Below are 72,089 nucleotides of genomic sequence, written 5' to 3' on the forward strand. Positions count from 1 at the left end.
CAGTGACTCTTTGATAATAAACATCAGGTAAAGCATAAAACAGGGAAATATATGCTCACCAAAAGCAGTTGCTGTTGGTATTTGTGATGGAAGGGATCCAATGTACAGTCCAGGTGGAAAAGGGATTCCATGGATTCCTTGCAAGTGATGAGATCTTCCAGATGTCTATTTGTAGATGTCATTGTGATGACTGCATCAAGGCCTGAAACATTGCAGGTCCTCCTGGGAGTGAGCCAGAATCACTCTAAGGAGTTTGGTCTGTCCATCTACAGGAAAGATTAAGCAAATTAAGATTGTCTAATTGGCCGGGTTTCAACCTATATTCTAGAGTACAGGTACTCTGGAGAATCAAAAATTTAAGTATCTGGGACAGACAGCAGAATCAGATGATGAACTGGGCCCAGATTTGAATAGGATGGATAGGGCTGAATTTCTTGGGAGGGGGTGGAATTACAAAACTTTACCAACCCCAAATTTCTTATGAAAACAAAAACTCATCTCATCAATACTAATATTGTATTGGCATTGCAATATTCAATATGAAATAAAATATGACTTCATCTGAAAAAGTAAGCATCACTTAGAAGGCAATGGAGAGGCACATGGTAGGCATGAGCAGGCTACAATGTATAATCACCAACGAACTTTGAAGAAAACCAGGAGTAAAAGAGATCATCAAAGAATTGCAATTTGCAAAGAAGAGAAGAGCTGGTCATGTGGCACAAGCGAAGGACGACAACTGGACAGTTGTATTCCACTAGAGGCCTCGTGATTTCAGGAAGAATTCAGGAAGACTTCTGTCTTTTTGGTCAGACCCCTATGGCAGACTTTTAGAAGGATGTGCATAAGAGTCACCCAGGATGGGTAGGCATGAATTGGATTGTGAGGCATCTCATTTGGAGGGAACTTTCAAACTGGTGAAATCACAGATCATTTTGAGTATTGTAGATGTGACCTAAACTGGTCCCTTGAGCATGCCCAGTTTGGCTAACATGGAACCAACAGCATCCCCTACTACATGGGTTGGTATAGCCTCCTCAATTTATGTCTTCAAAAGTAGTGAGACTGAACCATTTGTCATCTTTTTGACTACACTCTTCTCAACAACCCTCTGCTGCACCCAGCAGGGATGCCATAAACTGAAGGCCTTGCCTTCCTCTGCCTACTTCTCTTTGACCCCCTAGTCTGAGAAATGGGTCTGGTGGTGTTTGTTTGTGTTTGTGGTATTTATCCTCAGTTTCAGGTGCCAGAGGTGATCCACAGGAAACTAAAAAGCTCAAGCCATGATGACCCTGGAGCCAGGATTGCAGGCGGGTTGGTATAGCGAGCCAACACAGCATGAAAGTCCTAAGAAGCTAGTGTTCCTGGGACTTGGGCCCAAGGAGAGGTTTTAGACTTGGAAGTGGGAAGTGCTCTGAGCTAAGCTCTGAACCTAATCCTCTTCACTTCCTCAGACATTGAAGTGTTGTAAGGTGGGAGGAGGATTGTGCCTCCTACATGTTGGATACTATATGTTTTAAATCATATCTTTTGAAGTAAACATTTCTTTGTAAAAACACCACTGTTACATACATAGTTTCTTCACAGACTCTTCCACAACTCCTCAAATCATGTATAAATGCTGATCATAAGCACAGAATCTGTCATTTATCATTTTACATAAATCCATTCATCTAGACAGAGCCTGAGGAAATTCAATGCATCTTCTATGATGTTGATGCTGTGTCTGTTGCAGATTCCCATTGCCCACCACTGTTTCCAATCTAGCTCCTCTTCCTATGAAAATGAACCCTCCCAAAAGCAGAGGACTGCTATCATTAACTCTCCAAGATATCAAAGAATGGTGGAATACACTGTCTCCTCCCACTCCTTGTGATTCATTAAGCACTTCTTCAAAGGAGCTGGAATCCACAGCCATCTCAACCTTCTCCCCAGAATCTCCCCTCAGCACTTTTCTGTATCACCTCATTTTTCTTCCCTGGTTGAACTCAGGCAAGTCTCTATGTTCCCTTTCAAGCATTTTGGCAGTTTTGGCCACTGGCCACCACATGATCAAGAGAAAGACAGGGATAATCCTCTGCTAGGAAGAGTGACCCCCAATGAATTGACCATCTTTCACAGAGTGCCATGTGGTGATCTGGCCCCTCCAAACGGTCCAGTATATGTTTTTAAACATCTTTGCTCAGGTAGGCAGTTCATGACATTCCCATCACTTTCATTTCCAGTTACTTCCTCTCAGGCTCATTTCTGATCCCTAGAATATCCAGGTCCATAGAGAAGCAAGGGAAAGAAATGTGAAAGAAAGATCTGCTTTCATAGTAAGGGGTACAATGAGATGAGCACATCGAAGCATTGAAACATATCACACTGTTGATTCACAGGAAGCTTGCAGTCTACTTCTGTCTAAAAAAAGGTCTTTTTCACAGTACAGAGGAGAGGGATTCTCCAAGAGGAAGAAGGATGTTTTTAAGTATTCACTTAAAGGCCCAGGATCTAAATTTGTTTCAGTGCTCCCAATCCCCTTCTTAGTCTTTTCTTTTTTTCCCATTCTCCCTTGCTTATGCCTTAGACTTTTCAGTGGCACACAAAGGGTATTGCTTTGCCCTGCTGAGTCTAAAAGGGTTAGAAGCTCATATTTACTTTCATGTCAGAAATGCAGTGAAATGAATCCAGAGAGTTACTGGAGCCAGATTACAGATTCCTGAGACCCAAAGGCTAAATTTTTCAACATGAGCATTTACACCTCCAAAATCAGCACATACTACAAATGGATTTTCAGAAAACTGGTTGGTTGTTAAACCAATTGTGCCCATGGCTTCAAGTCATCTTTTTATCTCTGCAAAGACCCTAAGGCCTAAGACATGATGCACAGGGAGAATTTCAGCTGATCCTAGCTGAAATGATCAGCCCTCTTCCTACATCTGGGATCTCCATGATACATTTGTTTTGCCAAGCAACTGGATTAAAGGATGTTGTCCGTGCCATTCTCTTCCTCCCTCCTATCTTGTGATTGGAATGTCCTCTGAGATGGCAATGCCAAGAGCAGAGACAGAAGCCTGGGCAGTATGAGCCATAATAGAGTCTTGTAGATTGATGAAGAGACCCAGTGGGGAGGAAAGTATGCTGGGACATCACGGAAACATTTCAGATCCAGGAATAGAGGCCGCACTGTGGACCAGCTTTAGCTAGAGCCAGCGAAGACTGTTCTTGTCTGAATGGGTGGCGCAAGTTAGTTTCTATATGGGGCAGTTAGGTGGTACTAGAAGTCTCCATCATGTCCCTAACCCCAGCTTGCTACACAAGAGACTTTGGGGAACTTCCCCTTGGGTGAGATCTAGAATTCTCTTTTTCAGTTGAGCTGAATTACCTCACCCCCAATGGAAGAGCTCCTTCACTCTGTAGTGTCTGTTATATACTATCTTATGTATATTTTCTTTGATTTTATGTTTGACTATGGAATAGAATAAATAAATTTGTTAATTACTGTGTGTGTTTATTGTGGAACTGGTATTTGGCAGGAAAGGAGTCAAGCCTTGGATATAGATCTTGGGATCCTGCTTCTCCCATTAATGAAACAGCAATCAGAAATTAGCTTGAGCTTAATATCCCCTGGACTAACAATATCGAAGGGAGTAGATATAATTCAAGTCCTCCTTCAGAGGAGTGCACAGTGACCAAGATTCTGGCTCTACCTCCTGCTTCCTCTCTTGGCAAAAGTTAAAGTCTCCTTTAGAACAGGGCATGGTGAGAAGAGGCTAGAGATTCTGCCTCCCTTAGAGTCACACAATGACACCCTCATGTCACATATGGCAGGATAGCCCTCATTTCACACATATGCACTATGAGTCATTTCTTTTTTTAATATAAATTTATTTTTTGTAATTTATGGAATAAAACAAGCATTTCCATAACATAGTACAATAAAAAAGATGATTGCAAATGAAATCACAAATTCATTATGTACAATTTGCTATTCCTTTTAAATACACAATGTTGTCATGTAAATTTCCCCTCCATTTTTCTTCCCTCCCCCGTCATAGATGGCTATCATTAAACACAAATAGGTGTGTGAGTGTGTGTGTGTGTGTGTGTGCGTGTGTGTGTAAAATATTCTATACATCTATTTATGAGTTCTTTGAATGCAGACAGTGTCTTTCTTTATATGTCCTTTTATAGTTAGTTTGGGTATTTATAATCCTCCAAATGACTTATTTATTCAAAGTCATTCTTAAAACAATATTGGTGTTACTATATACAGTGTTCTCTTGGATCTGCTCATTTCACTCTTCATTATTTCATGCAAGACTTTCCATGTTTTTCTAAGATCACTATGAGTCATTTCTATTTGAAGTAGGTAAATAATTGGGGTAGGAAGTAGATAGAGGAACTCTAAGGCAGATTCAGGGAAGCCATCAATTCACCTCCAGTCAATTCAAAGGAGTTCATGGAAAAAGTAGGGTATTAGTTGTAGTTTTAGTAACTAAAAAGAGCAATGGAAAAAGAACCTGCTCTACCTTCTAGATGGGTTTTTTCTCCTACTCTTCTCAGGTCCCTTCCACCCCTTCCCTGAACAGGCCAGGCCTCTAGGATGACAGTAAATAAGGTTGAATGTGTGGTGAGTATATGAATGTCATAGACAACACCTCCCACCCTGACAAAACTCCTCTCCAAAGACTCTAATTCCTGCTCCTTTTCTCACAGAATCTACTCCCCAATCACTAATTTCAAAATTGAGTCATCTAATGTCTCCACAAAGCTATACCCCATTGCCTCAATGCACCCAAGATGCACAGAGCATAGAGCAGAGAACACAATGCGGCGGAATATATATATAATGCTCCAGATGGAAGGGACCTGAGAGACAATTTAGCCCAACAGCCCCATGGGAACAAAGGCCCACCTCTTTAACACCAACATTCTACTGGTGTTGCTATATGGTAGGTAACCATGGAACACAATTGCCACTGAAGAGTTAAAAATCAAAGCAAATATCATGGGGAGGACAATTAAGAGGTACGTGGTGGGTATGAGCAGGCTATAACATAGAACAAGGAACTTGGGGGGGAAAAAAGAACAAGAGTAAAAGGAAATGTATGATTGGAAGATCAGAGGGGCTGGTCATGTGGCAGGAATAAGCAATGACAGATGCACAGCCAGAGTGCTCCATTGATACCCACGCAGTGTCCAGAGAAAGCGAGGAAGGCCTGTATGATGAGCATGACTGCCTCTTTAATGCCTCTTTTGATACCAATAATCAGTCTTAATGAACAAAAGTTATCTCTACTGTTACATATTTTAAGTATCTTGTATGATTTTGATTCGTTCATGAGAGACACCTTGTTATAGAAGAGACTTTAAGGCTACAATTTGCTTTGCAAAAGTAAATGTTTTTATTAAATTTTTAAAATAATGAACATAGTGGGATCATATAGTCCCTATGCTTTCCATTCAATTGTGTGATTATAAAGATGTAGTCTATTGTAGAATATAGTTTAAAATGCCTTCTTTTTCCCTTCTCATACCTTCATCAAAAACATCCTTAATTATTCTCAAAAAGACTTTGTAGAGAGAAAAAGTGGGCGAGTGGATTGGTAGCTGTAAGTTGTTATATTTTCATATTTGCCCTTTTATGGTAATAAAATCAGTGACTTTTCCAAGTGTTTGATATCATCCCTTTTTTCAGATATCTTAAGAATAAATCCTTCAACGTCCTCAAAATATTGTGACTTTCAGCACATAACACCTCTGTGTATAACTTGATCTAGCCCAACTGGTTTTTCCATCTTTGTTTTCTTTAGTAGAACTTCTATTTTCTCATGCAGCAGTCAGTCAGTGAATAAATTTTATTAAATATCTACTATGTGCCTCTATACTGTGCTAAGTCTTGAGGATACAAAAAGAGGCAAAAGATATTCCCTGCCCTTGAGGAGCTTACAGTCTAACGAGGAAGACAACAAGCAAACAAATATGAACAAACAAGCTATATACGGGATAAGTAGAAAATAATTAAGAGACAGAAGGCACTAAAATTAAGAGCCCTTGGGAAAAATTTCCTGTAGAAGATGGAATTGTAATTGTGACTCAAAGAAAAAAGAGGGAAGCCAGTAGGAGGAGATAATGAGGGAGAATATCCCAAGTATGAGGGACAACAGCTAGAGAAAATGTCCAGAGCTGAGAGATAAGTGTCTTGTCCATGGAAGAACAAGGAGGCCATTGTAACTGATTCAAAAGGTACAGCCATGAAGTGAGGTGTAAGAAGACTGAAAATGTAGGAGCTGGCTAGGTTACAAAGGGCTTTGAATGCCAAACAGAGGACTTTGTATTGATCCTGGAGGCGATAAAGAGCCAGCCATTAGAATTTATTGGGGGGGGGGGGGCGGTGACATGATTGGACCTATGCTTTAGGAAAATCACTTAACACATTGGGAACTAGGATATTAGAGTTCAAATGTGGCACCTGCACTGTCATTGATTAAATGAGTCTGTTAAAGAAATCTCTGCTGATCTGTTCCATTTTTAATCTGATTGTTATCCTTTTTCCCAAATTTAATCTTTAAAGGCCCTGTGAATAATCTGGTTTATGTGGGTCTTCCACCTAACTTTTTTTTTACTTGTTTACTTGTTTTTCTCTCCCTATTTTGAGTTGATACTGCTCATCGTTGTCCTCCATCCTCCTTCATAAGATTTTAGAAATTAGTTTATATTCTAAAATGGTGTAATGCGCCTACCCCATACCTATACCTTGAACTTAAATAGTTACCATTTTGGAGTTGGGGACTGTGTGTTAATTGGCTGCCTAGCTGAAAGAGGTGAAGGTGTGGAATATCACATATGGTAGAAGAGATGGCTTCCAGCTGGTAGCCTCCTCTTGGCTTCAGCTCTCCAGGTGACAAAATGTAATTTCAATAAGGAGTGGAGAAGCATGCCCTTCTCTATCCCACTATAGTAGAGATCTGGCACATGCAAAGAGCACCTCATATGGTATCTTCACATAAAGGACTCTAGGGAGCAGATGGCATTTTTATGAGGATGACATAAAGTTGCTTCCAGGAAAATTGCTCAGAGAGGAAGCACCATCGTTAGATCAAACACTGCCAGAAAGAGACCACCAGAAAAAAAAGAACAAGATTGGCTGTATGATCCCAATATGTCCAGTTCAGAGGTGAAATGTGAATTGGCTGATTAACAGAACTGCTCAACTGTTTTATGCTCTAATGAGGTATCTCTTAACGGTCTTCCAGAAGATTACAAGAATTACAAGCAAGCTAAATTCTCTTCTAATTATTTTTTAATGTATGCTATGAGTCTTTTATGCTTAGCATTACTTTTTACGTATGTGAATAAATCTATTCATAGCTGAAATAGAAGTGATTAGTCAATAAATACAAGAATGAGGAAGACTAAATCTACTAAAGAGTTAGGCTTCCCCAAAGATGAGCCTAGGGAAACTGCAATGGCTAGAGAAAGCCAAGATGGCACAGTAAAGGTCGCAACCTAGATGAGCTCTCCTAACATTCCCCTTTAAACAACTTTAAAGTAATGCATCATATTGAATTGTGGAGCAGCACGGCCAACAATAGGTCAGGGTAAAATTTTTTTTTCCAGCCAGAGATAACTTGAGTGGTTGAAAAAAGAGGTCTATGACACCAGAGTGGGGGGCCAGCTGAGAGCACATGTAGCAATAAAACCAGCGGCGGGCCTTGTAAGTGGCTGCAAGAGCAGCAGCTTCTAGAACTTGCAGCCCAGAGATGTTCCAGGGCAGAGAAGAGCACTGTCACTTGGGCCTCCAGGAGAGCAGGGGACCTGGCCACAGTTCAAGAGCTGAAAGGAATGCCAGTACATGCAGCTGTAGGGGAGCAGGGGCCCTTCCTGGGCAAAGACCAGAGCACAGAGTAGTACAGCAACAATTACACCTCTCCCCAGACCACACCACTTTGGAAGCACCAAAAACTTACATCCCCCAGAAGTAGTTCTGAAAACAGCAGCACAAAAAAGCTTGATCCTTGGGACAGTGCTTATCCCCACCCCAAGGTGAGCAAAGCCCAATTTTAACATAAAGTTGAAAGTCAAGAGATAGGCTGGGAAAATGAACAAACTACAAAAAAAAAAAAGAAAGAAAGAAAAAGAAGAACCTGACCATAAAAAATCTACTACAGTGGCAGGGAAGACTAAGACATAAACTCAGGAGAAGACAACAACAAGAAATGTGCAAGCAAAGCCTCAAAGAAAAAATGCAAATTAAATACAAAACCAACAAAATTTCCTGAAAGAGCTAAAGAAAGAGGTAAGAGTGGTAGAGGGAAAATTGGGAAAAGAAATAAGAGCGATACAAGAAAATTATGAAAAATAGAATTAACAGCTTGGTAAAAAGAAGTACAAAAAAAATGAAGAACTTCTTAAAAATCAAAATTGTCCAAGTGGAGAAAAAGGTACAAAAACTCACTAAAGAAAATAATTCCTGAAAAATTAGAATTGGATAAGTAGAAGCTAATGACTCCATGAGACATCAACAAACAACAAAGCAAAGTCAAAAGAATGAAAATATGAAGTATCTCATGAGGGAAAATAAGAAAATATAAGAAATAAGAAAATAAGAAATATGTCATGAGGGAAAAAAACTGACTTGGAAAATAGATTGAGATCATTTAAGTATCATTGGACTGCCTAGAAGGCATGATAAAAAAAAAGAGCCCAGACATCAAATTTCAAGAAATTATAAAGAAAACTGCCCTGATAAAACCACAGAGTAAAATAGAAATTGAAAGACTCTACCAATTAGCTCCTGAAAGAGACCTCAAAAGGAAAACTCTCAAGAATATTATAGCCAAATTCCAGAGTTCTTGGGTCAAAGAGAAAATATAATAAGCAGCCAAAAAGAAACCATTCAAATATCATGGAGCCACAATCAGGATCACACAAAATTTAGCAGCTTCCACATTAAAAGAACTGAGGGGTTGGAATATGATATTTCAGGAGCAAAGGAGTTAGGATTACAGCCAAGAATAACCTAGCCAGCAAAATTGAGTATAATCCTTCAGAGGAAAAAAATGTATATTTAGTGAAAAAGAAGGCTTTCAAGCATTCCTGATGAAAAGACCAGAGCTGAATAGAAAATTTGACATTCAAACACAAGACTCAAGAGAAGCATAAAAAGGTAAAGATGACAGGGAAATCGATCATAAGAGTCTCAATAAGGTTAAACTGTTTACATTTCTACATAGGAAGATGAAGCACATAACTCCTAAGAACTTTATCATTATTAGAGCAATTAGGAGTGTACAGAGACAAAGGACATGGGTATGAGTTGATTATATTGAGATGATGTCCCAAAAATAATGAACAGGTGAGAAAGAGGGGTACAGTGGGAGAAGGGGGAAGTGAGAAGAGTGGGAAAATTATCTCACATAAAAGAGGTACTCAAGGAAGAGCTTTTATAGTGGAGGAGGAAATGAGGGGCTGGCAGGCAATACTTGAATCTCACTTTCATTGCAATTGGTTCAAAGAGGGAAGAATATATACATATATATATATACATATATATATATACATACATACACACACACACACACACTCTCTCTCTCTCTCTCTCTCTCTCTCTCTCTCTCTCTCTCTCTCTCTCTCTCTCTGTTGGATATAAAAATCTATTTTGCCCAAAAGGGAAGTAGGGAAAGGGGATAAGAGAAGGGTGGGGGGAAGGTGATAAAAGAGAGGGCAGATTAAGGGAAGCAGTGGTCAGAGGCAAAACAGACTTTTGAGAAGGGACAGGGTAAATGGAGAGAAATGGATAAGCAGAAGAAAATAGGATTGAAGAAAATTCATAGTTAATAACCATAACTGTGAATGTGAATGGAATGACTCACCCATAAAACAGAAGCAGATAGCAGAATGTATTAGAAACCAGAATCCAATAATACGTTGTTTAAAAGAAACACATTTGAAACAGAAAGACATACACACAGTAAAATAGGGGGCTGGAGCATAAGCTATTGTGCTTCAGCTGAGGTTAAAAAAAAGGCAGGGGTAGCAATCACAATCTTGGACAAAGAACAGGCAAAAATAGGCCTAATTATAAAATGGTAATAGAGGAAACTACATTTTGCTAAAGGTACAACAGATAATGAACTGATATCAAAACTAAATACATATGCACCAAAAGACAAAGCATCCAAATTTTTAAAGGCACAAACAAAACCAATGAAGCCAAAATTATAAGGAAAGCGGGAAACTGGGGGGAGAGTGAGGAAGTAATTATAGCAACATTCTCTGATAAAGGCCTTATTTCTCAAATACATAGGGAATTGAGTCAAATTTATAAAAAAACAAGAGCCATTCCCCCCCAATTGATAAATGGTCAAAATGAACTGTTGTTCATCCTTTATTTTCAAAGAGGACCAATTATATCACAGGGTAATATCTTGACTTGCATGTGAACTGGATTTAAGTAAGACAGAGATGCACAAAGTCATCAGCCTTGCTCTCTCTTCTAAAATCTTTGCTTATTCCTTCTTCTAATTTCATATTAATTCTGACTGTTGTCCTAACAAGTCAGTCATCTGACTATATATAAGCAAATAATTAGAAATATAATCAATCTAATCATACCACATAGAAAGGAACCAAAGACAACAAACCAATATCAGTAATAAACTTATACATTCCAAATGCCTTAGCATCCAAATTCATAAAGGAAACATTATCTGAGCTTCAAGATGATATAGACAATAATGCAATAGTGATAGGAGACTCAATGTCCCTCTATCAGTTTTGGATAAGTCTAATAGAAAGAAAAACAAAACGAAAAATGTGGAACTAAACTAATTTCTGGAGAAACTGGAATTAAAAGACGTAAAACATCTTACAAGTGAGATAGCAAAAGAATGTACATATTTCTCTGTACCACATGGAACTTTTACAAAAGTTTGCCACATATTAGAACACAGAGATATAGCAAACAAATGTAAAAAGGAAGAAATAGCCAATATATCCTTTATAGACCAAATGCCATAAGAATAGAAATTGGCTCAGGGACCACAAACAAAAGATACAGACTCAAATGAAGACTTAAAAATCAAATCTTAAATAATGAGTTGGTCAAAGAACAAATCATAGAAACAATAACTACGTAAAAGAAAATTATAATGATGAAACAACCTGCTAAAGCAGTCCTCAGAAGAGAAGAGTATATCCTTAAAATCATTTATCAACAAAAGAAAAGAAAAGAAAATTAATGAACTAAATACACATTCTAAAAAATTAGAAAGTCGATAAGTAACTCAAAGATGACTAAAAAAATTTAATTTTCTAAATTTATATATTATTTCCCCAGTTACATGCAAAAATAACTTTAATATCCATTTCTTAAAACTTTGCACTCCAAATTGTCTCCTTCTCTCTCAACCCTCCCCCACCTCATTAAAAAAGCAAACAATTGGGGGGGCGGAGCCAAGATGGCAGCAGGAAAGGAGGGACTTGCTTAAGCTCCACCCTCCAGGTCTCCAAACACCTATAAAAATGGCTCTGAACAAATTCTAGAGCTGCAGAACCCAAAAAATAGCAAAGGGAAGCAGGGCTCCAGCCCAGGACAGCCTGGATGGTCGCTGGGAAGGGTCTATTGCATGGAGCTGGGAGTGGAGCGATGCAGAGCCCAGCATGGACAAGGACCAACCAGACCGGGAGTCAGGCAAAACAGGCATAGTGCCCTGAATCAGTGAGTTGTGGCAGTTACCAGACTTCTCAACCCATAAACGCCAAAGACAACAGAGAAGGTTAGTGGGAAAAGCTGCTGGGATAGAGTGAAAGCAGTTAGCTGTCGGCCACTGCCCCGGGGATGGCAGAAGTGGTGCAGCTCTGACGCTACTTCCAGAGCTACAGCTGCAGTTGCTTCCAGCCCTAGGCCCACCTGGTGGGAGGAATTAAGCAGCAGATTAGAGCGGGAGTGCAAAGCCTGCTTTGCCCTACCTGGATCTGAGCCACAATCCTGGTTGGCAGTTCTTGGGGGAGAAGAAGTGCTGGTGTGGCAGAGCTTGCTATGTAGAAGTAGCTCTGAAAGGAACCCACAAAATAGCAGAGGGAAGCAGGGATCCAGCCCAGGACAGCCTGGATGGTCACTGGATGAGGTCTATCGCGCACAGAGTGGAGGGGAGCAGAGCTCAGTGTGGGAGGCAGCAGGACCAGCCAGACCAGGAGCCAGGCAGAACAGGCCCTAGCACCCTGAATCAGTGAGCTGTGGCAGTTACCAGACTTCTCAACCCACAAACACCAAAGACAACAAAGAAGGTTAATTGGAAAAGCTTCGGGGGACAGAGTTCAAGGTTAGGCCACCGCCCCAGGGGCAGCGGGGGAGGTGCAGCTACAGAACTACACTTGCAGTTACTTCCGGCCCCAGGCCCACCTGGTGGGAGGAATTAAGTGGCAGATCAGAGCAGGAGTGCAGAGCCTGCTGAAGATTTGTGTCAGGTCTGGGTTGGTGGTTCTTGAGGAAGGAGGAGTGCTGGGGTGGCAGAGCTGGCTGTATAGAAATAGCTCTGAAATCAACGGCGCACCCCCTCAAGCTTGGAACAAAGTACTCTTTGCTCTACAAGCAGTCATACCCCAACGAAAATCTCAAAGGTCAAGTAAGTTAGCTGGGAACATGGCCAGGCAGCGAAAATGCACCCAGATTCAGTCTCAGACTTTGGAATCTTTCTTTGGTTACAAAGAAGACCAAAACATACAGCCTGAAGAAGTCAACAAAGTCCAAGAACCTACACCAAAAGCCTCCAAGAAAAACATGAACTGGTCTCAGGCCATGGAAGAGCTCAAAAAGGAGTTGGAAAAGCAAGTAAGAGAAGCAGGGGAAAAATTGGGAAGAGAAATGAGAATGATGCAAGAAAACCATGAAAAACAAGTCAATGACTTGCTAAAGGAGACCCAAAAAAATACTGAAAAATATACTGAAGAAAACAACACTTTAAAAAATAGACTAACTCAAATGGCAAAAGAGCTCCAAAAAGCCAATGAGGAGAAGAATGCCTTGAAAGGCAGAATTAGCCAAATGGAAAAGGGGGTCCAAAAGACCACTGAAGAAAATACTACCTTAAAAATGAGATTGGAGCAAGTGGAAGCTAGTGACTTGATGAGAAATCAAGATATTATAAAACAAAACCAAAGGAATGAAAAAATGGAAGACAATGTCAAATATCTCATCGGAAAAACCACTGACCTAGAAAATAGATCCAGGAGAGATAATTTAAAAATTATTGGACTACCTGAAAGCCATGATCAAAAAAAGAGCCTAGATACCATATTTCAAGAAATTATCAAGGAGAATTGCCCTGATATTCTAGAGCCAGAGGGTAAAATAGAAATTGAAAGAATCCACAGATCGCCTCCTCAAATAGATCCCAAAAAGAAAACTCCTAGGAACATTGTCTCCAAATTCCAGAGCTCCCAGGTCAAGGAGAAAATACTGCAGGCAGCCAGAAACAATTTGAATATTGTGGAAAAACAATCAGGATAACACAGGATCTGGCAGCTTCCACATTAAGGGACCAAAAGGCTTGGAATACGATATTCCAGAGGTCAATGGAGCTATTATTAAAACCAAGAATCACCTACCCAGCAAAACTGAGTATCATGCTCCAAGGCAAAATATGGACTTTCAATAAAATAGAGTACTTTCAAGCTTTCTCAGTGAAAAGACCAGAGCTGAATAGAAAATTTGACTTTCAAACACAACAATCAAGAGAAGCATGAAAAGGTAAACAAGAAAGAGAAATCATAAGGGAGTTACTAAAGTTGAACTGTTTTGTTTACATTCCTACATAGAAAGATGATGTGTATGATTCATGAGACCTCAATATCATAGTAGCTGAAAGGAATATATATGTGTGTGTGTGTGTGTGTGTGTGTGTGTGTGTATACATATATATATGTGTGTGTGTATGTATGTATATATGTAGGTACATATATATATTTTTTTTATATATATACACAAAGGGCACAGGGTGAGTTGGATATGAAGGGAAGATATCTAAAAAAATAAAACCAATTTAAGGGATAAGACAGGAATATATTGAGAGACAGAGAAAGGGAGAGATAGAATGGGGTAAATTATCTCACATAAAAGTGGCAAGAAAAAGTGGTTCTGTAGGAAGGGAAGAGGGGGCAGGTCAGGGGGAATGAGTAAATCTTGCTCTCATCGGATTTGACTTGAGGAGGGAATACCATACACACTCAATTGGGTATGTTACCCCACAGGAAAGAAGGAGGAAGAAGATAAAAAAGGGGGAACGATAGAAGGGAGGGCAGACGGGGGGAGGAGGTAATCAAAAACAAACATTTTCAAAAACGGACAAGGTCAAGGGAGAAAATTCAATAAAGGGGGATAGGTTAGGAAGGAGCAAAACATAGTAAATCTTTCACAACATGAGTATTGTGGAAGGGTTTTACATAATGATACGCATGTGGCCTATGTTGAATTGCTTGCCTTCTTAGGGAGGGTGGGTGGGGAGGATAGAGGGGAGAGAATTTGGAACTCAAAGTTTTAAAAACAGACGTTCGAAAACAACAACAACAAAAAAAAGTTTTTGCATGCAACTAGGAAATAAGATACACAGGCAATGGGGCATAGAAACTTATCTTGCCCTACGAGAGAAGAAGGGAAAGGGGGATGGGAGGGGAGTGGGGTGACAGATGGGAGGGCTGACTGGGGAACGGGGCAACCAGAATATACGCCATCTTGGAGTGGGGGGGAGGGTAGAAATGGGGAAAAAATTTGTAATTCAAACTTTTGTGAAAATCAATGCTGAAAACTAAATATATTAAATAAATTTTAAAAAATAAAAAAAAGAAGTAGCTCTGAAAACAACAGTGCAGCCCCTCAAGCTTGGGGTTGCACTAGAGCCTTTTCCAATAAACAAAGAGCAAAGCAGATGCCCATTCTCCCCAATATTATTTGATATAGTTCTGGAAACATTAGCAATAAAAAAAGAGAAAGGAAGTAAAAGAATGAAGGTAAGTAAAGAAGAGATAAAACTATCTCTATTTGCCAAAGATATGATGGTTAATTTGGAAAACAGTAGGGAGCCAGCAAAGATACTAATTGAGACAATAGTTTCAGCAAAGTTGCAGGCCACAACATAAATCCTCAAAAATCAACAGCATTTCTAAATAACAACAAAACACAATAAGCAATAATAGAAGGGAAATCCCATTCCAAATAACTACAAAAGGCATAAAATATCTGGAAATCAGCCTACCAAAATACACATAAGACTTGTATAGATTCAATTATGAAGTTCTCCTTAAAGAAACTGAAAAAAATTTACATAGCTAGAAGAATGTTCAGTGTGCATGACTAGGCAGTGCCAAGATAACAAAAATGAAAATACTACTAAAATTAATTTACACTTATAATGCTATACCAACCAAACTACCAATGAGATACTTTATAAAATAATAACCAAATGCATTTACAAAAAACAAAAGATCTGGAATATCAAGGGAAATGGTGAAAAGAAATAAGGATGAAGGGGGAATATCACTTCCAGCACTATTAGCACTATATTATAAAGCACCAGTCATCAAAACTATCTAGTATTGGTTATAGAGAGATAAATTAATAGAACATACTAGAGAAGGGAAATTCAAAACAATAGAACTCAATAACTCAATGCTTGATAAAGTGGAAAATATAAATTACCTAGGAAAAAAATTCCCTATTCGATAAAATCTGTTTGGAAAACTGGAAAGCAGTCTGGCATTCTAATCCATTGGCCCAACATCTTACATAACATTCCACAATACATTCTAAATGAATGAGACCTTAATATTAAAGATTTTAATATGAAAAAGGAAAAGAGAAATAGATCATATATCCACCCCTCACAACTATGGATAGGAGATATATTCTTAATCAAACAAGAGATAGATGAAATTCAGAAAGATAAAATAGATAAGTTTTATTACTTGAAACTGAAAAACTCTGCTCAGACAACAATAATGCACCTCAAATAAGAAGGAAAGTGATCAATAGGGAAAACTCTTTGTGTCAAATTTCTCTGATAATGGTTTGTATCCAAAATATATAAAGTATTATCTACATATGTATAATTATATATAGACATATATTGTGAATGACTACTAGCTTGTTCCCCAAAAGATAAATGGTCAGAGGATATGAACAAACAGGTTTCAAAAGAACTACCAAGTATTCACAACCATATGAAAAAGTGCATCAGATCACCAACAGCAAGAGAAATGCACACCAAAATAACCCTGAGGTTTCACCTCAAAGCAAATTTGCAAAAAATGATTTTTTTTAACAATGTCAACAGTCAATGTTGGAGAAATTAATTAATATATTGTTGGTGGAGCTGTGAAATGGTACAACCATTTTGGAAATAAATTTGGAATTATGCAAATAAAGTGACTAAAATGTCCATACCTTTTGAACCAGAGACTCCATTACTGAGCTTATATCATGAAGAAATCATCAACAAGAAAAAAGTCACCCGGTATGCCAAAATATTACAGCAATATTTTTTATGATAGCTAAGAATTGGAAACAAAGCCCCTCAACTAGAGAATGGTTAAACAAATCATGATTCATGAATGTAATGAAATATTTGTGGTGATTGTTCAGTTCTTTTAGTTGTGTTCAGCTCTTCATGACCTCATTTGGATTTTTTTGGGCAAAAAGTGGTTTGCCATTTTCTTCTTTGGCTTATTTTACCAATAAGGAAACTGGAGCAACCAGGGTTAAGTGACTTGCCCGGGGCCACACAGCTAGTAAGTGTCTGAGGTCATAGTTAAACTCAGGAAGATTCATCTTCCTGACTTCAGGCCCAGAACTCTATCCACTGTGCCACCTAGCTGCACATAATGGAATATTATTGTGCTGTAAGAAATGATATGTATGTGAGGATTACAGAGAAGCATGGGAAGATCTAGATGAACTGAGCCAGAGTGAAGTAAGCAGAGCCAAGAAAACAACATACACAGTAACTAGAACAATGTAAATGGAAAGAATAAAACACCAAAAAATAAAAAGTAAAAATGAACAAAATTTTAAAGACCAAATAGGATGAACAGAAAGATATGAGAAAATAGCCTCAACCCATCCTTTGTGAAGGTGGGAGGTACACAAGTGTTACAAATTGCATTATTTTTAAGACTTTTTCAGAGTACCAATCAGTTGTCTGAGTTTTTCCCCCCCTCTCTAAAAAATACTATTTATCATCTAAGACGACTTGAAGGGGAGGGGATGGGGAAGGATACATGGAATTCTATGGTAATGGAAGAAAAAAAATGAATAGAAACTTATTTTAAAAATATTTTTGAAAAAGAAAAACTAGAACACTAGCTTCTTCCCCTTCCATTAAACCGTGAGGCCCCAGTAGTGAATCAGAATTCATTTTTCTCCCTCCTACCAGGAATATGCTTATAAAAGTTTAACGAATGTCACTCCAGGAAAAAAAAATGTATACACAATACACTTTAAAATTTAATCTACATTAACATTTTCTTTATCATTTCCTTACTATAAAATTAATAAAACAATAAATCAAGCCCTGATTCATAGGGTTTGCTGCTTTTCGAAGTGTAAATGCTCACACTGAAAATTTAACAATCTGTTCTCTAGAGCTGGTGGGAGAGGTTTCCAGCACATCCCTGCTCCCACCCAGAAGCTCTCATTTTGGATTCTCTAATAGAAGCTGTCATTCAAGGATCAATTGAAAAAGCTAAAATGTTTAGTATGGAAATGGGAAGACTTAAGACAGTAATGATCACTAGCTTCAATTATTTGAAACGTTATAATAGTGAAGAGTAAGTACACTGACTCCAGAAGACAGAACTTATACATATGTGTGGAAGTCACAGAGAGACAAATTTGAGTTCTTTCATTTTTTTTTTGAAGAATCTTCCAATAATTAGAGCAGACCAAACATAAATAAGGTGACTCAAGATAGTGAACTCCCTGGCATTTGAAGTATTCAAGAAAAGTCAGAGAGTTCGATCAGTTCTCCCACATTCCTTACAGCAGATTCCTATGGCTGGAGTAGAAATTGAAATAACGACCTCTTAATTCTAAGATTCTAGTCCATCAGTCAAGCACTTATTAAGTGCGTCAGGCACTGTGCTAAGAATTCTAGGATTCTATCTGCCCTGGGTGACTTGTAATTTAATCCACTCAGCTCTCCAATGCTGTCCTAGTTGATACATCAGCCAGCAGGGAAGCACATGGTCCACTTTATCTGTTGAGACTTATAACCCAAACCATTCTTCACATCCCAAATGGATTTTTCTCCCATCTACCACTCTTCTTTTTTTTTTTACATTTTTTTTTTGCAGGGGGGAAGGCAAGGGCAATTGGGGTTAAGTGACTTGCCCAAGGTCACACAGCTAGTGTGTCTGTGAAGTGTCTGAGGCCAGATTTGAACTCAGGTCCTCCTGACTCCAGGGCCAGTGCTCTACTCACCACGCCACCTAGCTGCCCCTATCCACCACTCTTCTTGCCATACATCCTGCAATGCCACTGCATACTAGACCTGTACTCCCTCCCAATTCTTTTTTTAGAATTGTGAGAAACGTGGTTTTGGGGATCACTGGACTTCCCCAAATTGTGAGAACATGCGGCTTTGGGGATCACTGGACTTTCTAGGCAGGGCCAAAGTCCTGAGGAAGAACCCTGTGATAATCCCTAGGGAAGGCTGTACAGACCACAGGACTCCCAGGGGAAGGCCAAGTGGCAGCTCCCCCCCTTTAATCTGTGGGGATCACAGGGCTTCTAGGGGTCAGACCCTAAGGAGGACCCAAGTGATGTCCCTTTAGAACAGCAGTAAGCTCACAAGGCTCCCGAGACAGGGCCGGAAATCCCAAGTGATGTCCCCTTAAGAAGGCTATGCAGACCACAGGGTTCCCCAAGGGAATCCAGAGTGGTAGCCCCCTTAACACCACAGTGGGGATCACAGGACACCCCAAGACAAGATCCGGGAGTAAGCCCGGCAAGCTTCTGCTGCCTATTGCTTCCCTTCACTTGACCTTAGAAAGATTGCCCATTCTCACCCAAAGAACTCAAGACCAGAGTGGGCAGAGGAAGGCATTTTATTACGCTCCTCGAGAGAGCAGGTGTAGTGCTCACTGGAGCACTCACACTGACACAGCTGCAGGAGCAGGGGTAACCCTTCCCTCCACTCCTGCTAGAGTTACAGAGTTACAGTTAGTTTACAATCTTTATTTTTTACATAGTTTTCCTAGGTTATACAGTTTATACAGGTAGGATAATAAAGATACAGAAGCAAAAGTAAAGTTAATTAGATTTTCCTTGTCTTAGCTTAGGATTAAACTATATTCTTTTACTTCCCCTACTTTCCCTCTTTAACATATGCAAATTATGCAAATCAGTAGGCCTGGATTCTTGACCAAGACCAGACCCTAGATAAGCTTGAACTGGTTCAAGCGGGTTTGGCCTCTCTAATTCCCCAGACTGCCTTCTCAAAAAGCATGCACATGCGTACAAGCCTCTGACCTCTCACCTGACCAACCTTGAGGCCTGATTTCTGCTAAAGCTTGTGGAAACAAAACTCCTCCTCTCATTTCTTACAGGATCAATAATCAAATCAGCCATCTCCAACCATCGCATGGACCCACAACTATCTTGAGATACAACTTCTACCCTGGTGGGACGAGGGGGGCTGAAGAGAGGGAGGTCTAAGGTCCTAATTAACGACCACCTCTCCCCTACCACTTTTTCTGGAAAGCCCCAACAGTGCTTCACTTCATTCCCTACTTTCTAGACATCTTCTCCATAGCGTCCGCAACTGCCTAGTGGCTCCATACCATTTTTTCCTTCTCATCATCTTCAGTTCTGGAACCACAAATCACAATTAAATCAGTTCTATCATTTGTTCCTGCACGTGTATATGGCCCCACTCAAGACGCCTGTAACTAAAACGTTCCTCCCTGCCCACCACTCTGCTATGTATGTGCTCTCACCTTTTAGAGTGTAAACTCTTTGCTGTGAATTGGTCATTCTGGAAAACAATTTGGAACTATATCCCCAAAGTTACTTAACTGTACATACTTTTTGACCCAACAATACCATACTAGGCCTATACCAGCAAAGAGATAAAAGAAAGAGGAAAAGCACCTCTATATACCCAAATATTTATAGCAACCCTTTTTGTAGTAGGCAAAAATTGGAAGCTAAGGAACTGTCCTCCTATTGGGGAACAGAGGGGGGTGTTGTGGTGGTGTTTCAATGTGATGAGCGGTAGCTAGTAGGACAGATTATAAATGCATCTAAAATATATTTATTTTTAATGTAGAATCAATCAAAAAAATCATTAAGCACCTACTATGTGCCAGACACAGTGCTATATACCAGGGCATATAAAAAGAAGCAAAAGACAGCCCCTGCTTTCAAGGAATTTACAATCTAATGGAAATCAATTGCTTTCCTAAATGAATTTAGGATCTCCTGAAGAACATAAGCTCCTTGAGGGCAGGGACTATTTGTTTCAAATTTGTATAACTTGTGTTTAGTACCGGGTCTATCACAAGTTGTTGTTGTTTGCTATTGCCTTCTCTAGCTCATTTTACAGATGAGGAAACTGAGGCAAAGAGAGTTAAGTGACTTAAGTCATACCACTAGAAGGTGTCAGGTGCTGAATTTGAACTCAGGTCTTAGTGACTCCAGGCAGCTAGATGGTGCAGTGGATAGAGTGTGCATGGCCTGGAATCAGTAAGACTCATCTTCCTGAGCATCATCTTCCAGCATCTTTGCCAAGGAAACCCCAAATGGGGTCACGAAATACAGTAGACTAAGCAACAACTTCTTGACTCTGCTGCGCCACCTAGCGGCCTACTACCAGCTACTACTGCCGTGGCTACTACAATGACATCGTAAGCACTTAATAAATGCATTCATTCATTCGGTATTACCTTTGCTTTTGAATTGAATGGGGATGGGTGGCTTTAAAGAAGATAATACATGTAAAAGGCATGTCAACGTGATGGGATGATGGGCCCTGGAAACAAAGAAAAGACCTTGTCTTTGCCCTGAACTTTCCCACCCCGGCATTTTGCCTGAGGCACCTGGCCCATCCCAGCCTACCTAGATACTCAAAAATGCTTTAAACTGTCCTATCACTGTGGCTCTCCGACCCAGCTCAGACAACTTTATTTCTTTCATTGTCTGCACCTGGCCCACCCCAGGCATTTCCCATTCTTTAATTCCACCCAGATTTTCTCACGGTCTTACCCTCACTAAATTGCTCAGATTCACTTAGAATCTAGCCGGCTCTATTAGCCTCACGAATAAACCTTGCTACTTACACTGAAAGAAGGCTTGAGTGGTCGAATTCTTTCCAGGCAGAGCTCCTGTACCTTGCATTTCGGGGTTCCCAGCACCCCAAACTGCAACATAATGTGGCAAGGCAAGCCAATTAACTCTTCTGTGGCTCCACATTCCTGTGTCCTCTCGAACTAAAAAACCCTTCCTGGAACACCATTAACATATTTGCTATCTCCCCCATAACCTCCTAGAGGACAGAGACTGTTTTACTTTGCATTTTATTTCCACAAGTCTTAATACAAAGGAAGCCCTTAATAAATGATTTTTTTTCCTTTCAAAGCCGTTGGAAAACGCTGAAAGAATGATGAAAACATGAATACCCAAATTCCTGGTTTCTGCCCCAGTCTTTTCCTATACAACCCCAGTTAACAGAGCTCCTCTCACTAACTCCCTGCCTCATTTTTTCGAGCACTCTCAAATGAAAAGATTTCTGTTAACCTGGTTGAGTTCAGTTTGGAGCCTTCCACTGGGGAGAAGGGGAAGGCTGAGCTGAAGGGGAATAAGAGATCATCCGACTGAGTGGAAAGTACCAGCGAAGGTTGTTGGGAAGCCGATGTATTTATTGCTAATGAGATGAATGACCTGAATCCATCCCAGGAAGCTTAGAGCTGGTCGGGTAGATGCTGATTGGACCATTGAGCGGGAAGTTGGATACTGTAGCAATCTGCACCCGGGGGAATATGGGTTGAAACTCAGATTCTACCGTTGCTCCCACCAAATAATTTGCAAAACGAGAGGGTTGAACTAGGTGGTCTTGAAGTTCATTTCTGGCTTTAAATCATATGTTCCTATGGATCCTCTCCTTCCTATACCTTTGCAACATTCTCTTCCAGTTCCTCCAGTCTCCACCCCCTTTAGCCCCGCGTGCTTCTCTTCCACGTGGCTCTGTTTACATCAGTTGCCTGGGAAACCCAGGCTGGGAGGAGCTCCATCAGGTCACAATAATAAAGAGCCAATGGGCGCTCCACGTGTCAGTGACGCGAGGACGCACGGGGCGTGGCCAGGCCGTCCTGGAACGCCGTACGCCGATTGCCCGCTGGGTGGCGCTGCTCTCCCGGGGAGGTCTTCACTGGGGCCCCTGGCGGAGGTGGGGAGAGGCGGGCAGGAGCCAGGGCCAAGGAGCCCTCTGCGTCAGCTGTTGCTCACTGCGCCGCGCCAGTGTCAGGCGGGACTTACCCGCAGCTTCATGCCTGTTTTCGGCTTGACACATCCACCCTTAGAGAACCAGGTAGGTGCCACCTGTTCGGGATTGGGGCGGGGGGAGATAGGGCATCGACCTCTGCCAGGGGAATGCCCGAGGTGGGCGCCGGCTGTTGCCCCGCAGAGAGGGATGAACATGGCCCCGGAGCCAGAGCGGACACCGGGGACATGGGGGTGGGGAGCCCGCGGAGCTGGGGGCTCGAGCCGCGTGGGGGGGGGAGTGTCCGCTGTGCCAAGGCTGGCTCGGGTTCTGGGTACCAGCCTGGCGTGCTGCAGCTTTCCCGTGCCTGGGTCAAGGGTGCGCCGGGTGGCGTGTGCCTGGGTATATTTCAGAGGAGCGGGATGTGCAGTGTGTTGTAGCCCATTGTGACAAGAAGGTTGTGTGCCGCTCATTTACTGCCCCTTCTGGAGGGTTTTCTGGGGGGAGGGGGAGGGGAGAAGGAGGCGAGAGAAGAGAGGATTGAGAGGAGAGACAGACAGACAAGGCAGTGTGGTCTGACTGTCAGCCGGGGGCAGGCAGCAGTTAAATAGTAGAGGAGGACTGCTGCCAGTCTCAGACCAGAGGAGGTATCTTTATAGCCGCACCCCACCCCCCCATCACCCAAACCAGCAACTTAAACTTCACAGTGAAGAGATCTATCATAATAATAATAGTTACTCACATTTATATAGTGCTTTAAGGTCTACAGAGTGCTTTCCCATATTACTCTTCCCCTCCTCCCATAGGACTGAGCATCCCCATTTCCACCCTGCCCAGCAAGAGGATGAGATAGCTGGGTCTCATTGGTAGAGGAGAGTTGGGAGGGTGGGGGTGGGGAGACAAACTAAGAAACTACCCATTGCCTAAATTATACTGAGGCTTCCAGAGTTGTGGGAGACTGAGTAAAGCTTGGACAGGGATCAGGTGGTTGGAAGAGCTGAAACTCAACCCCTTTGATGCTGTAGACTCATGCCCACTTGGGGTCAGGGAATGAGGACTGGAATGAGGTCCATCATCAGGACCCAGTGTTGAGTCAGTGGCATGAACTGGGACAGGGTGGAGACAGGTGCCTTGAGACACCTACACAAAGGTGGGCTACAACAAGGACTGGGACACTCTTGGAGAGCAAGATGAAAAAAGAGGCCTAGAAAGGTGAGAAATGCCATTCTTTTCCTCTCTATCTAGGATAAAGGCAGAGCCCTATGAAATGGGTACATTTTATAGCAAGGGTAGGGCTTAGCTGGGTAGTCACTTGTGGGACCTTGTACTTTTCCCACTTTTTTAAGCCTAAAGGAAACAACAAAGGTCTGAACTCCTGGACAGACACTTGATGTCTCCTTGACTAAGGAATTCTGGGGATTTGTTCAGCCTACTTTGTACACAGCTGTGGTAGTGGAACCAATCCTGCCCTGGTTATAAGAACCAAGGGATTTGTAGGTAGACAGATAAAAGAAAGCTTTGGAGTTTCTTTTTAACTTTAATTTTAATTTTTTTTGGAGGGGGAAAGGCAGGGCAATTAGGGTTAAGTGACTTGCCCAAGGTCACACCGCTAGTAGGTGTGTGTCAAATGTCTGAGGCCAGAGCTTTTTAACTTTAGAAGCAAGCATGGCACTTGGGATTGACAGACAGGACTCTTTTTTCTTCCTAGACACCTGTAACCTCCGGATAATTTCAGCCCTATGCCTCCTTTCACCCCAAGCTACTATCAATGCACTCTGCCGCCTTTTCTCTTACCCCTTTCTTCTCATTGAACCCCTTCTTGTGCAACTTCTTACTGTACATTTCCCTGAGTTCTTTTAAAGTCACCCCCCTGCCTAGCACCTGCTCATTAGGGACAGTATCACCCCACCCCACACTGGGTGGGCACGGCACTGCCCCTTTAAGTTTCTCTGGATCCTGGAATGTGAGTGAATTGCTGTAGCCATCCCTGTGAGGTCAGATAAGATACTATATATATCAGAGCCAGTAACCTGAGCTCCGGATTACCCAGCCCAGAGTCAGGCTTCACTCCTCCGCCCTCCACTCCATCCCATGCCCCGCTGGGGAAGGAGAGGCCCCCAGAGTCCTGATCAATCCTTTTCCTCTGGACACAGGTCAGTGACTGCCCCTACTATGCATCTAAACATACATAGGTGCTGCTGCCTGGTGCCTGCCCGGCTGGTAGGCCTGGGAGAGTTGTGGGGCAGGGAAGGGGTGGTGGGTATAGATGGCAGATAATTATCTACCCAGCCAGGTCTAGTGCTATGAGCCAAGACCTTAGGAGATGGAGAGCAGAGGAGAGACAAGATCTGGTCAAGGACTGGAAAGAACCAGCTAGGCGGTAGCTTAAGGGACCTCTTCCTAAGGGTTTTCCATATTGCCTAAAATGTCCAGAACACTACTGTGTTCACAGTAGTAATGAAGCAAGTTTAGTAGCACTGAGGCAATGATCTGAGGGCACTAGCACTCTTTGCTTTCTCTGGCAAATATGAAGACATGCTTCCCAACTAAGATACTACCCTGGACCCACATACGTACCTTCTTTTTCAATTATTCAGTGTTGTAGCCTTCATCTGATTTCTGGGTCCTACCTCCTACCTTCCCCGTGAGGCTCTAAGAAACTTGTAGGAAAAATTAAGGGGGTTGCATTTTCCTGACCCATTTCCACCACCCCCTAAAGAAGTCAGAGCTTGTTAATCATGTAGGGTATAGTGTGCTAGCCCCTGATAGATATAGCTTGCCAAAAGAAGGTGAAAGCAGGCTCAGGTTAGGGGAGGAGGTCTGAGAATAAACAGAGCCCTTGACCAGTGAAAATATAAACTCACCACCCCCCCCCCCCCGCCCTACCTGTGCTCCTTTTTCTGCCAGAACACCCCCAGATCTGATCTGTCTTAGATTGGCACTCATACCTTAGTGCCTTCCTGCTTCCCCTAAAGAGATGAGCACAGTAGTTTGGGCTCCTTTCTTGCCCCCCACCTCACCTGCCTTCCACAGAAGGCACATCAGTCTGACCACATTCCAATCCCGTTAGCAAGTAGCTTTAGGAAGCTGTGAGGTCATTGCTGAGGAGGCCCCCAAGCACCTGGCATGGGGGAGGTTAGGGACATAACTCATCCTACACTGGGCACCTGTACACCTAAGCAGGGACTTGATCCCTATATGGAGATTTCCCATGAACCTGACCTTGAAATCTCCATCCCAGAGCATCCTAGAGCAACAGAGCATGGGACTGATTTGCCCTGAAAATCACCAGGAGGTAGAACAGATGAAGGGTCGTGGAGGAGACAACCAGGACATGGGATGTCCCTGCCCTCCCCTCCCCTTGGGGCTGGGAGGTTCTGGGATTCCCATTAAGCAAGTCACTCCCCTGGCTAGACAGGTTGGGGAACCCTTCGAGTAAAGGACAGGAAATGACAGTGCCTGATGCAAAGGAGCTGGCTGTCCTGGCAGTGACAGGGTTAATTGTAACCCCTGAGTCATCTAGCTTGTTGGCACCTTGTGCCAAGTTAAATCTGGAGTCAGGGTTTGGGATGGGACACCCATGACAGTATCTAGAGACCTCCTCGCTGTGTTCAGGAAGCTTGTGGCACGGGCACTATGAGGGAGATTGGCACCATGGCTGAAATGGAGTCTTCCTGGATGATATCTTGACTGATCAGTATTGTTCCAGGGCTCAGGTTGCTCCCAGCTTCACTTTCACCTGCCTGCCAGTGGAAAATCTGAAGGGTTGTCTCCTACAGGGGCCTCCTGCCCTCTCCTCAGCTATTTGGACTATGGACCAGGAGGATGTCCTTAACACATACTGACAGTCTCCTTCCCAAGACCTTGGCAACTCCCTTGTAGCCCCAACCCCAGGGGAGGCTAGACACCTTCTGTTATCTGAGACATAGGGGAGATGAGGGGCTATGAGGCACTGAGCCCAGGGAAGTGGACACTGCTGTCACCCCTTAGGGAAAGTACTTGGCCTAGATGCTCCACAGGGATTTTATCCCTTCTGAGGTAACCTGGGAGTGACCTAACTCCAACGAGGGTATAAGCTTAGCCAGAGAGTTCTGGCAGAGTCAGAAAGAGAACCCTGCAGTCTTGAGAGATGGAGCAGGGGAAAAGTACCCAGAGCTAGGCAACTTGGCTGCCCAGTGTGTCCAAAGTGACTGGCACCAGGGGAGGTGCCCGCCTGCCAGGAGCTGCGTGTCAGTACTTGCCAACCCAGAATAAACAGGAGGAGGAGATGGATAAGGGGGGCCCGTACTGGGTGGTGAGAGGGTGAGAGGGATCCCAACCAATAGGATCTTTTCTTACTGCCCCATGAAAGGGCCATTCAGTACAGGTGGTTCCTGTGGCAACGAGGAGACTCGCAGCCACGTGAGCACCTCTGCCCTGTATGAGGAGGCTGGAAGCAAGCCCCTCTTCCTGCCCCACTCTGCCGGCCTCCAGGGATACCCCTGAGCCAGGTAATGCCCAAGAGAGCCAACACAAATTAGTCTCTCCTCTGCACACCAGAATTAGATGGGCTGGGGCTGGAAAGTGCCCTGGGGCCTCAGCCCAAACAAGTTCCCCCCAAGACATGATGCTGTCAGGTTTCCAAGAAGGGATATGTATGTTTGTGCATTGGGGGCATGTTTAGCTTACTCCATCAGCTGCCCAGAATTACTAGGAGGACAGTCGGCTTACTGCTTTGTGTTGGGACTGCCCCAGTCCAGCTGACTAAACTAGTGTGAGAATGAGAATATATAAACCCACTGGGATTCCCCTAGCACAGGGGTTCTTCACTTTTTTATTTCATGGACCCCTTTGGTAGTCAGTCTGGTGAAGCCTATGGAGCTCTTCTCAGAACTGTACTTTTAAATGGATTAAATAAATTATACAGAATTGCTAAGGAAACCAATTATATTGAAATAAAGATTTTGGGGGGACTGTTTTTACTTTGGGGAGTTCCAGAATTAGAGGGGACAGAGAGATGTGAATTTTGAATTCCCACTTCATCAGCCCCATCAATCCCAGCTGTATCTCACTGCTCCCAAACCATCTCAGAAGCATCCTCTGTAGTGGGGTGAGGAGCCTGCAGCCTCAAGGCCACACATGGTCCTCTAGGTCCTCAAGCATAGCCCTTTGACTGAATCCAAACTTCACAGAACAAATCCCCATAATAAAAGGATTTGTTCTGTAAAACTTGGACTTAGTCAGAGGGCCGCACCCAAGGGCCTAGAAGGCTACATGTGGCCTCAAGGCTACAGGTTCCCCAACCCTGCTCTATGGCTTCCCAAGAGTCCAGTGTCATAAGATAGGCCATGAGATGCCAAAGCTTGTGACAGTGGCCTGTAGAATGCCATTGTGGTGGTGGTGGTGGTGAGCCTAGGCAGGACGTTGCCATGTCTGAATGGCTGCCTAGTTTAAGGGAGCTGGGCTCCTGATGCCTGGAGTTGAATTATTGATGGAGTTCTCAAACAGTGAAATAGAGCAGGACTGGACCAACTTTCCCCTTCCCCCACCATCTCTTTCTCTCCTTTAACCTGTTCTATCTGCCTCTTCTCCCTTGGGGACTGAAAAGGGAGAGAAAAGTTCCTAGTTTCTCCTCTAACCCTTCCTCAACTAACTTTTATCACACAGGTTAGAAGGGCACTGCTTAGGTTTGGGGGTACATGGCTTAGCCCTGGTCTAAGGACTTGGGATAGGGGAGTTTGTATATAATGAATTAAGGGGCTGGTGAGAGAAAACTCAGCAGCTGGCATGGATCAGACTCTCTGCTAATAGCCTTGGGACACCATCGTGGGAGCCAAGTGCCCTGTGAGTGTTAGCTAGGTGGGCAGGGGGAACTCTCCCTTTAAGCCCCCATTTAGAGTTCTTTTGCAGCTGCTGCCAGAATATATACCCCCTACCTCGAAGCTGGTTCCCTAGAGATCTCAGCCAAGCCAGAAGTATTTGAGGCTTGGCACTAATTCCAAAGTGGGCTGAGCTCTGCCCAGAGGAGTGGGGTGGTGGAAGCTAAACAGAATCAATGCCTACTATATCTCACCAGTGCCTTCCACCACCACTATCCCAATACTCCCCTGCTGATTTCATCAGGAGGCAGGACTAGGAACCCACTGGGCAAGCTAACAGCAAATGCAGAATTAGGACAGCTCTGGAGAGAGGAGTGGGCAGACCATTTATCATTACTAGAGGAAGAGAATAGAAGAGAATTGATAAAGCTAGAAGAAACCCAGAGTCCTGACTGTTCCCCATAAAAGCCCCCAGATAGCCTTCAAGGCAGAGGAGGCTTGCGCACTCATTAATACATCAGTTCCTTTGATCTCCTGTCCTGTCAACACTTCTCCCTCCCTAGTTCCCTTGGCAAGAAAGACTGGTCCTATAGGGAGATAACCTGAATGTCCTCAGTACAGGTAGAATACGAAGCCTTCAGCCTTTATGGGAGAGGGTGGAGCGCTGTGCAGTAGCAGAACCGACCAGAAGGTGAAGTCAGGAGACCGGGGTTCTAGCCCCCAGCCCTACTCCTCCCCAGCTGTGTTTTTAATAAATGCTTATTGAGTTGTGTGGCCTTGGACCAATCATATCACCTCTCTGGGTCTCATTTTCCTCACCTGTAAAATGAAGGAGGTGCATTAAATACTCTACAGTATCTAAATTTTGCATAATTCTATTCCTCTTCTGTGTTAGCCACAAGAACCTGGGGGTCAGTTAGAGTTGGGAGGAAGAAAGTTACAGTGAAAGAGCCGTGGGCTTGGAATCAGGAGATGTGAGCCGAGGTCCTGACTCTGCCATTATACTGATGTATGACTCTGGGCAAGTCTCTGCCTTTTTTGGCCTCATCTATATGCTATGTGGGAGCTGGACTAGAAGGAACACAATTCAGCGTCAGAGAACATGATTTCAGATGCCAGCAAGTCTCTTCCTCTCTCTGGGCTTCATTTTCATCATTTGTAAAATGCATTGGGGTGGGGGTGAGGGGGTTGAACTGGCTGGCTTCTAAGACTCCGTCCGATTCTGACTCTGTAATCCTATGATCTCTAAGAAGATCCACTCCAGACCGAACCCTCGGAGAGAGAGGGCAGCGTTAGCTGCAGTACTGGATTTTTACCTCTAGGGGCCCCCTTTGCATAAGCCAAGAACTTCATCGATCCTGAAGAATTTGTGGGATTCCTTTGAGGTTCCTAGAGGTGTTTACTGGGACCCTTCCAGCTGTCTGCTGTAGACTGCTGTATTAAGGGTCAGCTTGAGTACCAGGGAGAGGAGCCCCAGAGGTCAGACTGGGCCACCAACAGGTACTGCCTGGACCCTGGGCTGTCTGTACGCTTGCGTGGCTGCGCGTGTGTGTGTGTGCGTGCGTAACTAAAATGAGAACACTGGTTTTGTGCGGCCTCTATAAGTATTAAGTCAGTAACTCTGAGACTTTCAGAGCTGGAATGTCCACCGTTGAGAAGATTTAAGTGACGTGCCCATGATCTCTCGGCTAGTCCTCATCACTTGTCTAAATTGTATGGTTGCGTCTGTACCTTTGCACATCTCCCTGCATTAGCATCTCAGTGTAAAAATCTGGGATGTCACAGTTGAGAGGCCAGACAGAGGCCCAGCTGAGGACAGGGAAATTAAGGGGATCGATGGGAATGTGGGGGAGCTAGTCCTAGAGGGCTGTCTTTGACAGTTGTTTCCCTTATCTTACAGCCCATGCCGCTCCCAGCCCCCACTGAGCTTCGCCCTGAAGGATGTCCCAGCTCTCCTCCACCCTGAAGCGCTACACAGATTCATCACGCTACACAGATACCCCTTACTCAAAGTCCAGCTATGGGACCTACACCCCTTCCTCCTACGGAGCCAACTTGGCTGCATCCTTCTTGGAGAAGGAGAAACTCAGCTTCAAGCCAGCACATCCCTCTGGATTTCTCAACACCCGTCCCCGTACATATGGCCCTGCCTCCGTTCTGGACTATGACCGAGGCCGTCCCATGCTAAGGTCTGAGGTTGGAGGTAGCAAAAGAGGAGAGAGCCAAAGTAGGATCAGTGAACGGCCTTCTGGGAGCGGACTCAATGGAGGCAGCAGTCTGCCTTATGGAATGACCAGTAGCTCTCTCAACTACCTGCCTGTAAATTCCCGGGACCAGGTAGTGCCCCTGACCCAGAAGAAGTCTAACAGTCACTCAGACCTGGCCCGAGATTTCTCTGGCCTTCGGACCACGGACAGCTATAGGATGGATCCTGGGCCAGGGCGGAGCCCCATGCTTGCCCGGACCCGAAAGGAGTTGTGTGCCCTACAGGGGCTATACCAGGCAGCCAGTCGATCAGAGTACCTTTCGGACTACTTGGAGAACTATGGGAGAAAGGGCAATGCCAGCCAGGGCCCAGCCCCAGCCCCAAGATCCCTGGAGACCCTCAGCCCCACCTACCGACCGAGTGGCCGCTATAGCCTGTGGGAAAAGGGCAAGAACTCCAGCCCTTCCACCTCCCCAGGGCGGGAGGTTATGGTGAGTTAAGCCCATGGGCACTGAGGCTGGGAAGGCAATCCCCCAGGGTCTGGGGAGGGTCACTAAGGAACTTTATGTACTTAGCTCTTCTACCTTCCAGTTTACTGATAAATTAGCTGAGATGGGTCATAGGGATGGAAAAGTTTCTAACCTCCATTGCTATCACTCCTAAGTCCCTGTTGAGGGGAGGGAGTAGGAATAGGGGGAGGGTGTCACAATATGACCAGGCTCCCTATTGGTCAGTGCTTGGTGAGAGAGTGAGGAGACCTAGCCCACTCTTGTCCCTGGCTGAACCCTGGCTTCGGTAAGCTGTGTTATAGGGTTGGGGGGAGGGCAGGAGAGGGGGAAGGAGGAGGAGCTGGATGACGCTCTCAGGAATGCAGAGCTTCCAGAACCACTGCTATTCTTATCCTTTTCTTTTCCATGGAGTCTGCCAGACCCCCGGGTCTCCAGAAAGCTCTGTTGCTTCTCCTCTTTCTATATATTAAGGCCTCCAGACCCTTTCTGGACCAGGACCAAGCATAGCTCCCTCCGCACCAGATCACCATCACACCTGGAGCTCCCCAATTCCCTGTTGGGTGGGAAAGAGGTCACAAGCAGAGCTTGTAGGCAGAAAGAGGGGCCAGCCTGCTTTGGGCCGCTTCTTTCTTTGTCTGCCTCCCCATCTCCACTTGGGGTCCTGTTCTCATGCTTAGCTATCTTATGGCCCTAGATCATCAGTTGAGAGAGCCAGAGAGGTGACTAGCTGGCTTTCAGAGTCCTGTATTTGGACAACTGGGTTTCTTAAGTGACTCACTGCTAAAGAATAGCAGAGAAACTTAATGTGGGGCTTTGGAACATGCTCATGACTTGCCTTGGACCAGAGTGCATAGTAGGGGTTCGTAGGAAAGGACTCACTTGGAAAATATTCAAGAGTTGATGTCACATCTCTACCCTCTGAACTCTCTCAGTATTTTGCTATGTGGTCTAGGGCAATCATGACAAATTTTTATGAGGCCGAAGTCGATACAGACGTGGAACATGTCATGACAGTGGAATCCTGATAGGACCGCCTGATATCATCACTGACAAACATTTATTGGCCATTCTTCTATTGTGTAAGATAGACAGATGTGAAGCTCACTTCTATTTTGGAAGATAGGACATAGTCATATAATAGTCACGAAAACACACAACAGTATTGCTACTATTGCTACAGTAAGATCCAAATGGAACAGTGCAGAGAGCAGTGCCTTAGGAATTCAGAAGAGAAAGCATTATTGTGGCCAGGATGGACAGAAAAGGTTTGACTTCATCTGGCCTGTACTAAGCAGTGGGAATGGAAGGAGGGAGGGAGGGAAGGAAGGAAGGAAGGTAGGAGTTATAAAGCATCAATAGGTGCTTATTATTATTAAGCTAAGCACTTTAGAAATTATCTCATTTAATCCTCACAACAACCTTGAGAAAGTAGTACTCTTATTCCCATTTTACAGTTGAAGAAACTGAGGCAGAGAGAGGTTAAGTGACTCGTCCAGAGGCCAGTTTTAACCTCAAGTCTTCCCGACACCATGTCCAGCACTCCATCCACTGCCCCACTTAGCTGCCAATAAGACTGAAATAATTGGACAGAAGTCAGGTAGGATATCCTAGGCAGGGAAAACAAATACGGGAAGCTGGGATGGGGCAAAGTGTAGTAGGGGACATGAAATCATTCGGGTCACAGCAGAGAGTTCATCTAAGGGAGCAGTAGTGGGAGATAAATGATGTCATGACACAGGAAGTATATATAGTACCAGAGACTATATGTGTGTGTGAGTATACATGCATACATACATAAAATTTCACTATTTTTGTCAGGTCAGTAGATATAGGTCATAACTCGTCATATGGACTGAGTTCTAATTGTTTGGCTCTCCTAATTGTCTGGTCTCCATTCCAGACCTCTAGAACAGCTTCAGCTTTGCACCAGAGAAGGCAGTAGTGAAGTGACAAACTCCACTGGTGCAGATACAGCCACCTGCAGATCCTTCCTTCATTGCTGGGAGTGACCTACCAAACTCTCAAGTAGCAGAACAGTCCTCTAGAGCTGTTTAAACAAACATTTAGTAAGCACTTCCTCTGCGCAAAGTGCTGTGCTAGGCATTGAGAGCACAAAGATATGAAATAAAACATGGTTCCTGTTCTCAAGGAGCTTAAGATTTCAAGGGAGAAGGGCCATGTACAAAGATAACTTGATTACAAGGTAAAGTGTGCCAAGTGCAAGCAGAGACCCAAACAGAGTTCTGTGATTTTAAGAGGAGGAGAAATTATTTCCAGCTTAGAGACTAAGGAATAATAAGGAAGACTCCATAAAAGAGGTGACATCTGAGAGAGAGGAAGGGAGGAAGGGAGGGTGGGAGGAAGCATCCCTCCATCTGTGATTTCATCAGTGTGTGAACTCCTCCCTCCACCACAGAAGACTGCAGCTAAACTATCCATAGTAGAGACAGACAAGGGATTTGCCTGAGATTCTGAACTTCGGTGACTCACCTATGGTCACACAGCTTTTGTCAAGAAGTGAGATTTATACCCAGGGCTGGTCCTCTATTCTCTAGGCCAGGCTAGTCTTCAACTGCTGTTCATATAGCAAGTTAAAGCTGGCAAAGTGTTCTACACACCATGAGCTCATTGAGTCACACAACCCTATGAAGGAGATACTGTAAGTATTGTTATCCCCCTTCTACAGATGAAGAAACCGAGGCTCACAGATTCAGTGACGCCTCTGGTCACAGCTAGCAAGTTGTCTTTTTGATTCCAATTCCAGGACTTTATCTACTAAACCAAGCTGCTTAACTCAAGGGAAAAGAGCCACTAGTTAGGAATGTATTGCCTATTTTGCAGTAGTCTGGGGCAGAGGTGATGAAGGGCTAGAAGATACAGGGTTTTTTTTAGGGTTGTTCAGGCCTTTATTACCTCTGGCCTAGACAATTGAAGAAGCCTCCCAATAATGGGTCTTCCTGTCTCCAGTCTCTCCTCTTTAATCTCACCTCTACACAATTGCCAAATTAATATTCCTAAAACACAGGTCTGACCATGTTGTTCCCTTGTTCAAGAAGTGAGTCCCCGTTGCCTGGTGATAAAATAAAAATCCCTCTGTTTGGCATTCCCAGTCTGGCTTCAGCCTACCTCTCCAGACATATTACTCCCTTTCCCATCCTCAGCTTTCTAGGCAAATGAGGCTTCTTGCTATTGGTATTCTGTCTCCTGTCTCACGCCTGGAACACACCCCCTCCTCCCTCAACCTCAGAGAATTCCTAATTTCCTTCGAGGTTCATTCGGTTCAAGTGCTACCTCGGACATGAGAACTCTCCTGATTTCCCCCAGGTGCTAGAATTCCTCCCCTCCCTCCAGAGAAATTCTATTCACTTTGTACATATTCTCTATTTATTTCTCTCTGTTGGTGGTGTTTCCCCAAATGGAATGTAAGGAGGGCAGGAATTGTCCTGGTTTCGTCTTTAGAGGCACAGACCTTAGAGCTTAGCATGAGCTCATGCTTAATAAAGCACTGTTTGTTGAATAAATGGATTATTGAATTTAATGAAAGATTAAATTGTAGTGGGGGGAAGTGTAAAGGAAGTGATAGATTCAGGTCTGTTGCAGAGGCTGCTATTGTCAGGACACAAGTGTCAAAGCAAACTCTCAGGCCCTGACCCTGGGTGATTTGAGAAGAGGGTGGAAGGGCTATCCATAGAAATCAAGGTTGGAGAAAGGGCAGATTGGAGGGGAGTAGTGGGCAGGAAGATAAAGAGGTCATAGGATATTGGAGGCCATCCAGTCCCATCTCCCCCACCCCCCACTCCCCAATTGTGTAGATTAGGAAACTCAGGTTTGGAAACATGGTAAATTTGAGATCCCGGCTGGGTCGGCTCAGCAGATAATGTATGTTAAAGTGCTTTTCAAACTGTGAAGTACTAGTATAAATAAAAGTTACCATTTATAATGATGACATGATGATGACAATGACATTACCATCATGGTCATGATGGTTAGATATCTAGGAGGAAGATAAAATCCAGAATTAGACAAGCCAAGACTGGAAAGAGATTCAGATCAATAAATATTAAATGCCTGTTCTAGCATGACTGGGAATACAAAAACAAAAATAAAAAATCCCCTGCCCTCAAGAAACTTACATTCTTTTGGGGAGAAGCAAGGGATATATTCAGATAGATAATAAATACAAGGTTATTCTGAAGAGAGAGAACTCTATTTTTCAAGGAAGAAGTTGGTCCCAGTCACCTGAGGATAAAATACCAACCTTATTGTTTGGCATTGGAATGCTAGCCCAGTGGAACATAATCTGAGCCTTGAGGGAAAATGAAGATTCTTGGAAGCAGAGATAAAGGGGATATAGGGAACAGCCTTGTACCAGGGCACAAGATGGGAAATAGAATGAAAAGTTAAAGGAATAACTAGTATTCCAGTCTGGCTGGAATGTAGAATACATGAAGATGGGGATGATATAACACCAATAAGGTGGGCCAGAGCCAGGCCAAGAAGTCTGTATTTTGTTCTAGAGAAAATAGGAGATCATTGACAAGTCTTGAGAAGGAGAGTTATATAGTCAGACCTGTGCCTAAGGAAGGTTATTTTGGCAGCTGTGTGGAGGAGGAGGGTAAGGGGAGAGACTGGAAGCAGGGGGATCACCTAGGCGCCCACCTCAATGGTCTAGGACAAATGAAAAAGTGATGAGGGCCTAAACTGGGGGTGGGGGAGGGTGGGACGATGTAAGTGAAGAGAAGGTGACAGGTCTTGGAGATACAATCAGCAACTTGGAAATTGATCGAATATGGAGAAGGTTGGAGGGAAGACTCCAGGCTAATGAACTGGATGATGGCAATCCCTCATTCCCTGATAATGGTACTCTCAAAAACTTGGGAGGTTTGGAGAAGTGGTGAATTTAAGGAGAAAGGCAATTAATTACCTTTGGGACATGTTGAGTTTGAGAAACTGAAGGGGATCTCAGTGGAGATCAGAAGATCATAGATTTCAAGAAGGAAGGGACCTTAGAGATCATTTTACGCAAATCCCTTATTTTTCAGATGAAGGAATTGAGTTCCAGAGAAGCTTAGTGAATCATCCAAGGTCATGAAGGTTCTAAGTAGTCAGAACTTGAATCCAGCTCCTCTGACTCCAAGCAGCCTTGATGACAGCAGGCAGTTGACAGTGTGGGATGGAACAAGATTAAAACTGGATATGTAGGTTTGGGACTGCTCCATTAGAGGTCATCTTTGGAGCTATGGAAATAGATTAGAATGTCAGTCTGACATTTCACCCCCCATTGGGGAAGATTTCAGCAGAGAAAGAAACTTAGAGATACACCATAACCTCTGGTGTGTAAAAGCTTTAGTGTATCTGTTTTCCTGTCCTCTTTTCCCCTCCCTCCAATGATGTGGCTAGTTCTTGATGCTGGTGCAAGATAGAGCCTTCTCATTTGCAGGTTAGAATGGGAACTTGACCACTTCCTTGAATGGGAACAAGCCTGTAATATTGGCAAATTGATGCTTTGGAATCACATCTTTTAGTTTATTCAGTCAATCAACAAACATTTACCAAGTAACTGCCGTGTGCATGGCACTGTACTAGGTGTTATGAGAGCTACAAAGATGGATGAGCACAGTCCCTGCCTTCAAGGAGCTTAAAATCTGATAGGAGAAATCAATATCTGTAATAGATGTTCAGTGGTTTTTAGTCATAGCCGACCCCATTTGGGTTTTTTTTGGCTGAGATACTCGAGTGGTTTGCTGTTTCCTTCTCCGGCTCATTTTGCAGATGAAGAAACTGAGGCAAGCAGGGTTAAGTGACTTGCTTAGGGTTACACAGGGTACTTTTCTGAGGCTAGATACGAACTCAGGAAAAGGAGTCTTCCTGAGTCCGGGCCCAACACTGTCCATTGTGCCACCTAGCTGCCCCAACTGTAATAAATAGCTGTATATAATAAAGGCCACATGACTGGAGCAAAGGAAATGCTACAGAATTTAGAGAAGCGTAGAGATTACTTCCAACTAGAGGCATTAGAGAAAGATTCCAAGGCACCGGCATTCCTACTTGAGTTCCAATGGGCAGAGATTGGAAGAAAGACACTCCAGGGAGAACGTGAATAAAGATACGGAGATGGGAGTATTCGCCCAGTTAAGGGAACTAAACTAGCTAACCTAGGCTGGGCTCCCTTCCCCCTGATTATCTTACGGCCTTTAATCAGGAGCACCATGGAGGGCAATATTGCCACAATGGACATTTAGGACAATGCAGTTACTGATAACTTAAGAGAGTGGCAGTATAATCGTAATATCATCAGGCCTTCACCCTGTTCTGATGGTATAACATCTATTTACAACAGAGGAAGAAATTGAGGCCAAAAGGAGAATGATTTGGAAGCTTTGGAAGGAAGAAATCAGAAATTCTAAATTCCCAGGCCTCATCTACCCCCTCCTCCTATACTTAATGCCTTGGAATTGTGATAGGCAGAGTCTAAAAATTAACAAACTAGGAAGGAAGGAGAAAAGGTTCAGTACCAGAGAAAAGCCTTCCAGTGGAATGGGTGCTGTTCCCGAAATGCAGGAAGCTGAGGAGGAGGAAGATGGGCCCAGAACAGGTAGAAGCAAAACCCAAAGAGGGAATCAAGCCAGCACAGGTGGCTTCTGGCATTGCTAGGGAACTGGAAGCCTCAATACCCAATGTGCTGTCATCCCATCCTATCCACCCCACCTCTAATGTTCCCTAGGCCTATGGAAGGACAAGCTGTTCTACAGAGTCCTGCCAGGGCTGTGCCTTAACCCCCTACAATCCTTCCTAATCCACCTCCGCTCCACCCCCTCCAGCTGCTCTCTCTCCTGGCCCTTGGCACTGAGCCTCTTCTGTTCAGCTCGGCTTACTCTCCCCAGGGAACAAAGTAGAGCAGAAATGAACAGTGAGGAGATACTTGTTATCCGAAGTCCCTCCAGAGGACAAAGTCACCAGGCCGGACACCTGCCCCCTTCCCCCCCTCCCTGCCTCCTCCAGCCACACTAGGAGCCAGAAACTAAATCAGGCGGGGCCCTAAGTACAGTCCTTCCTTCCCCACACCCATTTTTCTACCAGGGTTTCCCCACTCCCCTCCTCACCTAACTTTTGTGCCTTAGTCTCCGAGGTCAAGATCTGGAAGCCCAAGTTTAGGAATACCTGGGTCCTCCTTGCCCCTAGGACTGCTGACTCAGTGCCCAAGGCCTGGGTTTCCAGATGCTCAGTGGTGAGTGCCACTCAGGTAATAAATAAATCATGGTCACATAGGTTTACTTCCACCCTCTTGGACGAGACTTTGGACTTGAACAGTGACCTGAAGTGAGCCAGGGGTAACTCCAAACAGGGCAAATGAGGACACCAAGGACAGTCCTAGGAATTCCTTGGTGAGTGGTTTGACCTTCCTCTTTTCCTCCTCTTCCCTCCCCTTGGCTCTTTTTACTCAACCAAATTAAATCCTTGTGGTGTCTCTTCTTCCTCCAGAGTGATAGCCTGACACCTTGAGGCATTCTACTAGCCCCTCCCCTAATTAGCTTGGTGTTACTACCCCAGAGGATTTGACTGGACTTGTGTTTGACAAGTTAGGAAAGTCTCCTAGAAGAGAAGGCCAGAAAGAGCTGGAGTACCCTAGCTAGGAGAAAAATGCCAGACGCCAAGAGTCAAAAGTGCATTGATTCGCTGGTGTGTGCTTAGTTGGGCGTCTGAATACCTGAATTTGAGTTTTACACACATCCAGTGCTGCCTGGCTGATGAAAGGACTTTAGCTAGGGAAAGTTAAGGGAAGAGTCCCCAGTTTTGCCTCTCCAGGCTTCAGTTCTTGGCCTTTAAACAGCCAAAGAAAGGAAAGTTATAAGGAGTAACAGGCCTCAGTTTCTCAGTCTTTGAACCGCACTCTCTTTGCCATCTAATTCCTGACACACACAACATCCCCCCCAATCCAGATTCTGGATGATTCATTGACAGAACTGGCAAGAGCTATGCAGGGGTTAATCAAGGTCTGAGAGAATGTTCCCTGCCTCTGGGGGAACCGCTCCACTGATCATCAGGATTAGGAAGTGAACACTATGTCCAGAGCCCAGAGTTGGACACGTGGCCCCCACTCACCTCACTGTATACTTGGAACTGACTTCCTGATGAACACAGGTGTAAGAGGAGAGGGAATATATGCTGGTCTCTGAAAACTCGCTGACGATAGTTCCCCCCAGGGTGCAATGGAATTCAGAACTTGCCACCTCCTATCAGTAACCTGCTTCCTAGAAATCACTGAGAAGGGAGGCGGGGTAGAGGGGAGTGGACTGTGTGGAGAATCAGCCATCAGCAGACAGGGTATAAAGAATGGAGGGAATCAGAATTCAACTTGCTTCTGAGGGGTTACTCTTACAGCCCCATAGACAACAGAATGACTGACCCCTTCCCTCCCCCTACAGTGAAACCAAACAGGTGCCAAATCACTACCTCATAGGGTTTGTGAGTTTTAGAAGCTTCTGTTCATTCTTCCCAGACTTCCTTGGTCAACAGCACCTGAGATATGGCCAGGAATCATAGGGATTTTTGTCTGGCTTGCTTTGAAGAGGTAGTCAAAGTCATTGACAGAAACTCAGACTTAAACATTGTGACCAGTTACAAGGGAAGTGGAAAATAAGCATACCTGCCCTCAAGAAGCTTGAGCAGATACAGAGGAATGACTATCTTGGCCTGGTGAGATTGGTCCAACTTAGAGTAACCTATTTTTTCAAGACTCAGGAAAGGGAACTATGACCACACAGCCAAGGGGGACCCAAGTAAGATAAGTGGGTTCAACTAGATGGCCCCGAAGGTGCCTTTTAGTACTAAGTCTATGAACTTCCTCTATCATAAACTCCCAGAAAAGGATTCTCCATTCTGGTGTTTCACTCTCCTTAGTTATCTTCCTGACCTTCTCTGGCCAAGGAGAAAGAAGGGGAGGGGAACGTGGCTGCCCTGAGAAGGGATAGAAGGTGCCACAATGTCATAGGAAGAGAACTGGATTTAAAATTGCAGAAACTGAGTTCAGATCCTGGCCTTGCTACTTACTACCTGTGTGTGACCTTGAGCTAGTTACTTATCCTCCTTCAGCCTTGGTTTCTTCATCTGCGAAAATAAGGGGTATGGAATTGATGATCTCCAAGGTCCCTTCTAGATCTAAATTGTTGGGCAAGTCCTCTGAGCATCAGTTTTCCTATCTGCAAAATGGGGATAATGATACTTAAGAGTATTGTGGACCCAGTGAGATAAATTATGCAAAACACTCACTACATAGTTGTCAGCCATTATTATTATCAGGATAACTGCCTCTTGCCAGTGTCCCTTAGGCAGCTAAGTCAGCTCTTGACTTCAGTAGGAGTCTTATCTGCTTTACAAGAAAGAACACACCTTTACTCAAGAGGCTGCTGGATTTTCAGGCACTTAATCCAAAACACTCACCCAACATACTATCAGTTCCTTCACACTGACGCCCCACTTTATTGTTCACCCCCTATAGAAGTGGGCATCTGTGACCTTCAGTTTTCACCTCACAGCCATAACAAAAGATGCACCCAGAAGAGCAATTACAAAAGACTTTATAAAGCGAAGCATAACCAGATGCAAATTAATACAGTGTGTTTAAGCTATGTGCTTAATTGCTGAAGGGGGGACATGGTTAATGGAGTGTTAAAAGCTAAGTGGGTAGGTAACAATTCGCAAGTTGCATGGAGGAGGTGAGTTTGGAAGGAGAAGGGATATGGACTGGCAGAAAGGAGGGAAGGTTTTCCCAGAGAGGCGCATCTGTGCAAAGATAGGATCAAGTGGGAGACATCAGGTTGCATGAAGAGTACAGTGTGTGGGTTTGCTTGGCTCACAGCAGGGAAAATGGAAAAGTGAGGATGATGAGATAGTAAGAAGCAATTAGTGGACAGTATTAAAGGAAAGATTACGGAGTTTTAATTTAATACAAGTCAATACAAACTGATTTCTAAACAAGGAAAAATAACATGAACCAAACAATGCAGGAGAAAAAAATGGTTATTGCTGCAATGTGTATGATGGTTCAGAAAGAAGAGAGTTTAGAAGCAGGAAATCCTGGCAGGAAGCTGCTGCAGTTGTCCAGCTGTGACCCTGGGGTGGTAGCTGTGGAAGTCCACCCCTTTAACATGCATGCAGTTACAGAATGCTTGGCACCCAGCAGCAGGCATAGCCCCACCGAACTCACTGTTGTCACCTCCACCTCCCCAAGCAGGGCTACCATTCCTTAGGGCTAGCAGACAACCCAGCTTCCCTAACTTCAACATGAAACTGAAGATATCTGGGTAGCAAATGAACAGTGTACACACCATGCATGTGTCCAGGACACATTACCCATGTGCCCATGGCCATGTGGACACCATTTGTGTACATGTGAATATGAGCAGGCCTGTTTTTATGAGAGGAACAGAAGGAGCCCACAGATGAGTAACAGCACACACTGCCGCCTCTCTGAATATTTTTAAATGCTGCTAAATATAGCCTACAAGCTCCAAACAAGATACTTTCTCCAGGCAGGTCCATGTGCAGCACCGAGGGGGAGAGATATAGAGTCAGTGATAAAATTCTCCAGAACCAGGAGGCCCCGAAGAAGTGAGATCATGGTCACAGTGAGGATGAGGCACCAGCTTGTGACTTAGCTGAAAATCCATTTCCCAGAAAATTTTAACTGTCTCTCACCCACCCTCTACCCTGCAGAAAGTCACAGAGATTTTTGACCGATGTCTTTGGGCCGTGTGGTTCCGATTTTCTCCCCACCAGCTGGTAGCTCATAAAATGTTAATGCCAGATGCGGGAGACCCTGGTTACTGAGGGTGAGGAGGGTGTTTGGGGCATTCTCGGTGGTGGTGGCAATGCCTTTTCTCCCGTCCTGAGTGCATGCCTGGGGGGGGGGGCGGGGGCAGTACAGTGGGGGAGGCCCCAGATTTAGCATCGAAGATTCTAACAGTGCCGGCTGTGCCCTTTCAGTACAGCTTTGTCATTTTGCCTCCAGGTCTCACTCTTGGCATCTAAAATGAACCCTATTTTTCGTGATCCCGAGGCTCTAAATGCAGCGCCCAAATCCCGGCTCCGATGCTCACTATCGGGGTGACCTTGTGCCAAGGCCTCAGTTTCTGCACCTGTAAAATCAGAGTTGGGCTAAATGACCTCTGAGAAATTCTGCCCCCTGCTTCGAAGGCTAGAGGGATGGGGGAGGGGATCCTACCAGGCCCGGGCCCCGCCCCCCGTCCCCACCCCGGACACGGGCCTCGCGCCCCGCAACGGCCTCTCGAGCCGGCGGACGGTCGCGCGCCCCCCAGCCCCCGGGCCCTCCCGCGCGCCCTCAACCGCGGCCCGCCCGGCCCCGCCCCCGGCCCGCCCCTCCGTGACGTCAGCGGGCTCGAGCCTCCTGGCCGCTCCAGTCCGACAGTCGCTCGGTCGGTTGGCTGCGCGAGTGGCCGAGCGGGCGGCGGAGCAGGCTGCGGCGGGGGGCGGGTCTCGAGAGCCCACTGGGAGCTGCGGCGGCGGCGGCGGTGACGGGGGAGGCGGCGGCGGTGCGGGGCGCCCTCGGGAGCGGTTACCGGCTAGGGGGGCGCGCGCCCGCGGCGCGAGCGGCCGCTGGGGTCGCCGGGCCCCGCGCGCGCGGGGGGTCCCCTTCCGGCTCTCGCGGCATCAACTAACGTCTGTGGGGGAGGGGAGCGGAGCGCCGCTGAGCGCCCCCGCCGGCCGGCCCGCCCCCCAGCATGCGCACCTCGTACACCGTGACCCTGCCCGAGGAGCCCCCCGCAGCCCCTTTCCCGGCCTTCGGGAAGGAGCTGCGGCCCCGTGCCCCGCTCCCCCGCTCCCTGCTGCTCTCCACCTTCGTGGGGCTCCTGCTCAACAAAGCCAAGGTACGCCGGGCCCCTGCCCGGGACCCCTCCCCCGCCCGGTGCTCTGCTCCCTCCCCGTCTCCCCCAGGTCCGCTCCTCCTTTCCCAGGTGAGCCCAGAACGCGACACCCTTTGGGACTGCTCCCCACCCCCGGCCTCAGTCGTGGGGATCCTGGCACTCCCTAACCGGCGTCGGGACAGGTGCGAGGAAGAGTAACCTTGAGTAACTCGGCAGTCCAGATGGCACTCGCTGACCGCCGGTGTCTAGACCTTCTTAGGCCAGAACCCCGCACGAAAGCCAGTGTTTCCAAAGCGTGTGCCGGGGCCTCGGGGGGAGCCCTGTGACCCTGTGAAGGGCAGAGCAGCGTGGGGTGGGGGGGGGAGGACAGAGGAGGAGAATGGCCCCCCGTCACCGTGGGCCAGATTCAGCTCTGTTGAATGAAATCAGTGCCCCTAAGATTTATAAAACACCTTCAGAACAGTGCTGGAACTTAGAGACACATTGACCTCTCCTTCCCTCCTCCCTGTAAGAGAGCGAAAGCGGGCAGGAGCTTGACAGCAATTATGTAACAGGCACTGCTGACTCGTCCTGGCAGAGCATGGTTTGCCCCGTGCCAGAGCCACACCAGGTTTCTGGGCTTCAGCCAGGACCCATGGCTGACCCTGTCAGAATAGGTGGAATAGTCATAAAGGTGCTCTCCTAATGATCCTGGGTGTTAAGTAATATGTCTCAACTGAACTTTCTTGTGACCTCTGATCCCTGAATATCTTCTTTTTATGGTCTGGTGTAACTCAGGAACAATTTCTTTTAACTTGTCAGCCCCTCCCATGTCCGTCCTAACCTTCCCTATTCTTTCAATGAAGGGTGAAGGTTGTTACATATAGGTAGAGGTGGAGGAGGAGACCTGTCACTTTCTATTGTCACTGAATCACAGATTTTCTAATGACCATTTTTAAGGGTTGCCAGAACTTTTCAGAATTCCTATAGTCTTAAGGAAAGGGGCAAGAAGCTAGTTGAAATCTCCTAGCTCCTCAATCTTAGCCTCTCCCTGTGGGTCCGGAGGTAGGATTGTTTTTGGTAAGAAAGGTCACTCCTGGGACATTTTGTTCCTCCTCAGAATGGAAAGTGCTGACTTTCCCTGGAGCTCCTAATTTCCTATTCAATGGCCGACTATTTGGCTGAATGCAAAGCAGCATTACTGTCCTTTAATTCCCACCCTTAGACTCTTGATATCCAGCAGTTCCACTTCCTGCACTTTAGTATTTGGCCAGAAGGATGAATTAAGGAAGTTTTATGCAAGCAATTATCCCCCACAAACCTGGGGATGAGACCTGGAGGGAATCCGGCTAGAGGCACAAGCTGGAACTTGGATTCCAGGGGCAAAACCATAAGGGATAGTAATAGTGAGTGATGACATTCCTTGTTTGACCCTTCTTCTCCCAAGCCGTCAACTCCTGATTTAAAACCTCTTGGGGGAACCTAGGTTAAAAGACGACCCTATAGTCTTCTCCTAGGATATAGGATATAGATGTTATTGCATTGGTAATAACCAATACCACAACATTGGTAGACACTGATATTGGCACGGTTGGAAGGATGCTCATGGCCCCAGTTTTTTCATGTGTGCAAGTTAAAGAACTTGGCACACTAGGTTAAAGTGTGTAAGGACTATGCCAGACAAGTATTAGATGGTATCTGAGGGCAGAACTTTCAGCATTCAGTTAGGAATCCTCAAAACAGAGAAATGTGTTATAGTCTCAACAGTGTGTTAGATCCCACTGTACTTCTCCAGGGCCCCTTGCATATTTTTTTAATAAGGTTTCTACCCCAAAGATCACATCAGCTGCAAGCTAGACTGCCCTAAGCCCTGAATCTTTCTGTTTTTCATTTAAGGCCATACAGTATCAGCCATGGCATCCTGTTCTGCTTCTCAGGGATGACAGCTTTCATGTGTTGTCAACATACCTTTCCCTGTGGCTACACATTTAAGGGCTCTTTTTTAGTGGCACACTCTGACTTCGCATGCTGGAATTCAGCCTTGTAACTGAGGGAGATCTTAAAACTTAGTTATGAGCTCATCAAAGCAACATTTAAAAGAAGCCCCCACATCTACCCAGTTCTCCTTTCCCTGACCACTTTTCCTGGGGTAATGAGCCTCTGACAACTATGTAGGCTGTCAGTGTACAGCAGAGTAATTTTAGCCAAGCTATTTCAAGCTCCTGTTCTGATGAGGGTTGAGCTGGCCCCACGCAAGCCCCAGCCAGTATTGCTCTGGAGCTGTCTGATCCTGGACCATCTCCCTAGAAGTAGAGGTGGCAAACATCTTGAAGATACTGTTTTAACCCCTTTTGACACTTTAGACTTTCTGCCTACTTGGATTACTAAAGGGACCTTGACAGTGGGCATCCTGACTTCCTGCCTGAGCACCTGTTCTACCTGCATCACTTCTTACTAGGCCCCGTTATAGGGATGTGAGTAAGAATAGCACCCTTCAGCCAGACTTTTATTTCTGCTTAGCCACCTGAGTGATATCAAATCACCCTAATTTGCCATCACTAGGATTCCCAGCCAGTAGCCTCTCAGGATGTCAGAACCCAAGCCATGGAGCCAGGGAAGGAAGATTCTCCTAGTTCTTAATTCATCAGCCCTTGGGAATTGAGCGAAGCAGGAAGGAATTCCACCTGTCAATGGCATTTTGGACTGGCAGAACTTGAGCTTCTCTCAGCTGAGGATCTGAAAACATGGTTTATGATTTATTTCATTAAACTTTTCAAGCCCTCTTTGAAGTGGCCATTGTAGCTCCCACTTTGTGTATTGGGCAACCATGGTAAAATTAGGGATTGTTCACCTTGGGCAAGTCACTTCTCTGGGCTTCATTTTCTTCATCTATAAAATGAGGGGGTTGGACTAGATGATCTCAGAGGTCCTTTCCAGCTCTAAAATCCTATGATCCTATAAGTCAGAGCCATAAAGAAAACCCCAGTTTTTTGACTTGCAGTCCCCCATAGCCAGGAATAGAGGGAAACCCAAATGTCCTAATTCCTATTCCCAGCCTTAATGGCTAGCCCTTGCGTGCTGTAGAGGAGAAAAGTAGTAAAGATAAGTGAAAAGGTGAAAAATAAATAAAATAGTTTTTGACAAAAAAAGCAAAATTCTGAAGAGCACTTTTGTTTCTTTGTTGGAAAGGCATTCTTTACCCCTCTTTCCCACAAGGAGCACAGACCTGGGAGGTAAAGAGAGCCTGTTGAAAATAATATTTGTGGCTTAGGGAAGTCCAAGGCCCCTATCAGAATGGGGCTGTGGACCTAGCACAAACCCTGCCTGCATAGCTGACTAGGCTTCTGCCTAATGTTTTATGCATTATTATTTTTTTTTTTTGCAGACCTCCAAAAGCACCCAGGGTCTGGCTGGTCTTCGAAACCTTGGGAACACGGTGAGTATTAAACCTAAACTGCACGTCTCTACCCAACCCAGCTGTTCCTTAAGACTCCCCCATCTTGTTCCTGGCAGAGCATCCTAACTAGAGCCACCCACCTAGCTGTAGGCAAGATAACCACCTGCTAAGCCAATTGGTACCTTCCTTTCCTGGTTGGCATTTCCCAGAATTATGATGCCTTGCCTCAGTTCCCCAGGAAAAAGCCCTGCTGACAGGGAGCTGCCCTGTTAACTGGCAGTGATAACCCCTTTCCTGATCCTTACCCTCAAGGCTATCCCTCCATTTTCTACTCCCTTATTCCCACACCCCTACAGTAAATAACTCTTTACATCATCCTGTGCTGACAGGCAATTTACTACAGGTCAACAATCCTTTCACTTATGAAAAGAGGAACTTGAGGTTGTGGGAGGATTCATATCTGGGGTAAACCAAAGAGCTCCTGTATGCTAGGGAAGCTAGAGCTCTAGACTGGGGCCACACCTCTCCTACGGACTGAGCTGAGACTAGGGATAGGCAAGGTAGGCAGCTGCCTAGGACATAGCATATTGGTGAGGGGAAGGGGGTTGGAGTCCCAATGAGGGATGCATTTTAATATCATTATTTATACATGTATATTTTTAATGCTTGAATATTCCATTTTTCCTGGCACATTGATTTTGTTATTTCTTGATAAATTAAATCACAAATTCTCTGAACAGAAACATTTAGGGTGGGGCAGAGGTAAAGAATGCAATTCTCAAGGCTTGCTTACAGTGTACGGATACCTTATCTCTCTGCTTTTCCCAGTAATGGCCCCTGTCATCTCTTTCAGTGCTTCATGAACTCAATCCTTCAGTGCCTGAGCAACACCCGGGAGCTGAGAGATTATTGCCTCCAGAGGCTCTACCTCCGTGACCTCAATAGCAGCAGCCATGCACATACAGCCCTTATGGAGGGTGAGGAATCTGTGGGCGGTTGTCCTCTTAACCCTTACTGTCTGGAAATCATTTTCCTTTCCACGACAGCTGCTTTAACTGTCCTCTGGTCTCCCCTTCGGTGTCCCTTCGGTCGTGGTCTCTGCGATTTTCCCTTTTTTTGGCATTTGCCTACTTTGGTTAGGGCCCCAGTTTTAGAGACCCTCAATGGGCTGTTCTGTGTCCTGTCATTTTCAGACACTTTTTCTTCCCAATAGAATTCGCAAAACTGATCCAGACCATATGGACTTCGTCAGCTAATGATGTGGTGAGCCCATCAGAGTTCAAGACCCAGATCCAGAGATTTGCACCCCGATTCGTTGGCTATAAGTAAGGCTTCTGCAGAGAGATGTCTCTTCCCAGGGTGGGTGAAGGGGACAGTCGAGAACTTCTGGGGAAATATGTATGACCTACTGGCCCCCTCCCCTACTCCTTACTGTTCTCCCTTCTCTTTGTTCAGTCAGCAGGATGCTCAGGAGTTCCTTCGTTTTCTACTGGATGGACTCCACAATGAGGTGAACCGGGTCACAGTACGGCCTAAGTCCACCCCTGAGAACCTCGATCACCTTCCGTAAGTGAGAGAAGAAGAGAATGGGCAAAGAGAAAAACTTAAAGAAAAAATGGGTTCTTCTACCTTTCCCCACAAAAGCAAAAGACTCCAGGGAAATGACCAAGAGAACCAAAGTAGGATAGATCCTACATTAGATCTGCATGCCAGTTTGGGTCAGAGCTTCTATTACACTTTATTTTATGATAATCTGGACCTTAACTCAATTCTCGTTTAATCTTTCTGGGTACCACAGTGATGAGGAGAAAGGGCGACAAATGTGGAGGAAATATCTGGAACGAGAAGACAGTCGGATTGGGGGTGAGTGCTGGGAATCATCTGTGAGGGAGTTCAAAATTGATTGTTACTTTGCACCTGAGCAATTGGGGAAAGAGGATGGGCATCCCCAAGAATAAGATCCTGAAGATCATTGTCTCCCCCTCCCCTTCCCCCCCCAAGGATTTAAGGCTTGATAGCAGTACCATCAGGATACTGAAAAGATATGAACACGTAGCATAAAGTGTATATGCCTGTCCTTATCCTCCTTGCTCACATGTCTCACTTCCATCTTTTCCCCAGATCTCTTTGTTGGGCAGCTAAAGAGCTCCCTGACATGTACCGAGTGTGGTTATTGCTCTACCGTCTTTGACCCCTTCTGGGACCTCTCCCTACCCATCGCTAAGGTAATTCGGTTGCTGGCCCACTTCTGAAACTCCCCTTCCCATCGCTTCCTCTCCACGGCCTCTCACCTTAGCTCTGTATCCTCCTAGCGGGGCTATCCTGAGGTGACCCTGATGGACTGCATGAGGCTCTTCACCAAAGAGGATGTGCTCGATGGAGATGAGAAGCCAGTAAGTGATGCTTCCCAATAGGCAAATCACAGCTTTTTGTTAACACCTTAGTTTACTTTATATTCAGCCGATCAAGCCCTAGGGTTGACTGCTCTTGGATCCTATGATTTTCCTCACAACCCATCCATTGTGTTTCTTATGCTTTTCAGACATGCTGTCGCTGCCGAGCCAGAAAAAGGTGTATAAAGAAATTCTCCATCCAGAAGTTCCCAAAGATCTTGGTGCTCCGTATCCTTAGGGCCTAAGAAGATGGGCATCTTGCTTTTGGGGAGGGTCAAGGGTAATGAAATGGACTGATCGAATTCTGGGGAGGTGAGCGTGATACAGGAATAGGCCAATGAAATCCTCATTGTGTGAGGCAGTTAGGTGGTGCAGTGGATGGAGCACCAGGCCTTGAGTTAGGAAGACCTGAGTTTAAACCTGGCCTCAGACGCTTACTAGTGTGACCCTGGGAAAATCGCTTACCTTCTTTCTGAGTTTTCTCATCTGTAAAATGGGCATCATAATATCAGCTACCTTCCAGGGCCGTTGTGCTGATAGTTATAAAGCACTTAATGCCTGGCACAATGTGAGTGCTATGTTTAGCCATTATTACTACTTCTCTCTTGTCTAGTGTTCTTCTTTCTTAAAAACCAGAAAGCTCAGTTAGGGTTTCTGTATTCATTGTTTAGACTTGCTCTTACAGCACTTAGCATGGTGCCATTTCCTTAGTAGTCAGTAAGTGTTTGAGGAACAAATACTACCCTCTCTGCTCTTAACTCAAACCAATTCCAGATCTAAAGCGATTCTCAGAATCCAGGATACGAACCAGCAAACTCACAACATTTGTGAACTTCCCACTGAGAGACCTGGACTTGAGAGAATTTGCCTCAGAGAACACCAGTGAGTGTCTTAACAGAATTTGGGTGGGGGTGAAAGGGAGAGGGGCAGGCATCACTCCCTTTAGGATGGGAGTGAGAGGAAGGAAGATACTAAGAGGCAACTGAGAACAGGATGGAAAGAGGGGTGGACAAGACCCTTAGGGGCTTTAAGGCTTGTGCCCCTTGCTACTGTTTGACTCAGTACTTATTCATTTAGACCACGCTGTTTACAACCTGTACGCTGTGTCCAATCACTCTGGAACCACCATGGGCGGCCACTATACTGCCTATTGTCGGAGTCCAGTGACAGGAGAATGGCACACTTTCAATGACTCCAGGTGAGTGGTCTTGGGAAAGGTGTGCCAATCCCCCTCTCCTAGCAGGCATGGGTGGGCTTGTCTTTTTCGGCCAGGAATGGCAGAGTTTCTGTATTTCAGCAAGCAAAGAGCTTGGCGCTGTTGAAAAGTTTTAGTAGTGGCAAAGTAGTTGCCCCTCATGAGTGCTAGTTATCCAGAGATGTCCCTTGACTGTCCCTTGACCATGACACTGACTGTCCCTCCTTTCTCTACAGCGTCACACCCATGTCCTCCAGCCAAGTGCGAAGCAGTGATGCCTATTTGCTCTTTTACGAACTGGCCAGTCCACCCTCCCGTATGTAGCAGCAGGGGCGCCACACCCCACCTCCCCACCCCCGTGGCAGCCCCACATCCCAAGTTTTTTTAAAAAGACAAAAAAAAAGAAACTGCAAATGAAAGCGAAAGAGAGAGAGTAATAAACTAAAATAAAGCTGCCAAGCAGGAGTTTATGCAGCCTGGTCAGGGGCCGGGAGAGAGGAGCTGGGTGTTCCCAAGGTTCGCCCAGACCTGGCTGGGAGAAAGCAGGAGGACGAGGAGACTGGAGTCAGCAAGGCGCTCCCTCGGCTTCTCGTGTTTTCCTTTTTTAAACCTGTGTTTTCCATGTGTGTAATAAATAACAGCAGTTTGTGGGGAGAAGGCCCTCATCCGTTTGCTGCTGTCTCCAGCCTCCAACTCCTCCTGAGGAGACCCCGCCCTCAGGAGCCTAACTGGGAGGACTGCGCCTGGCCATGCTGGCTCTGCAGAGGAGACCCCATCCCCAACCGCCAGGCTACCGAAGTCACACGTGAGCCAAGAGGCCTCCTGATGCTGCTAACTCCAGAAGAACTGATTGTGGGATATTTTTTTGAAACAAGCAGTTTTTGTTTTTAAAAGCCCAATTTTCTTTTTTCTTTCATTTTGTTTTTTGAACAACTACAAGCAGAGTTCTCAGACTGGAGATGATCTCCAATATGCCTCTTTGCAGCTGGGGAGTTGTGTTGGTTTTATTTTTTAACTTATCAAGCACAACTTTTTCTAACAGTAGCCCCCAGCGGTGCTAGGCAGGTATGTCAGCAGGGCCCCGGGCACAGCCATTGTAGAACTGGCATCTAACAAGTTTCTTTTTTTTTTTAAAAAGCTTTTTGGATGGATCCTAGTTGCCTCTGAGAATTGTGCCTTACAGCATTTGGGGACTAGGGGAATGCCCTTCCCAGATATATCCCTCTGCCTTGTTTTCCCTTCCCCCAGTGCCATGCTCAGACTTGCTGGGGGAATAGGAGCTATTGTCCTTACACCACTGACTTACTTCACAGTGCAGTGAGATGAAGAGGCAAGTAGGTGAGGAGAACATCTCTCATGACAAGGTGTCTGATTCTCCCTACCCACTTCCTCCAATCAATCTATGGTTCCACTTCCTAGGCATTTAAAGGACAGTACAGACCATTTCCCTGGCACCTTTCCCATTTTTTCTTTTAATTTATTCCCTTCTTCCCTTCCATTCCTACCTCCCCTCAGAGCTTCTCAGACATAGGCCCCTTGGACTGAGTTTCTCAGGGACACCCATGCTGCCCCTTTGGCTCCTTTTGGCATTAGTCTTTAGTACCATCCCGAGAGCTGCAGCCATGAGTGCTTTGGGACATGCTGCCTCAGCCCTTAGTGTTTCTCCCCAACAAGGGCCTGGTTCTGCCCTTAGGTAGATGGACACAACTCCACTGGGTCTCTGGAAAGGAAGATTATTCAGCCCCAAGGAACTGAGCTCCATGGGTCCTCTGCCACCAGCAGACCCAGGATCAACTTGTGTTCCTCAGATTGAGGCACCCCAGTGCATTAAGGGGAAGACCCCATAGGTTTAGCTGGCCTGACCCCCTCCTCCAGGGGAGACCTGTAAACCTGAGCCAAGGGGCTGGTGTACACTTGCTTACTGTGTAAGCAAGAGTAAAAGAGAATGTCTAATGTACAGTGGAACCTTGTACAGAATAAATTTTAGCTTTGAGAAAAAGTCCTTTTTTGTGAGTCACCTGTTGATTGGGGTTGGGGCTTGATGTGTGCAGACAGGGCTCCTTGTAGTTTGGTGCTCAAAGAGTTTTTACTGCATAGTCTTGGTGCCCTGCCAAACCGTAAGCAATAGTATCATGTCAGGCAGGAAGCACTACCCTGTGTATCAGGAATTCTGTCCCTAATGATAAATTTTGGGCAGCTAGGTGGCACAGTGGATAGAGTGCTGGGTCTGAAGTCCAGAAGATTCATCTTCCTGAGTTCAAATCTGACCTTGGACACTAGCTGTATGACCCTGAGCAAGTCACTTAACCTTGTTTGCCTCAGTTTCCTCATTTGTAAAAAGGGCTGGAAAAGGAAATGGCAAACCACTCCAGTATCTCTGTCAAGAAAACTTCAAATGGGGTCATGACTGAAGCAACCAACACCATCAACAGTGATCTATATTGGGCGATCATTGACCATCACATAAACTCAACTGGAAAGGGCCTCTGAGGTCATCTAGTCCAACCTCTCCTTTATAGCAGCTTCCACTTAAAAACCTGCAGGGTTGAGGAATGTATTCTGTAAGACAACGCATCCCATTGTTACCTCAAATTGTTAAGGAAGGTCTTTCTCTGAAATCTTGCTCCCCGGGAGCTCCTGCTCCTTTGCCCTATTCTCTGACAACACTGTGGGACCTCAGTTTCCTCCCCTGAAATGAGGTTTGATTAGATCTCTTCAGCCCTTTCAATATCTGAAGTTCTATGACTAAACCCTTTTTAATAAGCAGCTGCATTTCCCTTCTAAACAACCTACGTGAAAGACCACCTGGTGATTACAGCAGTAACTTTATTTAAACCAAGAGTCACATGCCTGTCAGATTGCAAAACCTTCCTCATTCCATAATTACAAGCACATACTTCTCTGTTAGGTTAAAGTAAAACCTTACCCCATGCAGTAAAGGTAATCTTTTTTTTTCCAGTTTTATGTAATATCTTGCCTGATAAAAATAAGAACCCTTTCACTTAGACGTGTATCCTTTGATCCTGAATACTTTTTCTCTTGTTAGTCCAGCATTTGCTCTCCCTGGACCTTTCATTGCTGAACTCACTGCAAATTTGGATTAGATTCAGTCTCAAGATTTTCTCCACCTCTCTTAGCCATCCTTCCTTTGGCATCATTTGTACCATACTGCACCAATCCTGAGGCTATAAAGGAGTCTGGAGTATGCCAAGTACTGAGATGCCCTAAACTCAGATGTTATCAGGGAATTGGCATACCCTTACCTGAAACTGGCCCTCCGCACCCACCCACCCCAACTGTGCTGTCATTCCATTTCTTTATTAAGCACCTCTGGACAAGGGTGAGTGTAATGGATTTTTTAAAAATACTAAATAATCTTTGCCCTCACAGAATTTATGTTCTGCTCAGGGATAAGGGGATGGATGCTTGAGTATGTCCAAGTTCATTTGAAGAGGAAGAGAACACTAATAACTGGAGAGATGAGAAGGCTTCATTTAGGAGAAGGGTACCTAGGCTGGGTCTTGAAGGAAGCTAGGGATTGTAAGAGGCAGACGTGAAGGGCAGAGTGATCTAGGAATTTGGGGGGAAGCCTGTGGAAGATGGAAAATCAGTTCCATTTGGCTCCAGCAGAGTACGTGAAGGAGTGATACAAAATATTTAGAGGCATATGTGCTAGAAGCAATTAGATAGCACAGAATAATGTGGGACTTAGAAAGAACTGAGTTCAAAAACTGCCTTGGATACTTAGCTGTGGGACTCTGGGCAAGTCACTTCATCTGTTTGCCTCAGGTCCTCCATCTCTAAAATGGGGAAAGTAATAGCACCTTCCTCCCAAGGTGGTTTTGAAGATCAAATGGGATAACATGTAAAGAACTTTGAAAACCTTAAAGTGCTCTATTGATGGCTCTTAAAACTTTTTTCAAGTACAATCATGATTATTGGAAAGGTTGGAGCAGTTAGCTTGTTGAAGGGCATTAAATGCCAGGCTGAAGGTGATTACATTTTTATCCTAAATGCAATAAGCCACTGAAGACTATTGAGAGCTTGAGTTAAAATCATCAGACCTGGGTTTTAGGAATGGTAATTTAGCAGTTGTAAGGAGGATCAATCAGAGAGGGGAGAAACAGAAAGGAGGCTATTGATGACAGCCCAAACTAGGATGGTGGCAATGGAAGTGTAAAGAAAGGGAACTGGCATGTTGCAGAAGTAGATGTGACCAGACGTGACAATTAACTGGTTATGGAAAGTAATGAAGAGGGAAGAGTGAAGCAGAACTCCAACATTGTAAAAACAGGGAACTGCTAGGACAGTGGTCTTAAGAGAAAGAGGAGTTTGGAGGAGGGGTTTAGGAGAGATGATAAGTTCCATCTTGAACATAGGGAGTTCTGAGTTGCCTACATCTATGCAGAGATAGCCAGTGGATAACTGGAACAGAGGGACTGGAATACAGGAGAGACGGGAACTAGATAAGTAGATCTGAGAGTCATCCATGTAGAGATGATCATTGAGTCCTTGGGAATTTATGAGACCACCAAGAAAGTAAATATAGACAGAAAGGAGGCCCCATGGCCTTGGGGAATATTTTTATATTCCCCAAGGAATAGGGGAAAGAGGCAAAGATCAGCCAACACCCATCCCATCCCATGAAAAACAACAACAATAGGGCTTTTTCTCATAGGAAAAAAGCAATCATGACCTTGAACCCCTAGGAACTTTCCCTCGTGTCCTGACATCTTGAGGCCTACTTTGGGGTGAGCATAACCCAATTCCTAAAAGCACTAAAGACTTTTCCCCTATACCATAGATGGATGGCAGCCTCAAAAAGCACATATTTTCCATTTGCAATAGTACCATTGGCTGTAGAAATCAAACTAGAAAAGAAATTGGGTGTTGAACTGAACAGAAATAAAAGCTACGTCTCTCCTTTCACTAGCTTTTCACTGGTGAAGTCAGGGGGAAGTATGATTTATTTCTTGAAGGTAGACAGACACTTGTTTTCTTCATCCATTTGTTCATTCACCCAAAAGAGCAAAGTATTTATTAAAAACCTACTACAGGTGGGGGTGGGGTGGGGAGAGTGGTATAGAGTGTTCAGGAAAGACAAGTACTTCTACTGAGGGCTGCTAAGGCCTTTTCAGGGCTGCTTTCTACCTTTGGTGCCCACCTGCCACCCAGTTCTCTCACCTGTGGCTCCAAGAAGCTGTAGCATGGACGTCAGCCATACCCTGTTGTAAAACCATCTCAACAGACAGGCTAAACCAGATTGAGGGTAACTGACAGACCTCAAACCCATCAGTGAGTCAGGGTGGTGTCTCCCCAAGCATGTAAAGACTTCCCCCAGCAGAATAGGCAGATGTGAACCATTTGTTTCAACAGACCATGAAGGTGGTGGAAGGCAGGCACTGTGGAGTACTTAGAACTTGGTTAGAATCAAAGATGCCAAGGTCATCCACAGCATCCCAAGTCATTGACGGTTGTTTTGACTTTTGTCTTTGCTAGTAGCATCCAACAACTTTGAAAGAGAGAGTGAGGCTGATGACTTAGTGCAACTCTGCCTCACTTAAATCCAATGCATGGAGTCAAATGACATCACCCATACCATTTTACCAACTTTCCCTACCTCAAGGTCCCATGGCAATGGGCAAGTGACAAAGCAGCAGATGCAAATACACTGGGAGCTGTAGTCACAACCCTGCACACAGGTGGCCCAGGCCATAGGCTCATTATCTCACTGAACTGAAGCAGCAGTTCGATTTGACAGCCACCTAGATGTCTGAGCAGAACTTTTTAAGGACTACACTGCTGGCATGAGGAAGGGGCTAGAAAAGGTCCCCAAAAATTGTCTGCTTCAACTAACCTAACTCTGGTCTGCTTATTGCAGCAGGCAGGGATCCTACCCTATAGTAGAAACACAAAAAAGTACAAAAACTTTTGCAAAGATGGTTCCACTCACCATTGGCACATGGAATGTGTGCACACTTATGGCAACAAGAAATCCAGTAGACCTGAAAGACGAAGAGTTCTTGTTGCAAGAGAACTCCCATCTAAATCCCATCTAAATAGCAACCCTGAGTGAAAGAAGGCTGGTAAATGAAAGCCAGCTTACTGAGGTCAGAGCTGGAATCAGAGTGGTTCCAGTGATGGAGAGCACTGTGAAGCTGGTATAGGTTTCACAATCAAAACTAATCTAGTCAACAAGCTTGTATGCCTCCCAAAAGGAGTGAACTTATGACAATGTGATTGCCACTTGCAGGAAAGCACCATGCCACCTTAATCAGGGCATATGCTTGTACCATGATGAACCCTGATGAGATCAAAGAAAAATGTTATGAATTTTATGAGGTTGAGTTCCTCATCCTTAATGTGCCAAAAAAAAAAAAAAAAGACAAGCTTGCAATTCTGGGCAACTTTAACACCAGAGTAGTCGCAGACTATCAGACATGGCAAGGAGTCCTTGGGAGGAATGGAGTTGGAAACAGCAACATGAATGGTCACTTACCACTGGACTTGTGCATCTCATGACCTCACGCCCAACACCATCTTCTGTTTACCTAAATTTCAGTTAAATAAACTTCAGCAATAAAACTTCATGGATGCCCCCTCATAACAAACAGCATTTAATAGACTGCGTCACTGTAAGGAGAAGAGACAGAGAGGATGTGAGAGTCATGAAGGCAATGTGTGGCCGAGAGTGCTGAACTGATCATGGACATCTTTTCCAAGCTAAATATTCGCATTCAACAAAAGCTCCAGCCCCAAGGCAAGCCAACCACCCAGAAGACTTAATGTCAACAAATTAGAGCACTTCTCAGAACTTGAACAGTTTGTTGCTAACTTCGAGGGAAAGCTGAGCCAACACACAGTTGGCAACGGTAGAGCAGAAAAGGAGTGGGCAGCTTTCAGAGATTTGGTGCACAGCACTGCATTTACTCATCGGGGACATAACACTCACAAACATCAAGACTATTTTGATGAAAATGATGGGGAAAGTCAGAAGCTGCTAAGTGAAAAAACAAGAACTCCACAGAGTTTACCAGCAGGATAGGTAATCCTTCTCTGAGAAGGCGACATTTAACTCCGTCAAAAGTAAAGTGCAAGCAAAGCATAGAAAGATGCAGGATTCTTGGCCCAGTAAGAGGACAGATGAAATTCAGTTTCACATTGATAGTAACAATCCAAAGCACTTTCATGATGCCCTAAAGATTTTCATGGGCCAAAGACCTATGGTACATCTCAACTACTCTGCTGTGATGGAGCCACACTGATCAGTGATAAGGACACGATCCTGGAGAGATGGGCTGAATACTTCCATAGTGTTCTCAGCAGACTGTCATCAACCAATGCTAAAACCATTGACTGTATACCTTGGGTTGAGCTGAGCTTCCAGCTGAACAAGGGATATTGAATGCCATTACACTCCTCTCATGTGGCAAAGTGCCTGATGCTGATTCTGTTCCAGCAGAGATTTACAAGGCAAGGGGTCCACTGCTCATACAAAAGCTGGTGGAAATGTCCTGGGTTATGTGGCAAGAAGAGATAATCCCACAGGAGTTCAAGGATGCCTCCATTATTTACCTCTACAAAAGAAAGGGATATAGGTTGTCCTGTGACAATCACAGAGGGGTCTCTCTCTTAGTCATTGCTGGCAAGATTCTTGCCAGAATCCTCCTTAATAGACTGATCCTTCACCTGCAAGATAGTCTTCTACCTGAGAACCAGAGTGGCTTCAGAAAGGGCTGAAGAACAGTTGATATGATTTTTGCTGCCTGGCAACTCCAGGAGAAACACCAGGAGCAGAACGGAGGTCTCACACGATGTTTGGTGATCTGACCAAGGCCTTTGATACTGTCAGTCATGAGGGTTTGGAAGATCACGGCAAAATTTGGTTGACTTGAGAAGTTCATCAATATTAGATGTCAGTTTCATGATGGCATGCTTGCAAAGGTTCTGGATGACGGATGATGCTCTCATACTTTCCCAGTCACCAATGGCATGAAGCAGGGCTGTGTGCTTGCTTCTGAGATTTTTAGCATGTTGTTTTCAGGTGTGCTGTTGGACTCCTTCAATGAGGATAAAAACAGCATTAAGGTAGGTTACCACTGACAGTGAATTATTTAACTTGAAAAGGCTACAAGCCAAGACTAAAGTGGAGGGAGAGTTGATGCACAACTTTTTGTTCACAGATGATTGTGCACTCAATGCAGCCTCTGAGGCTGCGATGCAACAAAGTATGGATCGAGTCACTGTCATTTGTGCTAATTTTGGCCTGGTGGTTAACACTAAGAAAACACCATCCATATGTGGAAGCATCAGTTACAACAAATGGATAATGCTGTGGATAAGTTCACTTACCTTGGTAATAAACTTTTCAGGGACATACAGATAGATGATGAGAGTGCCAGAGGTAGCTCAGTGTTTGGGAGGCTCCGAAGGAAAGTCTGGGAGAAAAGAGGTATTAGACTGACTACCAAACTGAAGATCTACAGAGCAGCCATTGTGCTGACCTCATTGTTGTATGCCTGTGAAACCTGGACAGTCTACCAGCACCATGCTAGGAAACTGAATCACTTCTATTTGAATTGTCTTAGGAAGATTCTAGAAATCACCCGGCAGGATAAGGTACCAGACACCGAGGGTCCTCTCTCAAGCTGAACTGCATTCAAACTCAACTTCAGAGAGTGCATTGGGCTGGCCATTGTTTGAATGCCAAAGGTATGTTTGCCTAAAATTCCATTTTACAGAGAGCTCACACAAGGTGAGTGCTCCCACGGAGGTCAGAAGAAGCAATACGAGGACATTCTCCAGGTCTCTCTGATGAACTTTGGAATCAACTGGGAGACATGGGAGACATTGTCACAGGACCGTCTAGCATGGCATAGTTTAAAAGAAACACGAGAGGCACAAATTTATCAAAATCCCCACTCCAGATGCTCACATGGACTATTTGTGCCCAACCTATGGTAGAGCCTTATGAGCTCGTATTGGTCTGATCAGCTGCAGTCAGACACACTGTACCTTGATCCCAACAGAGTGATGTCATTCTGGTCTTCTTCAAACATGAAGGAGAACAATCTGCTATGGGCTAGGCAAACATGGGATATTTATTCCCTGCCCTCGAGAATATATTGAGTATATATATTGAGTAATATATTGAGTATATTCTGTTGCTGATGGCTGGAGCAGAGGGTAGGAGAGGTTAGAAGTGCTTTTCCATAGATGTTCCTTCTTTGTATCCATTGACGGCTTCCCTTCCTCATGTGCCCCAAGGCATTCAATGCCCCCCAGAGTCCGACTCTAAGCAAGCTTTCCGAGCCTACTTCATAGTGCTCTCACTTAGAGATTCTACATTCCACCCAGAATTACATTCTTGGAATTCTCTAATCCTGGCATACTCTCTCTCTCTTTTTTTAATAATATTTTTTCCCAATTATATGCAAAGACAATTTTTAACATTCATTTTTTTTAAATTTTGAGTTCCAAATTTTCTCCCTCTCTCCCTGAGAGGATAAGCTATTTTTTTTAATTTAAATTTATTTTTTTAACATATTTAGTTTTTAGCATTGATTTTCACAAGAGTTTGAATCACAAATTTTCTCCCCATTTCTACCCTCCCCCCTACTCCAAGATGGCATATATTCTGGTTGCCCTGTTCCCCAGTCAGCCCTCCCCTCTATCACCCCACTCCCCTCCCATCCCCTTTTCCCTTCCTTTCTTGTAGGGCAAGATAAATTTCTACGCCCCATTGCCTGTGTATCTTATTTTCTAGTTGCATGCAAAAACTTTTTTTTTGTTTTTGAACATCTGTTTTTAAAACTTTGAGTTCCAAATTCTCTCCCCTCTTCTCTTACCACCCACCCTCCCTAGGAAGTCAAGCAATTCAACATAGGCCACATGTGTATCATTATGTATAACCCTTCCACAATACTCATGTTGTGAAAGACTAACTATATTTTGCTCCTTCCCAACCCATCTCGCTTTATTGAATTTTCTCCCTTGACCCTGTCCCCTTTCGAAAGTGTTTGTTTTTGATTACTTCCACCCCATCTGCCCTCCCCTCCATCATCCCCCGCCCCCTTTTTTTTATCTTCCTCCCTCTTCTTTCCTGTGGGGTAAGATACCCAATTGGGTATGTATGGTATTCCCTCCTCAGGCCAAATCTGATGAGAGCAAGGTTCACTCATTTCCCCCTCACCTGCCCTCTCCCTTCCTCCCACAGAACTGCTTCTTCTTGCCACCTTTATGTGAGATAATCCACCCCATTCTATCTCTCCCTATCTCCCTCTCTCAGTATGTTCAAGAGGATAAGCAATTTGATATAGGTTACACATTGGCATGCTCTCTTCCACATCAGTGCACTTACATAGACTATCCTTCATTTCTGGAATAGATTCCTTATGTATCTCTGTCTACTGAAATGCTTTCCTTTTTACAAGGCTCAGATCAATTGCTACCTTCTCCATGAAGCCTTACTTATTTAATTCCACTCTGTTAGAGGTAGTCCTTCCCAAACTATCATTTTGTTCAGTTTTTTTTTTGTCATATTTGACTCTTCATGACCCCACTTGGGGCTTTCTTCGCAAAGATACTGGAGAGGTTTGCCATTTCCTTCTCCAGTGGATCCAGTGGATCTTAGCAGATCCCTTTTGTCAGGCAATCAGAGGTTAAGTGACTGGCCCAGCATCGCATGGCTAGGAAATGTCTGAATCTGGATTTGAACTCAGGTCTTCCTGACTCTGGGCCCTGTGCTCTATCCACGAAGCCACCAGCTGCCTCCAATTTGTATTATAGTTGTTTGTGTATGTATTAACCCCCTACTATATTGTAAGTTTCTCAAGAACAAGGGCTACTTTATTTTCCACTATCTTGGAATTTTTACAGATTACTGGCTTCGCATAAGGGTAATTTGGATGCTAATCCTATCTTAGTTGGCCTGAGAGCCCCCAACCTAAAGATACTGAGAGGTTGAACATCATTTAAATTCAGTGTAGCATCTTTTTGGAAGACTAGAATGAGGAACTTGCATTTTAAAAGCAAAAATTGGGATTAGTAAAGGAGCAAAGAAATAATCTCATGTGGCACTCAGGAGATCAGTGTCTGTTCTCATTCCCAAGAAATGATGGAAAAATCCCAGGAAATTCCACCACCCCTAAACATCTAGTGAAATTTCCTGTGCCCAGGCACATGTACCACAGTATTTTAATCCAGGGAATTCCAATCAGGTCTCTCCTTGAGACTCAGAGTCTCATAGGAAATGCCATTCCTTCAATCAGATGGACTCCAATTACATCTTTTCCCCCTGCCATAAAAAATTTGTAATTTTTACAAATAACACTAAGTAAATATGGACAATTCTCAAAATATACCATAAAACATCTATTAATCTGCACATAACATAGTTACAGGCAATAATCCCAAATACAAAGACCACAGGCAAGTACCTAATACATAAGCAATTAAATTGGAGTTTCATGCAGCAGACCATACATAGAGTTCATGTCCAAGAGCATAAAACACAGATAACATCTTATGTTAGAGTTAGATACTATAAACCAAACACAGATCATACGCATTAGGAAATTTCACATCAGTTTTATGTAAAGTATACATTATATCCACACTACAGTGGGCACCCTTTGGTGCCTATTGTCACGGAAGCACCAATCTTTCACTCTGGTCACTGACATTCTAGGGTGGCCCATTTTTAGTTCTTCATCTTCAGTAAGACCAAAGTGCTGCAATTTCAATCCAGAAACTATGGATGGCTCAGGCTGAAGGCCACTGCCTCCAGCACTTCATTAGTTAGGCTTTGGAGATAGCATCCATTGTCTTGGGCCTTCAATAACTGAAATATTAGGCAGGGAAGAGACAGCCTCTGGATTCCCACCTTTCTCCACACACACACACACACACACACACACACACACACACACACACACACACATATACACACATCTAGCAAAAGTTCCCCTTAGTAGAGACAGTCTCAGCAGGCTTCTCCAAGCATCAATAATATATTCAATTTTTTAAAAAGTGGGCGTTGACCCAGATCTTACCCCAAACAGACCATCATCTGGCCACTAACAATCCATCAGCATCTGGTGGATAGGCTCTTCTTGGAGCCTACTTCCTCAACTTTCTGTTGTAATCTGACCCTTTAGTTACCAGTGCATCTAGCAGCTTCCATATGGGGTGTCCAGGGAGAACTAGCCCCTCTGGTGTGACAGCTTGCCAAGTCTCTTTTAGGGCTATTCACTTACCTTTGGTGTCCACCTTCACCCAACTCTCACCTGTGGCTCTGAGAAGTTGTAGCATGTGCAGTAGCCACACCCTGGAAAAACCATCTCAGTAAATGGGCTAAACCAGGTTGAGGGTAACCAATGGGCCTCAAATCCATAGGGGATGTCTACCCCAAACATGTGAAGACATCTTCCCTTGGAATGGGCTGATGAGAACAATTTGTTCCAATGGCCATGAAGGTGGCTGATGCATCCTAGGCCATCTTGAGTTATCTTGACTTTTGTCCTGTCACTGGACTTTGATGACTCTGGAAGAGAGAGTGAGGTTGACAATTTTGTGCAACTTTGCCTCACTTAAATCCTAATCACAGGCAAGTTAAGACATCACCCTGTGATATCATCAGTCCTCTTTGAAACAAAGTATAAACAAGCTACTTTTGCCGGGTCCCAACCATTCTCAAGAATTATATTTCTAATGATGACCAGGTGGACTTCAGAAAAACCTGGGAAAACTTACATGAACTGATGCTGAGTGAAGTGAGCAGAACCAGGACAGCACTGTACACAGTAACAGCCACAGTGTGCGATGACTGACTTTCACAGACTTGGCTCTTCTCAGCAATGCAAGACCTAAAACAATTCCAAAAGACTCATGATGGAAAATGCTGCACACATCCAGAAAAAGAAATATGGAATCTGAATGCAGATCGAAGCATATTATTTGCTCTCTTTTGTTGTTTTCTTTTGCTTCTTCTTTCTCCTGGCTCCTCCCATTGGTCCTGGTTCTTCTTTACAACATGACTGATGTGAAAAGGTGCTTAAAATAAAAACAAGTAGGTACAAAAACCCTTTTAGTAGCTCTGTCTATTTAGGACAGCTTCCATACATTTGTCAGTCTCGGTGTTTTGTGATTATTTTCCTACAAATATTAAAAATTAGCTGAATTTAAAAAAAAAAAAGAATTGTGTTTCTGCTGTGGAAATTTATCAATCTTTCAGCTACTTGGTAGGGGCTGCCAACCAGCGGGCCACTACCCTGTATTTTTCTTGTTTTTGTTGTTGTTGTTCAGTCATTTCAGTCATGTCCAACTCTTCGTGACCCCATTTGGGGTTTTCTTGGCAAAGTTATTAGATTGGTTTGCTGTTTCCTTCTCCAGTTCATTTTACAGATGAGGAAACTGAGGCAAACAGGGTGACTTGCCCAGGGTCACATGGCTAGTAAGTATCTGAGGCCAATTTGAAATCGCTGAGATGAAACTTCGTGATTCCCAGCCCTGTGCTCTCAAGACTCTAATCTCTAGCAAGAATTCCTAACATCAAGCTTGAGCACCTCACTGCTACTTCTTCCTCTCTGTGCTCCTCTGAGCTGGAGCCCCTGCTAAGTATTGGTCCTCTGTCAGCTGGTCTTTTCACTGAGTCACCAGCTCGCTCCGCTTTTTGAAACTTCAAAGCACAGACATATATCAAGTGAAGACTGTGGCATCTTTCCTGGTGCCATGATACCCATATACCAGAATGGCCACATGATGGCTCCACTGAGCCTGTCACTCAGGTCTTAGAATTTGCAGCATGTGTAAAATTTAAATGCTCTGGCTGTGGTTCTTCCTGTGGATGGTACGGTGTAATTCTACACTCTTTGATTCCTGCCAAGGCTAGCACCTCCTTGGGAAGCTTGCTCTCAAACTCTTTAACTCGATCAAAAAAGATGCTTCAAGGGAAACTATAAACTGAAAAACAGGAAGCCCATAACACCTTGGCAACTACAAAAACCTAATGATTGGGAGTGGGGGTGGGGCGGCGCCAGAACTTTCAAAACTGGATGAAAAGATCAGGAGCCTCTAGGATGTTGTTTAATTCTTCCTAGCCCCATTTGAGAGATAAAAGTTTAAGTACACCAGCTCCAAAATCTCTGCACATATGTTTTCCATGTAAGCATCTTAAATTGGTATCATTTTCCTAGGAATACATCATGCACAGGTCTCACACTTCTTACATATATCATCTGCCATCCTTGGTCCAGTAGAATCTGCTTTGCGTGAGCTCCAGAGTTCTTTCTTGGTTAGCATGTCCAAGATATCATAGAATGCTGTTACAACCCTGGATCAGAAAGTCTTGAGTAGTACTGATCACTTTTTCATCCTTTGTTTCGAACTGTTTTTAGTCTAGCACAGTACTCCTGATGAGGTTAGGGAACCATATGTTTTTAGGGGTGCACGAGACCCCAAAATACCAACACACCGGGTCCTGCTCGAATGAATTTGACTCAAGCCTTCTCACAGCCAAAGAAAAACAAAGTTTATTACAGATTCGCCATATTGGGTAGTCTTAGGAAATCACTCCATTTGTGATGCTCGTTTTTCACAAGTGGCCCAGATTCAGTCTGAGGTATATTGAATCTGAGCACCTTCATGGAGGCAAGATGAAACTCATATACAGAAAGATCGTGGGAGGGATCTAGGGTGGTCCTGGGATGATGAGAGGAGGGGTTTGGGAGGGTCTTGAGGAGGACTCTAAGGAGGAGCTTGATGGGACTGGGGTGAGGTCAGACTCCAGGAACCAAGAGAATGGGATTAAGGGCGGAAGTAGCTGGAGGCTACCCAGAGGCAACAGACCTGGTAGGGCTAGGCTAGTTTAAGGGTAACAGATTTGGGCATAGACACTTTGATAGAATCAAGCGTGGAAACTAGCCAGACAATGGAGTTAGGCTAGGTTAAGAGTAACCCAGTAACCTAGAGATTTGAGCCTAGCACTAATGAAAAGCTTATGGCCTCAGGCAAAAGTCTCATCAAGTGGGAAGATTCAAGGAGAGTTCAAGGGGGCTCTTACTCCCTTAGAGAGGAAACATGGCAGACTGGATATAGAGCCTGACTGGAACCAGAAAGACCTGTGTTCAAATTCCACTTGACACCTACTTGCTGTGTGACGATGGGCAAGTCAATGCTCAGGGAACTCTTCTAATTAAAAATAGTAAAAAAGGTAGTGACCTTCACTGGTAGAGGGTGTGTCCCCATCCAGGAGTTTCCTGTACCAACGTAATCATAGATCTGGACCTGATCTCAACAATACTACTTTGCACAGCAAAGTGAATTGTAGGGAGGTAAAGTTAAGTCCCTGAGAGTCATGACCTTTTTCCTTTTCCTTTCTCCCCACATCACTTTTTCTTGAACTGCTTCACTTCTCATAAGCATTCATATTATAGCTTGCTCATTACCACTCATCTATGGACAATGGAAGCAAGAAAGATGGCTTCTTTGCTACATTTAGGTTCATTAATAACATTAGGTCCATTGATAGCATGCTGTCCCCCAGACATCCCAGAGTCTTGGCTTCCCTCTCTTGTGCGAGCAACCCTGTTCCTTGTGTTTCACAGATCACTTTCACCTCTCTGTGGGGATTACCAAGATTTCTGATACACTGGGCCTTCATGTAATCTCATATATCCAAGTTAGTTCTCCTTATCTGGTAATACTCGGTTTCTTTGTTTTCAATACAATCTATTTTCAGCTCTGAATTTTCCTCCCCATCTCCCATCTTGAGAAAGCAAGAAAAATTTGTCACGGACATGTGTAGTCAAGCAAAACAAATTTCTGCATCAGCAACATCCCCACCCCCCATCCCCAAAATAATGCCTCAGTCTGCCCTCTGGGTCCATTCCCTCGATACCTGGAGGTGGGTAGTATAAGAAATGGGGGAGCAATTTTGTTTCCACAGAGTTAAAAGTATCCCTCCCTCTCCCCTCCCCAGCTTTAGCAGAATGTAAGTCAGGTGACTGATTAGAAGTAGTTCTAATCAGAGCTGTGATCTAGCAGAGACCAGGCTTCTGACTGGGTGAAAGGTTAGAGGCTTGTATGAATGCATAAAGGAGCCATTTGAGGAGGGCATGACATAGGCAGTCAGGGTGTTGGATCTGGTCAGTGAAGAGCCTGGCGGGAGATTTGAAGTGGGAGTCAATAAAAGGACTGGCGTCCATCCGAGTCCCTGTACTCCCCTTACTCTGTTCGGGGGATGTACCCATTTATTCAGACCAAATAAATGTAAAATATAATTACAACGTTCCTAGCTTCCCAACGAGTATTGTTTATTCCTAGAAAATGTGAGTATTTTTATAACAGTAGCATGTTTCATCATGTGTCTTCTGGAATTGTGGTTAGCCATTGCGTTCTCAAGTCTTTCAAAGTTGTTTGTTTTTATAATATTCTTATTGTTATATAAATTGTTCTCCTGTTCTGGTCACTTCAATTTGTATCAGTTCATATTAAGCTTCCCAGCCTTCTCTGAAGCCACCCCCTGCATCATTTCTTACAGCACAATAGCATTCCATCCCATTCATATGCCATAACGTGTTCAGTCATTTCCCAACTGATGGGAATCCTATCAGTTTCCAATTATTTTCTACCACAATAAGTGTTGTTGTAAATATTTTCCTACTTCCCTTTCTTTGAACCCTTTGGAGGTATAAACCTTATAATGCTATCAGGGGCATGAACAGTTTAATAGTTTTGGGGCATAGTTCCAAATTGTTTTCCAGAATGGCTAGACAAGTTTACAGTCCCACCAATGGCCCCAGCCTCACCATCATTTGTCATAATTTTTTTTGTCAACTTTGCCAAACTTATGGGTATGAGGTAGTACTTCAGAATTGTTTTAATTTGAATTTCTCTAATTATTAGTGATTTAGAGCATTTTTTTATATGTCTATAGATTGCTTGGATTTCTTCCTCCCAGAACTGCCTGTCTATATCCTTTGACCATTTATCAATTGGGGAATGACTTAGATTCTTATAAATTTGACTCAGGTCTCTATGTAACTTAGAAATGAGACCTTTAACAGAGAAACTTATGGCAAAGATTTTCCCCCTAATTTCTTGCTTCTCCAATTTTAACCATGTTGCTTTTGCTTGTGCAAAAACTTTTTAATTTTATGTAATCAAAATTGTCCATTTTATCTAGCAATACTTGCTAAACTCACAGTTGGCTTGCAACCTTATCCATCTCTTAGTGATGGCAGCCAACTTAACATTTGTTAGAATGAGTCAGTGGATTATTGCCCAGCAGTACTTGGAATCAAGCTCCAAGCACATATTCTCAACATTTCTAAGTAACAGGAACTTTAAAGTCAAGAACTCCAGTTTTTGGATGTGATAACAAGTCTCACCATCAACAAGTTCTTAGCTGTCAAATGTAATGACCCATGTTCTCCAGATATAACACTTTACACAAATCGTCTGGTCTGAAGCCCATGTATTATACGAAGGACCTAATGTTATTAATGAACCTAAATGTAGCAGAGAAAACAACAAAATAAGAACAACATTAGTGTATGGGTGTGAGGCAGTTACCAGTTCCTTCAAATCTCGCTCACATTTCTCTTCCTCATGAGAAAGATGCCTATGTCCATCTCCAGTCATCCTGGTGAATATCAGGCCACTGGACCCAGATGGCTCTGGAGGAGAAAGTGAGGCTGGTGACCTTGCAGAGCGCTCCCTCCCTCAAGTCAAAGTCAATTGCAAGTCACGTCATCTTCTCCCTGATGTCATGGTCCTCTTCAAGAACGAAGGACAAACACAACAACAACAATAACGATGCTTATGTGTATTCTCATGATTTCCACCTTTGTAGAGAAATAAAACCCTGTCTCTTTGGCTTTGTTTTTTTGCTGTTGTGCCTGAAGTAAGCCTCCTTGACCTTGGATCCCAGACCATTTTGCCCTTGGATACTAAAAACTCCAAAGAGGCTTGTCCTTGAGACGCCAGAATCTCATGGGAAATGGAGTCCTATTAGTCAAACAGGCCTTTTGTATGCCCCATGCACAGACCATTACATTCTACATAACACATGCTTAATAAGTATTTGTCGAAAGGAACCATTTAGATGAGATGGCCTGAACTAGGAGAGTGGTAGTGGAAAATAGCAAGGAAGAGATCTGAAAGAAAAAAAAAATTTTTGGAGGGAAGAAGGCAAGGCAAAGCAATTGGGGTTAAGTGACTTGCCCAAGGTCACACAGCTAGTAAATGTGTCAAGTGTCTGAGGCCGGATTTGAACTCAGGTCCTCTTGACTCCAGGGCTGGTGCTGAAAGAAATTTTTAAAAAGGCTCGGGACAGCTAGGTGTCACAGTGGATGCAGAACCCTCCCTGGAGTCAGGAGGACCTGAGTTCAAATCCAGCCTCGGTCTAGCTGTGTGACCCTGGGCAAGTCATTTAACCCTGATTGCCTCCCCCTACTCCCACCCCCGCCAAAAAGAGAAGAAGGCAGACGGGACAGGGCTTAGGGGTTGACTGATTATGCAGGGCAGGGAGAAAGAGGAGTCAAAGATGATAATAATTCATTTTTCATAGTTCTCTCCAGTTTACAATGCACATTCCTCACAACAGCCCTGTCAAATACATAGGTAATATTAGCTAATATCTACATAGAACTTTATTTAAAAATACTCTATCTCTTTTTCATCCTTACAACAACCTTCTGAGAAAAGTAGTGTGTATATATATATATAATGTATAAATATATATATTATAATAATATATACTTATATAATAATTCCTGTTTTACAGATGATTTGACAAGAAATTGATCAGAAAGATCAAAGGATTTTTCTCTGGTTATATACCTCATACGTATCAGTAAGTGGCAGAGCCAGATTCAGTAGGCCTTCTGATTCTAAGTCCAATGATCTTCCCAAGTTTACATACATGGGGGACTGGGAGAAAAGTGTTGTCATTGACAGACATAAGGAAATTAAGAAAGATGACAAGTTCAATTTTAGGCCCTATTTCCTGCCTTACCACCCAGAATCGCACTCACTATACCCAATTCAAATACTTCAACTAGCAACATCACCAGCATAGAGCAGAGATAGTTACAACCATTGGCAAGATGTAGTAGGATGGATTCTCTGTCACTAACGTCTTCTATCCTTGTGAAAGTTTTAAAGGATTCATCCTCATTCATAGGCTTTGCTGAACAATATCTGGTTGGCAGTCATCGGCAACATTTTGACCTAAGGGACTCTTGCTTTTGGCTCCAAGGTTTTTCCTCCTTTAATCATTTCTAAACACAGTGGATAGAGCGCCAGGCCTGGAATCAGGAACACCTGAGTTCAAATCTGACCTCAGATTCTTATTAGCTGTGTGACTCTGGGCAAGTCACTTGACCCTGTTTGCCTCAGTTTCCTCATCTGTAAAGTGAGCTGGAGAAGGAAATGGCAAACCACTCCAGTATATTTGCCAGGAAAACCTCAAATGGCATCACATGACTGAAAACGACTGAACAACAATACTATGATACCATGCTGAGTGTTGGGAATATAAAGACAAAGTGAAATAGTGTGCCTTCAAAGAAGTTAAAGTATTCTGGAAGGGTACAATGTGCAAACAGATGAGTACATACACGATGATTCAGGGAGAAAGGAGAGAGCACCAGCAGCTAAGTGAACCAGGAGAGGCTTCCCAGCCCATCCATCACTGACCATTCGGTACAACTCTCACCCATCTCAACTTCCCATAAATTCATGTTTTGTGTGGATACCAATGGAGCTTGTATTCTGTACATCAGTTGTCTCTCTCTCTCTCTTACTATGTCACATGGTTCTCCTGGTAATATCCTTTACACTATTCCTTCTGCCTCATGCCTCATTTGTAATGTGTTGTGTCCTAATCACACATATGCCTCTACAAAAACGTTAATCAGTGCTGAGGATGATGTTAAAGATTCTACACAGCACAGGCTGGATGGTACCCAAGCCAACTAATAGAATTTTTAGCTAGAGTTCCCCAGGCCTAGTTGGGTCCTTGGTTTTCTTGGCCTGGAGCCCCTCGCCACTGACCTCCAATGGCATCCTCTGCATTAGAACGTCCCCCTACTCCCATCCCCCAGGACCTTCCTCTTATTCCTCCATACCAATCTGGAATTCAGGAACTAGGGTCCATCCCTTCTAAAATCCCAGGCTCACTCTCAGCCAATCAGGAAACCTCTTGATCACTGGCAGGCTTTGGATGCTCCACCCACATTCCGACTTAATCACTGGTTAACTATACATCTCTAATTCCTCTTTCATTCCCAAAGGGCTTGGGGGGAGGGAAGCAGAAGAAAAAGTACCACAAAGAACTGCAGTTTTTGCCCCAGGATGAAGAAAAGAGAACATTTAAATGCAACAGCAACGGAATTCATGACAGACAATCCCTTTCATTATATCCCGCTCTCCCTGAATCACAAGTTTCCAGGACTTTCTGTGTGCAACCTCAGACACAAAAGTTGGGAGGAGATGGGGTGAAAGAGAAAGGGGCAGGCTTGGGAGGGAAGAAAAGTCCTTCCCAGTCTATGGAAACTGCCCTTTCTGCTTTTAAGCAAGCTATCCAATGGCGTGGGGACCTCAGATAGTGGTGACCTCCATAAGCCAATTCCTCTCCATTTACAGACATACAGAAGACATGATTTTACACATCCCTGGCTGTAGTAAGGTAATGGATTTGGATTTGGAATGAAAAGTTCTGGATTCATATCCTAGCTCTGTGTAACCTTGGGTAGGTCATTTAACGTCTCTAGGCCTCGGTTCTGTCATTTGTAAAACGAAGGAGTAAGACCAGATGGCCTCTAAGACCCTTTCTAGAGCTAGATCTCCAGATTTTCATCCAAGAGCTCCCTGGGCTTTACAGATAAGATTAGTAGATCCCTTCAAGGCACAGTAGCTACAGGAGGCATGGTTTTATGCAGCTGTCAGGTGAGTATGTAACTGTCAATAGCATTTCAAAACCTGGAGCCGCACAGCTACAGTCATTACCTCACAGTTTCCCCACAGGTGGTGCTTCTACAGCCCCTTCTCTCCAGAAACAGGGAGATTCCACCTGGGGAGCATTCATTTACATGTCAAGGTTTCCCGCTATAAACAAGGGTTTCCCACAGCCTCCCTCCATCCTTTTTCTTCCTTCACTGTTGGCGAAGAGGGAAAAAGAGAAAAATACACAGAAACAAAAAACATCCACAGGAACACTGAACATTTTTTCCGGCAGCAGGAAGCGGGGGAACTTTTCCCAAATTCATAGTTTGAAAGATCCTCCCACTCCCACCCACCCTCTCAATCCAATATGGTTCCTTCAGCTTGAGTGGGATCCTCTGAATGGTGGGAGGGCACCATTTTGCTTGTTCCCGATTCCCCCCACTTACCTCTAATATGTCAACCCCAGCCTTCTAGCTTCTCCCTGAGTGTGGGTCAGCATCTGTGAATTTAACTAAGACTGTTACTGACCACCCTGTAAGTGAGTTTCTCCGAGTCCCTTGACTCGAACCTGCCTGATCATGAAGGATACTTGACTCCCTAATTTGTCCTTTCTTGACCTCTTAAGAGGAGAACATGTGTGGCAGACACCCTATGCAAGCATCCCTTTGTGACTGCCTTTTGCCCTCATGGAGACCAGTTTCTGGAGCATCTCTGGATATAGATAATATACTTGAGAGTCCTAGGGTCATAGAACTTGAGATGGAGACCCACCTCATTTCAGAGATGAAGAAACAGGTCCCACAAGGCTGAATGATTTTCCCAAGGTCATGCAGAGAGGGTCAACTCTTCTTTTTTTGACACTTGAAAGTTTACAAACTGTTTTCCACACAATTCATTTGAACTCAACAGACATTTTTTTTAGAACTTACTATGTGGTGAGATGGAGAAATGAGAGTTCAGGGAACAGTTAATAGTTCAGTTTGGCTGGGAAAGTGGGAACAACGTGAAATGAGATAGGTTGGAGCCATTTCTCAGAGGGCCTTAAGTACTGCACCAAGGGGTTTGTATTTTAACCAAACAGCAATAAAAAGCTCTTGAAGATTTTAGAGCAGGCAAGTAACACAATCAGACCTCTACCGCAGGAAGAACGATCATTTTGCAGCAATTTGAAGGATTTATTGGAAGAGGTGCTCACCATGTTTTAAGCACTGAAGATACAAAGGGAAAAACAAAAACAGTCTCTGCCCTCAATGAATATTCTAACAGGGATAATAACATAAATAAGTACATATAACTATTATGATAGCCATGTGAGTAGAAA

General features: G+C 44.4%; 1 protein-coding gene across 3 annotated transcripts; it reads left to right on the plus strand.

The window, feature by feature from the left end:
- The first annotated feature begins 22,307 nt into the window (after positions 1 to 22,307).
- Positions 22,308 to 51,821, plus strand: USP2 (ubiquitin specific peptidase 2). 3 transcript variants are annotated; one of them, XM_036744822.1, is made up of 13 exons: positions 22,308 to 22,565; positions 30,156 to 30,952; positions 46,220 to 46,270; positions 47,085 to 47,208; positions 47,445 to 47,556; positions 47,687 to 47,797; positions 48,030 to 48,094; positions 48,353 to 48,456; positions 48,544 to 48,624; positions 48,774 to 48,852; positions 49,399 to 49,506; positions 49,702 to 49,822; positions 50,056 to 51,821. In XM_036744822.1, exons 2-13 carry the CDS (start codon positions 30,197 to 30,199, stop codon positions 50,141 to 50,143), a joined length of 1,800 nt encoding a protein of 599 aa, XP_036600717.1. In that variant the 5' UTR covers positions 22,308 to 22,565; positions 30,156 to 30,196; the 3' UTR covers positions 50,144 to 51,821. The 3 variants fall into 3 exon arrangements, with proteins under 3 accessions (XP_036600717.1, XP_036600718.1, XP_036600719.1); XM_036744823.1 differs by lacking the exon at positions 22,308 to 22,565 and adding an exon at positions 24,497 to 24,610; XM_036744824.1 differs by lacking the exons at positions 22,308 to 22,565; positions 30,156 to 30,952 and adding an exon at positions 42,567 to 42,858.
- The last annotated feature ends 20,268 nt before the right edge of the window (positions 51,822 to 72,089 follow it).

Source organism: Trichosurus vulpecula, chromosome 2 (assembly GCF_011100635.1).
Source record: "Trichosurus vulpecula isolate mTriVul1 chromosome 2, mTriVul1.pri, whole genome shotgun sequence".
Classification (NCBI taxonomy): domain Eukaryota; kingdom Metazoa; phylum Chordata; class Mammalia; order Diprotodontia; family Phalangeridae; genus Trichosurus; species Trichosurus vulpecula.

Excerpts from the sequence above, each read along its gene's own strand:
- USP2 (XM_036744822.1), top strand. The coding sequence starts at position 30,197 with ATGTCCCAGCTCTCCTCCACCCTGAAGCGCTACACAGATTCATCACGC. Across the intron at positions 48,853-49,398 it reads CCCAAAGATCTTGGTGCTCC|ATCTAAAGCGATTCTCAGAA; the intron begins GTATCCTTAGGG and ends AACCAATTCCAG. Across the intron at positions 49,823-50,055 it reads CACACTTTCAATGACTCCAG|CGTCACACCCATGTCCTCCA; the intron begins GTGAGTGGTCTT and ends CTTTCTCTACAG.